This window comes from Rattus norvegicus, chromosome 4 (genome assembly GCF_036323735.1).
Source record: "Rattus norvegicus strain BN/NHsdMcwi chromosome 4, GRCr8, whole genome shotgun sequence".
Lineage (NCBI taxonomy): Eukaryota > Metazoa > Chordata > Mammalia > Rodentia > Muridae > Rattus > Rattus norvegicus.
In genome coordinates this window covers 85828280-85899672 of record NC_086022.1, presented here as the reverse complement: position 1 = coordinate 85899672, position 71393 = coordinate 85828280, and the positions used below count along the sequence as shown (strand labels likewise).

At 47.3% G+C, this 71393-nt stretch overlaps 1 protein-coding gene and 1 long non-coding RNA gene across 11 annotated transcripts; both read right to left on the bottom strand.

Moving 5' to 3' along the window:
• Positions 1–13663: 13663 nt before the first annotated feature.
• On the bottom strand, positions 13664–26275 carry LOC102551107 (uncharacterized). The gene is made up of 2 exons (XR_010066167.1): positions 19600–26275; positions 13664–19072 (listed from the first exon to the last, which is right to left on the bottom strand). It is a non-coding gene; the product is annotated as an uncharacterized LOC102551107 (long non-coding RNA).
• Positions 26276–36545: 10270 nt separating this feature from the next.
• On the bottom strand, positions 36546–69328 carry Ghrhr (growth hormone releasing hormone receptor). Of its 10 annotated transcripts, none has more exons than NM_001398554.1 (14): positions 68995–69187; positions 68352–68464; positions 46943–47045; positions 46725–46832; positions 46076–46173; positions 44982–45079; positions 44051–44183; positions 42572–42725; positions 42225–42285; positions 41737–41806; positions 41080–41171; positions 40410–40539; positions 39015–39056; positions 36546–37184 (listed from the first exon to the last, which is right to left on the bottom strand). In NM_001398554.1, exons 3-14 carry the CDS (start codon positions 46944–46946, stop codon positions 37059–37061), a joined length of 1116 nt encoding a protein of 371 aa, NP_001385483.1. In that variant the 5' UTR covers positions 46947–47045; positions 68352–68464; positions 68995–69187; the 3' UTR covers positions 36546–37058. The 10 variants fall into 10 exon arrangements, with proteins under 10 accessions (NP_001385483.1, NP_001385494.1, NP_036982.1 ...); NM_001398565.1 differs by lacking the exons at positions 68352–68464; positions 68995–69187 and adding an exon at positions 49627–49768 and having other exon boundaries at positions 36546–36948; positions 37080–37184; XM_063285594.1 differs by lacking the exons at positions 36546–37184; positions 39015–39056 and adding exons at positions 63096–63193; positions 64716–64909; positions 66259–66429 and having other exon boundaries at positions 40415–41171; positions 46725–46860; positions 68995–69328.
• Between the last annotated feature and the right edge of the window lie 2065 nt (positions 69329–71393).

The following is a 71393-nucleotide window of genomic DNA, read 5'->3' as shown; positions in this document are numbered from 1 at the left end:
GGGGTCTCTCAGCAGTCCTTACCTCATATAAAAGTTTGGAACCGGGTACATCTGATCAGTTTCAGGGACCAGGTAGATAAGAAACAAACAAATGAAAAACCACTGTGCAGTCTGGCAAGGAAATAGCATGAGTCAATTTAAAGTTGTAAACAAGGAGACTGTAAATGTACGTACCATAACAATGAATGAAGTTAGAACAGTTACAGAGAAACCAAACATTCATTTACCCTCCTTAATGGTAAGACCCTACCCTTTGAAGGCTCCCCTTATAGAAACGCATATTCAAGACTGGAGAGGTGGCTCAAAGGCTAAGAATTCATACCTCTTTGCAGAGAACCCTAGTTCGGGTCTCGATACCAAGTCAAACTGTATGGTAACTCCAGTTCCAAGGAATCTGATGTCTCTAAACACCATGGCATCTACCATCACCTGCACATACCCAAATGCATACACACACATGTGCACATAACTAAACATAATAATGATAATAAAATATTAGAAGAGTACAAATTCTTTTCAAAGACTGGAGAGTGAGCTGAAAATTCTACAGGGGTTTCCTGTTCACTAAAGGGAATGAGTGAGTCCCTTTGCTAAACAAACGACAAGGAAGGTTTTTTTTTTACAGGTGTTGGTTTGTTTGTTATCTTTCTGGTCCCTGAAACTGATCAGATGCACCAAACTTTTATAAGAGGCAAGGACTCAGAGAGCCCGGTAGAACAGCAGAGCAAGAGGTAGAGACCAGCTAAGCTACCTGGAAGAGACACAACCCCCACTGGCATAGAGACCAGTACAGCTATGGCGACGGGTGCCATGCTCTATCTTAACCTAGGAGCAGAACCTGGCATTATCATCCATCCCAGGCTGCTTTGCAGATTTGCACAATACAAGCGGAGGGGCATGGAGGCTGTGCCAAGCAACCAAGGCCAGCCCATCTGTGGCTCTGAGTCACGAAAACGTAGAGATGAAGCCTGAGCTTCAGTAGAGACTTATGGCTGCTGGAGATGCAAAGACCATGGGAAGTCTGTAGAAGGAAGCTGCTGCATAGAGTGGATCTGAACCAAGGAAAGAGAGTCAGTAAACGCTGCATGTAGCATCAATAGAGGAACGACTATTGGAGCCCAGGTTAAGATCCCCGGAGACTGAACATGGAGGGAGCTAAAAGATTAATGTGTTCCCTTCTGTGTTTAGCCTTGCTTTAGACAAATCTTTCCTTGCTCCATTTGGGTAAGGGGATATTTACTATGTGCTATTGTAGTTTAGATGTATCAACTTGCTTTTTGTGTAGAGGCTTACAGTAAAGAGATGATCTTGAGTCTTGAAAGACTCTTTGGGCTTTTGAACAAGTGTTAGTATTTATGACTGTGAGAACTTCTGATGCTCTAATAAATCCATTTTGCATTTGTAAGATCTCCATGAGTCCTAAGAAGGATGATGGCTGGAATGTTGTGATTTAAATGTTATGGTTTATGATGTTTGAATGTCAAGTTGAAAAGAAAAAGAGTCATGAGTTTCATTTGTGAGCCAGATAGGACATTAACGATCCAAGACCTTTGGCACATCTGTGAGGTGTTTCCAGGGTGGCTCAACTGAGGAGGGGAGGTTCATCTTAATGTGGATGGCACCATCTGTAGGGATTTGAATGAGAAAAGTCCCCACAGGCTCAGGTATTGGAGTATTTGGTGCCTAGTTGATGGCTCTATTTGGGGAAATAGTATAGAACCTTCAGAAAGTGCAGCCTTGCTGGAGGAATATGACATTGGCAATGGAACTTGAGAGTTCATAATATCGTCCTACTTCCAGTTAGCTCTCTGCTCTTGTTTGTGGTTGAAGGTGTCATTTCTCAGCTTCCTGCTCCATGCCTCTCTCATCATTATAGACTCTCCCTCTAAAACTGTAAGCCCAAATAAATTCTCTCCTCCATAGGTGCTATATCACAGCAACAGAAAATCAAATAATACACCATCTAAAATGCTGCAGTTCCAGACTGAATCCAAAGCAGGAGGGGTAAGAGAAAGATGGTGTTGTAAAAGTGCCTGTCTCATAAGCACTAATGCCTGCATTTGGATGCCCAGCATCCATAATGGGCTGAGCATGATGATATGTACCCACAGTCCCTGTGATAGGCAGAGATGTTGATCCTAGAAGCTTGCTGGCTGTCCAGTCTAGCCAAATCAAAGACATCCCAGTTATGTAGTAGATGTCCCAGTTATGTTAGAGATATACCAGCTATTTATCTAAAAAAATAAGGTAGAGAGTAATAGAGACAGTGCCATCAACCTCTAACCACCCCCGTCACACGCACATTCACAGGCATACACATTCCTGCACACACTGTACACATACACACGTACACCATACCCATATAGAAAAGGCGGAGGAGCCCACGGAACACTGTCATTGTCCTTACTCTGGTTTCTGGTTTCACCACAGACCAAACATTCCCTCTTCCTGCCTTCCCTGACATAACTGTATTTCTCTGAACCATGAGCCAAAAGGAACCTTGTCCCCTTCAGGTTGCTTTTGCTCAGGTACTTGCCCACAGTAATGGGAGAAGGAGTAATGGGGGCAGGACATATATGATGTCTCCACACTTCTCAGGGGCAGAAATGGTGGTCCTGCCATGGCTTTGGAGATCTGGGCTTTTCTATCCACAGACTTCATGCTGTGACAGGAGGGTTCCACAAGCTCCTACCAGGCCCATACTTTGCCCCACTTGCCTCTGAAGCACCGAATGACGATGACCAGACCCTCAGCCCCTTCACCACTCTGCCTCTGAGTACTCCCCTCATTGCCTCTCAATGACACCGATGCATGGGGTGTCATCCTATTAGTACCTCTTAGGCTGCCCCTGCACTGGGGACAGAACCCAATCTCACTAGATGTGCACTGAATAGTTAGTTTGTCCTGAGCCATAGGCTGCAGGTCTCAGGATGATGATGCATGAATAAGAGAAGCTAATACCCCAAGTTTATGGCCTTTTACACACTGCGTGTTAGAGAACCCAGGTCCCTCTCATCCAGTCCAAGGGAAAACTGACATCTCGGCTTGATGGCCTGGTTCTCTTCCTTATTCCCTGCACTCATTCAGTTGAGTACCAAGCTTTGTCTTCTCTTCAGTGGTTTTAAGCACCTTATATTTATAGGTGAACTTTGTCCTTCTGCCAGGCCCCACTTCGGTGTGCTCTCCAGTATGTTTAAAGACCATTCACTCACTGGAGGGGGTTCAGACACCTACGTCTTATAAGTCAGAGGTCTGAGCCCTGTTAAGCCATTACCTTTGCCTCTTCCCAGGCATCTGCTTGCTGAGGACAGCCGCTTTTGAGCCCCTTGCAGACTGGCATGCCTCGATTCCATCCAGAAACCATCCTTCCCTGCCTACTTGCCCTATGCTGTCGTTTCATCCCCTTCCAAACTGTGAGGTAAAAGCACCAAGCCATTTTAGTCCAATTTTCTCTTCCTGATGTGGAGAGGCAATGGTGGCATTAAGACCTGGTACCTGCTGTTCAGAATCAGCAAAGAACAGTAAGTGGGAGGTAATGAGTGCTGTTGGCAGGAACTGAGCCTGTCCCCTGTCCTCCTACAGTCCCCAAGCTCCTTTCCAGAGCCCACATTGAAAGGAACCTCCTGGGCAGTGAGTCCCCACTTCTCTATTTGTTTGGATCTTCCATGAGACCCAAGCAAGACCCTGTTTTCCTCCAGCCTGAGTTTCCTCATCTGTACAATGGACATTTACGTTTACACTGTTTTTAAAAGCCAAGGAGTGGGTCAGGCACTGGAAACTTGCTGCTTGCTCCTGCTTAGCATGAGCTTTTTACTCTCCTTGGCTGCTGTCTGAGCCAGGATCACTGACCCCTCTCTGTGAGCAAGGAACCATGTGCAGAAGTTCAGTGTGTGCTTCTTCCTCATCCACACAGAAGGTTCCAAGGGACAAAAGCACAGACTTCTACAGTCCTTATGATGCCTAGGCTTGGTGTTCTACCTGGATTGCCTCATTCGAACCTCACACCACTCCAAGGGAAAGTGTTGTTACTGTCCCACTTAGATATCACACAGAAGCTGAAAGCAATAGACTACTTGCCATGGAATCACCTAGAGATCATCTGGTAGGCATGTAAGCCTGGGTAGTTTTATCCCACATACTCCCTGTACCACGTTCTCTTAGATATCACAAGCCTCCTGATTCTAAGGATAGGATATTTAAGGACCAGGGAAGGAGTCAGTTTCTGGTCAGCTTGCTCAAGGAACTAGGTTAGAACCCCAGGGTGATCTACAGCCTACGGATCTAAACTCATCAGCTGCAGCTCAAGATACCCCAAGGACACATACATTCACAGCAAGCACACAGGTTCTGCTTTGTCAGGCTGAAGGGGATACAGACTGAGATGTGGAGCCTCTTCATCATGTTTCTGGGTGCTCCCTCATTCAACTCTTCTTTGTATCCTTCCTTTTCCCTCTCTCCTCTTCCTCCTCCTCTTCTTCCTCCTCTTCCTCTTCCTCTTCCTCCTCCTCTTCCTCCTTCTCTCCATCTGCCCTTACTACACCTGCTTCTGGTTTTCTCTGCTATCTTCTTCATTTGCTTCCCCAAGCTTCTGCCCCTCTCCCATTGGTTCATCTGGGTGGGAGGTGAAATGTGTGGGCAGACTGCTCACTACCGACTGGTGGCGGAGGTATATAATATGGTGCCAAACGTGCTCGAAGTGTCAGGCCAGTCTCTATTACCTGGAGCATCTTCAAAAGTGCCCCATCTTCCACAGAGACATAGTCTCCCCCGATCTCCCTTTCTTGAGTCTTCCCCAGACTTGCTCACTTCCTCCTGAAAGAACCCCTTCCTTCACCCAGCAGGCATCTTTACAAAGCCTGTTTGGGGCCACATCTTGTGCTAGAGATCCAGAGTAGTAAGGGTATGGCCAAACCCTAGTCAGCAAAGGACACACGAGCCTGGTGCACTTGCTCTTTCCTCTCAGTGTAGAAAAGGTAGGCAGGAACTTCAGCAGAGGCCTCTGAAGCCTGAAGTGTCGGAGATCTCCCTAGACATCCTGGAACCTGACTCAAGTCACTAGAGTGACGCCCACACCTTTGTTGCTGAGGTCTAAAGGGAGAGCAAGTCTTCTCAACTCTCTAGGCACTTGGACAGCTTCCTGCCCTGTCTGTTGCTTCCTTGTGCCCAGAAGAACTATGGGTCTGCATGGTTCCCCAACTGGGGACGTTTCTTTGAAGTCTCCCCTCCCCCATTCCAACACATCCTTCTGCTCCAGGGAAGCCCATGTTTCAATCGAAAAGGAATCTTACTAGCAAGGAGCTGCAGCCAGCATGAAGTCAAGACAGGCAAGAGAGATTTGGATTGCTGAGGGAGACCTTTCCAGGGACGGGACAGTCTTAGTCTTAGCCCTCCATAGACCCCCACATAGAAAAGAAGCTGAGAGTGGAATACATTCAGTACCCTCAACCCTCTCCCTTCTTCCCTTGCTGGAGTTGCCATGGCAACCAGAGTTCACTCTAGATGCCAAAAACACAGCAAAAACAACAATGAAGACATCACCCTCAGTTTAGAGGGAAAGGGCACAAGGCCAGGCTTGGGCCCAAGACAAAGAATATTCCTTCCTCCCACAGTCCTCCCCAAAGAAAAGCAACCCTGGGAATTTGACGATTCATACTAGGCCAAGGCAGAGAGTAGAGGTTTGCTAATGTTCAAGTGACTTAATTTTCTCCCTGGGGCTGTTCTCTTTTCCCTCATACTTATAGCCACCCTGCAGCTTTCTGGATATCCACTCAGTGTCTCCTTTCAGGGACCACAGGCAGAGATTGGTGAGAAGGGTGTCTCAGGGGCTCTGAGGAGCAGCCTTGGCTGTGAGATGTAGGCTCAGAGGGAGTCTTTCAGACCACCTGATGTAGATTGTGAACTCAGAAAATACATTTCCATCTCCATCTCTAGGGCCCTCAATAATAAGAGGCTATACTCATAGAAAAGCCATGATCTCATTCGCACTAAGGTAAAAGTGACTAATAAACTGTAGGGAGCCAAGGAAAAGGCCTTTAAAGGGAGACTTCAAGTCCCACAGAGCCAGGCATCCAACTGGTGATCACCTTGCACTCCTCTGAAAGGAAGACTTGAGTAGGTACTCACTTCCTGACCCACCAGGGACAGTGCCCTCAGTATGCACTGGTGCTGGATTCCTCAGCACTTCAGCCTCAGGACAGCTCCTTACCACATCATACTTTTGGCCCATGCCTCCAGGATGGCACGAGTGGTCTAGTAGCATGTGGAGTACTGAAGAGTTGATGTCAATGAGCAATGGAAGAAGAGAAATGCTGCGGGAGGCTGGGAGACCAGTGAAGCCTCTTCATATCCACAACTGAAACAGAACTCAATCCTAGCCCCACTCTCTACCTCTGTGCAAGACCTTTCCCTTGCTCTGCCTCCATTTTCTCCTCAACAATTCAGGAATTGGGCAAAGCAGATGGAAGGCATGGTGTGGTGGGGTGGGGTGGGGCTGCTGATGGGACAGGGCAACTCACCCTCGACTCTACCTTATGCCTTTAAGTCTAAGTTGGGCCATGAGGGAAAGGCTTAGAGATGGGGGAGAGATGAATGGGGGAGTTCAGAAGTGGTGAGCAGAAAAGGCAAATGCAGTCTGGGGCTCAGTTGAACCCTGAGACCTAGGCAAGACAGACAAAAAGGACTGCCTTAGCCCAAAGCAACGAGAATCCTGTTCCCCAGGAGAGCAGAGAGCCAGGGAAGCTGAAGCAAGTCACCTTGCTCTGGGTGGTCAACACTCTTCCTAAGGCCTATGCATGCTCACTGACAAGTGAGAGGTGGAGGGATTCTATGGGCTAAAGAGTCAGGATGGGAGCCTCCTCAAGAAGTTCAGGAGAGTAACAAAATGGGAAAGTGAACAGGGGAACCACACTTGCACCAGAGATAGATGAACATAATGATTGGTTTGCAGGGAAGAAGAGAACAGAGCCAAAGCCATCATGAGGGCATTTAGGACCAAAAACTAGACAGCAGCTTGCTTGCACACACAAAGATCCAGAGGAAAAACAGCTAAGAGACTGGGACCAAACTGGAACATAAGAGACCATGGGTAGAATTAATGCCCCCATGTTTGTGAACATATTTGTGTGCACATGTGCACGTGTGATTGGGGAGAGGCAGAGAAATAAGGCAGTGTTGAGCATAATGGGCTTGACCTCCCCAAAGCTATGATCAGACAGAACAGAGGACAGACTGAAAGAGATCAGAGAGAGGCAGAAAATCCAACAGGGAGGCCATGGTTGCCAGAGCCGAGTGAAAATCCCACTGTTAATACCTGATTCAGTCAACTCAGCAGATCTTTCCTAAGCACTTGCTTAGTGATCACAGGCCACACTTTTGGAAGGTTCATGTGAACCAGGCAGAGTTCTCAGCAATTTTTGCCTAACCCACACAATGACCCAATGAATGAGTGTTATTTTCACACATGACATGAAAACCAGGACAGGGATGGTAAGAGATTCCTATGCCACACCCAGACCTTCACTCCAGAGTCTTGGCCCTGTGCCTGTCTGTAATCCTGCCAAGGTCCACCCAAGATGAGCAATGTGTCAGGTAGTAGGGACAAAAGCATGAAGATCTAGCCAGCCAGACTGACAATTAGCCCCTGCAGTGGGAGCAGTGGAAAGAGGGGATTGGGGACATTAGATCGTCAGAGAATTTAGCAATGCCATGAAGTAGCAGCATAGGCAATATCAGAATGCCAAGAGAGAAGACTGTTCAAACTCCCTGGTTCCCCATGGAGACACTCTGTCTCTCTGGCTTCTTTCAGAAGACCAGATGGAGCAGGTGCAGGAGGCACACACAGTGCCCCAACCCTGGATCTTCTGCTCCACCGTCCCAGCAGCTGTAGAAGTCAGCTGTAGAAGATAAATTCTTGTGGCTCAATCCCCATCTGCATTCTCTTTAGGATCTCAGGGAGGACATGTCTGGGTGAGTTATAGGGATTTCTTTGAGAACTCCTGGGTGGTTCCCCTTTTCTGCCCTCTGCCCAGACCAATGGACTTCACTCATTTAGGACTATAGGTTCATTAAGTTTTCAAGTATTTAATGTTCTCATAAATGAACTATAACATCAATCTATGACTTATATAACTATATATTAAGTATATAATTTATATGTAATCATACTTTAATTACAGCACTCATTTATGAATTCAACAAATCAGAACCTACTTTACCCTAGCACTGGGCTCAGATGGGGAGACAGGATAAATGGGAGCACATACCTTCTGCCCGTCTGCACCAAGCCCTCCTTCACAAAGCTGACAATTCCATGGCAAGCAAGACTAAGCAAGAGGCCAAGGAGCCTCTGGTACCAAGTTGAAGACATCAGAGCAAGGTCTCTTTTCCAATCTTGGCCAGTCGGGGTCAGGGCAGGGTTAAGGAAGTCTTCCTAGAAGGCAGAACACAGCTGGAGAGCATCAAAAGGGAGAGACCAGATATGGAGGATGAGAGGAAGAGCAGAGGACATGGAAACAAGATAGGGGAGCAGCTGGGCGAAGAGATAAACATAACCCAGAGATCATAGTGCATCTGGAGAAAGGACCAGACTTCGGAGATGTCCGATGTCACCATAGAGTCTACAGTCTTGTCAAGATGGCCTTCGAATGACTTCTGTGGACTACTTTTGATTATATATTCCTTTCCCAAGCCTTGAATCTCTACTAAGAAGCCAGAAAAGGACAAAGACAGCTGGAAGACGGAACCCAAAAAGTAAGCTAAATGTCTAGGGAGAGAGGATGGCAAATTTAGAAAGCCAGAATCTGCTCAGATTCTCTAAGGCTTAAGGCACAGAGCTTCCAGAGGCTTCCAGAAGCAGAGTGGGGCTGAACATAGAGTCGGTAGTGCACATGTCCTGTAGAAAGTCATAGACCTGCCTCACATCAACCTCTAGAGCCCCTTCCTACCTAAGGATAACTCAGCCCAGACATGCTGTGTGTTGTGTCTCTGGGATGGTACAAAGGCACCAGAGGATACAGGTGATTACAAATCCCATGAGGCATGAGGAAAGTTCCCTCAGGAAAGGTTTGCCAGTTTAAGAGGAAAGGCCTCAAGGAACAGACACTCAGTCTTATTTTCTTTCTGTTGCCAGATAAAACACCATGTTCAAGATAACTTACCAAAGAAAGTATTTAGTTCATGCAGTTGGTCAAAGCCCCAGAGGACTAGTATTCATTGTCTGATGGTGGGGAGCATGACAGAAGGCATACATGGCACTAGAGCAGTAGCTGAGAGCTTCCAACTGTTCCAAAAGCACAAGGCAGGAGGTTGAGGGTAGGAGGGAGAGAGGGACGGACAGACAGACAGACAGACAGACAGACAGACAGACAGTGCCAACTAGGAATGGTGTGGACTTTCGAAACCTCAAGCTCACAGTAACACACCTCTTCCAACAAGATCACACCCCCTAATCCTTCCCAAATAGTTCCATCAACTGGAGAGCAAGCATTCAAATACAAGAGCCAATGGGAGCCATTTTTACTTGAACCACCACACCACCTGAATGCCTCCAGAGCAGCTGAAATGTGGCAAGCTGTGTCTCTGCAGACTCTTTCAGACGATCGGTACCTCTGTCTGAGATATAGACCTTTACAGAATCCTTCACACCTTGGAGATGACTCCAATGTGAAGGATGTGAAACAAGGAGAGAAGCAAGGAAGGATTCAGATAAAGGGACTCAAGTTAGAAAACACAGAAATAGGTAGTGTGGAAAAGCTGAAGGTGAAGCTAATGTCTTGAAAAACTTAATAAAGACTATTAGAGAAACATTCTTTTAAAACAGGAGGCTATTTTTAACTGAATTCCCAGAGAATAAGCAAAATTCTTAGAAAATAAGTAGAAAAATATTACATCTTAAAGTAAACCTTCAGTTAAAAATCAGAAAGGTTATGTGAAATATATTTTGGAAAATAGTACAAGATGACAAGTAAGAAGCAATATGAGATGGGGGCTTCAAAGCATAAAGTATAATATCTCATTAGCAGCAGTTTCAGAGTGGGAGAGCAGTGAGAAGACAGGGAGCAGTACCTTCAAAGAGAAGACAGAATTCTAGAATTCACGGATGTGAGTTTCTGCTTTGAAAGCACCCATGAATTATGGAACAAATCACTGAAGACATGGGAAGGCATGAAATTCAGAACATCAGGGACAGAAAAAAAATTTAAACAAGAGGAAGAACTGATTGATCGTGTACACAGGACAAGGCTTAAAATGGCATCAGATGTTTCCACAGCAACACTGGAAACCCGAGCATGATTAAGTGAAGCATTCTCAGGCTCCAGAGAAGCTCATTTGCAACCTAGAATTCCGGCTCTAATCAAGCCACTCACCATCTAGGTAAAACAAGGAATAAAAGAGGGAAAATATATGTAGTCAGACATTAAGAGCTCACAAAATCTCCTCCTCTGTGTTTCTTGGAAAGTTCCTGGCAAATGCTACTCCAAAGAAAGAAACAAACCGAGGAATAGGGAGTCTGTGATTCAGGACATAGAGGAGTCAGCTGAAAAGAGAGGAAGCAAAACTCTCAAGCAGATGATGAAAGGTTCTAAAGCCATCAGACATCTGAGGTGATCCTGCAACATCAGACTGAGGTCCAGACACACTGTGAAATAAACAAAAGAAAAGCAAACTAAGCAAGGGATCAAAACAATGCTGTGGATAAATAATAACACATGCACACGCACAGGCACACGCACATGCACATGCACATGCACATGCACATGCGTGCACGTACAATAGGAGAAACTGATTCTCTGTGGTTGAGTGTGCATAGCCCTCCCTAAGCTCAGGTGATGAAGATGTGCTTGAGTGCAGCAACAGTCAGAAGAGTGGCTCTACAGAAATGATTAGAACACAGGCACTCTGCCCTCATTGATAGATCCCAGGATAGATTCATAATTAAATGGTACGGTGAGGAAGTGCTGACAGTAAGAAGCCAGTGCCAACATAGTGGAAGGTGGTGAGGTTTCAGGGGCTTGACCCTGGGGGCTGTACATCACCATCGTCTTCGTCTTTTTCATTCTCTCTCCTTCATGGCCATTGTGAGGTGAGCAGCTCTGCTCTGCTATAAGCCGTCACATGATGAGTTGCCTCACCACACTCCAGAAGTAATGGAGCCAAGTGAACATGTACTGACCCCTCTGAAACCATGAGCCAAAGTAAGCCTTCCCTCACCTAAGCTGGTCTTGAACTCTCTATTGCGAGCTGACCTTTAACATTTGATCCTCCTGTCCCATTCTTTCAAGTGGCTGTGGTACAGGTTTGCACACGAGCCCTGCTCTGGCATGCCTCCTATTTTTAGTATAATTGTTTAATTAATTCTCTTTAAAAATGTATATATGAAGGGTTGGGGATTTAGCTCAGCGGTAGAGTGCTTGCCTAGCAGGCGCAAGGCCCTGGGTTCGATCCCCAGCTCCGGAAAAAACTAAAAAAAAAAAAAAGTACATATGAACATAAAGTATTCTAATTATATACCACACACACACACACACACACACACACACACACACACACACACACACACACTCCTCCCCTAACTCCTACTGGACTTATGCCATCTCATTCCTTCAGAGCTCCTCTGGTTTATAATTTTATGTCCTCTTAAAATAATAATAACCTTCTGAGTCTGGGTGGCAGTATGCACATAGATGTGGGGACACCCACTAGAATGTGGTCAACCTACCAGGGTTCAACCTACCTACCTGTTCACCGTTAAAGAAAACTGACACTTCCTCCCCTAGCATCCAGTCAGTATCAATACCCCCTTATGTAGGGGTGGGGCCCATGCCTCTTGGCCCATCCAGGTTGGAATGTTCATTGGTTTGATTTAGTACAAGTGTTATGCAGGTAACCACAGTTGTGGTTGGTTCATGAGTACAGTGGTTTAGTCATATTTAGAAGATACTGCTTTACCCTGGTTCTCCCCAGCCACTGGCTCTTACATAAAGGATAATACCAATTAAACCATCTATATATACCTGTGTGTGTATATATTTGAAAATCTAATAAAACAGTGGGTTTCCATATACTTTTTTCAAACATCTGTAGTCTTAATTATCCTTCCACTGCCTGACCTTCTCCTCCCCTCTTAAACCTCCGTCCACATTGTCATCCTTCCCCTTTAATATCACCTATGTCTCACTATCCCACTCTATTAAAAACTCCTACTGGGGTTGGGGATTTAGCTCAGTGGTAGAGCGCTTGCCTAGAAAGCGCAAGGCCCTGAGTTCAGTCCTCAGCTCCGAAAAAAAAGAAAGAAAAAAAAACTCCTACCACTACCAAGGGCCCCTTTCTAGTTTCCTGGATTCTGTAGGTACTCCAAGCGAAACACAGAAATCTAGACATTCAACACTAGAATCCACATATGACATAGAACATTTGGTATTTGTCTTTCTATGTCTGAGTTTCCCCATCCACCATTTTTTATAGTTTCACTCATTTGCCTTCAATCTTCAACTTTCTTTACCACTGAATAAAATCCCTTTATGTATAGGTGTCACATTTTTATTATCTGGTCAACATTTGATGGACATCTCCACTGTTCCATTTCCTAGGTATTGTGAACAAAGCAGAACATGGATGAGCGCATATCTCTGTGATGGTTAGAGTCCTTTGGAACATATGTCCAGGCATGGTTATTGTCTTAGTCAGGGTTTTATTGCTATGAAGTGACAGCATGACCAAAACATTATAAAGGAAAACATTTCATTGGGACTGGCTTACAACTTTAGAGGTTCAGTCCATTATCATCGTGATGCAAAGCATGGCACGGTGCTGAAGGAGTACAGATTTCTACATAATAATCTGCAGGCAGCAGAAGGAACCTGTGTTCCACACTGGGCAGAGCTTGAGCATAGGAGACATCAAAGCCCGCCCCCAGAGTGACACACTTCCTTCAATAAGACCACACCTCCTGATAATGCCACTCCCTGTGGACAAAGCATTCAAACTCATGAGTCTATGGGGGCCATATCTATTCAAGCCACCACATATATGGTAAATGTATTAATGACTGCTAGCTTTTTGAGGAATCTCCACATGGATTTCCAAACTAGCTGAGCCAGTTTATACTCCCAGCAATGGTGAACTCTCTCTCTCTCTTTCTCCCTCTTTCCATCCCATGTGTGTGTGAGTGTGTGTGTGTGTGTGTGTGTGTGTGCATTGCATCTAGACACAAGGAAACTTTGAAGAAGGTAAATACAACAGAGATGAACTATTGAAAATCAAAACAAACAGAAAAGAGTAATAAAAAAAAAGAAAAGAATAGCACCCAGAACAGTGAGCAGAGGAGATTGCAAACGCAAATCTATATAACCAGACTTGAGGATCTTCTGAGGCCTCACAGCTGTCCAGGCCCAGGAATCACAAAAGCAAGATGACTCTGGGCTTAACGGAGAGCTATGCCAGCACTTTGAAGCCAGCCATGATGGCCCCTTCACTCCCAGCATTTGGCAGGAGGATCAGAAGACAAGACCCTCATGGGCTACAATGTGATACCCTGTGTCAAAAGTTCAAATAAACAAAAGAAAATATAGGGATAAATGTTTTCTACCCCACAGTTCTGTGCTCTGAAACACCATTCAAGTATAAGACATCTTCAGGCTGACAAGATCTACAAGTGCTGCTGCCAGGGTGTTCTGTCCTCAGGTGCTCTGGAAGGCAGTGTGCCACTGAAACAAGGGCCCAAACCAAGGAGGGGGAAGAAAAGAGATCCAGAGCATGTAGAACTTAACGGAGGGGAGCAGGAAAGGGGCTGTGGCATGAAGAGGCTCGGTGCTCTAAGACATGCCTGGGTGTCAACCCCAGCAAACTGCAGCTCCAAACCAGAATAGAGGACATGAATGAGGCAGACACATGTGAAGGAAAGGAGACAGACACTAACGATTTGGAAGGAAGGGTCCTAGACAAAAGGCATCAGGCAACAAGAAAGGGGACATTTAATTTGAGGGAAAACGAGCATTGGATAAAGGAGAATGAACGCCAAGGTACAACTGGACTCAATAGTTGCTTTTATTCAATGGCAAGATAGCTAGTGGAGAAGAGGGAGGGAAAGGGGGCAGAAAGGACATGAGGAAGTTAAGTCATATTTGCCATAACAAGGTAAATGAATGGAAGAATGAATGAACAAAGCAAAAAATAAATGATGAAACCATGCATACACCTACTATGTACTGAGGAACTAAATAAGGGAGGAAAGATCCAAAAGAAGTAAGGGTGACCGCAGCCTAGAGGTGAGACTGGCCCTGGAGAAAACGGACCCATTTGCAATGCCCACTTCACTCTGGCCTTTTGGTACAACTTAACTTTGAATGTGTGCTGATGCTAGTTGAAAATTCAAGACTGTGCGGCTACACCACAGCTCAGCACACAGGTCTCAAATGTGTGCTTGAGGGAAAGACCTCTCAGACTAGATGATTGTGAAGATGACTGAGAAGACTGGACTGGACCTGGAAGTCACAAAGGTCACCAGCAGAGAGGACTCCTGATGTCTGGAGTGGGAAACACTGGCTCACCGTGTCCTCGACGACAGCATAGCTTCATTTACAGCATCGATGACAGCATTTACAGCATCAATCCATAGTTCCTTACATTTCTGTACAAAAGTGAGCCACAGTAAGAGTCCCATAGATAGATGCAGGGAAGCAGATGTTGGGGCCCCTTGGCAGAGTCTCGCCTGTTCACTTGCAGGTAACTTCCTTCCAGATTGCATCCCAGTCTTCTCTGCAGCTAAATGCCCTTCTCTCCTTTCATCCTTCAAAGCAGAGGGCATGGGTGCATCCCAGCCTCTCACAGCTGAGCTACTGTGGAGCTCTCAGAAGTCTGGATTCTAAGAGCCACAGGCAGCACTGGCCTCAAAAGAGTTAATCCTGAAGATCAGGCACATTAGGCAGAAGGCAGTTGCTTTCAGAGGCCACAGATCCAAGATTGACGTCTTTCTGCTTAAAAGTTTGATGCTTTGGTTTTCATGGATTTTTAAAACTAATTTTAAATCTTTTAATACACGATGTTAATAAAATATTATAATAGCCCTCCCTTGAGCTTTCTTTGATTTCAGTTACTTCTATTCAACCACAATCTAAAATATTAAGTGGAAAATTTCAGAACTAAACAACTTATTCTGGGGAATGTGATTACATTAATACTGGCAAGATCCATACACACTCACCAGCAGGAACCAGGAACCAGGGACCATCCGTTGGTCTATCATGTCCACTGTGTGTATACTCCCACTGGCCTACTAGCCACTGAACAGCCATATTGGCTATCAGATCCACTCTCGTAGCATCACATGGTTTGCCTTCCAGAACCCTCTCTCCTCACAGTCTAGCAGGCTCTCCAGGACCATCCCCTTCTTTTCATCTTGGCACCTGGACATCATGTCACCCACAGCATCACAGAATATGTGAGCCCAATACATTAAGACATACTGACAGAGAAAATGACTATGGTCTTGCAACTTTTATTGAAGTATGCTGTGGCTGGTTTTTATTCATAGTTGTTTGTCTCTCTCTTACTATGCTATGCCCAATACGTAAGTTTATTTTGAAGCATAGGATGATCCATGAACAAGGAGAGCTACTGTTCTGAGCTCCTGATGCTCCTTTAGTGTTTTGTGCTAGGCAAGGGAGGTCCCTCTATTCCCATCACTGGGAAGAACTCACATCTTTGCTTAGCACTCTGCCAAGGCTTCCTGAGAAGCTCCCCCTATGCAGTAGAAATCAGTAGGGAAAAAAAAACAAAACAAGAAACTCACGCATACAGAAGTCAAGGCATCCCTGACTTTTGGAAGCCCCCCAGGGGGAAGCCAGTGGTGGTCTAACTTTGTGCCTCCCCTGCTTCCTGTAGACAGTTTGAAGAGGGACAGAGTGAATCTGCACCCCCCCCTTCCTGGTTCTCTGTGGAGGAGGAAAAGATATCTGTGCATTCCTTCTTTCTGCAAACGCCATCCAAAGAGTCCCTTGATACGGGCCCTTCCGTTTTCCAAGACAATAAATTAAATGCTTGCTTGGTGGTTGCTGGAATCGCTAGTGCTCATTATGGTTTGCACTGGTTTGAGGGGAAGTGTGAGGTAATTAATTATCATGTGCCTCTTGCCAGATGCTGTGCTGGGCTTTGGAAACGCTATCTCTATAGCATCTCAGGCCACCTCAGGAGACAGATACCACTATAATCCTCATATTTTAGATCAGGAAACGGATGGCCAGAGAGGTTAGGCAACTTGTGAGAGGTCACCCAGCTGGTAGAGGGTGGAGATGGAGTTAGATTCCTATGGTTCTGACCATTGTTTTTGTAAACTGTCCGTCAGTGTTCTACTGCAGTAACAGAAATCTGATCCTAGATCAGAATCTGAAATTTTAAGATCCTTAGGATGTTATGCAGGAGGCTCAGTGACTATACCTTCTAGACTAGGTCCCTGGCCTCAGTTTTCCTTGTCTGAGTCGAAAGGATCTGAGAGCTATGATGAGTCTGGCCCTGATACACTTGTGAGTAGACCATCTGGGCCAGTATTTCCAGCCATCATGTGCCCAGCTGATCCTGGTTCTGAAAATGTAAAGTCGAGGAGGGTGATTCACCTGCAAGCTAAAATGCTTGGCACTAGAATCTGAGATATGCATCAGTGGGGACCAATCCAGGATAGAGTCTTTGAAAGCACCTTGGTGTCTTCAGGACCATAGTTGAGAGGGTTTTATGGCTACTTGACCCCTGAGAGTCTTCTCCTTTTGTCCTGAGAGTCCTGGGTCAGCAACAGGTGGAGAAGTGGAGAGGCAGATCCTTGCTGAGATGTGCTGTGCTGGAGTCTGGTTAGGAAAACCTGCCTGAGGATTCGAAGGTAACAGGGCCCTTAAGGAAAGGGCCCTCAAGGATCCCTAGGTTTTCAGGAAAAAGGAGCCTCATCAAATGCTAGATCCATATCTCACTGTGAAGCTGGAGAGAACAAAGGTAGCCTAGGACCCAGCCTGGGAGAAATGTTTTTACCAGCTCTTAAAGGGCAGAGGTGATAGGAGAACCCAGTGAACTGCAGTGCAGGGAAGTTTCTGGTGGGAAACTGGACAGTCTAAAAACCCAGGTTCACCCATGGTCTTGCGGGATGACCCTAGAAGCTCAGGGAGTTAGCAACTGACCCAAAGAAAGCTGTCACTCTCCTTGAGAAAACGGAGGAGATTGCTGTATTTTCCAGAGCCTAGGGGAATCAGGAAGGCACGAGTATCCAGGAAGCTGTAGTCACAACCAAGCAGGTCCCTGCCTGTTGACCAGTGGTTCATCCAAGGATGCTTCCTTCTTCCTCTACAGGGGGCTGTGATCCTAAACTAGATCAGTGATTGACACTGGAGCCCCACTCTTCTGGGTGAATGGGAAAGAACTCGGAGCATGCTAAGGGCACCTGGAGCCTCTTGCATTGTACTGTCCCTCCCTACCTATGGGAACACACAGTGGTCCCACCTTCCATACACTTTCTCCCCGACCTGGAAATCAAGACATCTGCACTGATATCTCCCCTTTCCTTGACTTGCTGGGAAACCTTGTGATTACCAAACAAGATTACAGTTCATCATCACTTGGGGCCTTAGAGAATAAAAGAGCTATGATATTGTGTGGCTCTTTGGTGACCTTGCACAGAGACCAGGGGTATCTACCCTTGAATGAGAATGAGGGACTTATTACCCAACTCTTGGGGAGGATAATATGGTCCCTTACATTCTGGACAATGGAACAACATCCCGTAATCACCTTTGCTTCAGAAATTCTAGATTCTTGTGCATCTAAGGGTTCTAGTCATCATGTGACATACTAAAGTCAGGGGAAAAGCAGCTGACCCTATAGACATGGGCAGACGCCTTTTACCTGTGACCTTCTGATAATGTCAGGCAGAGGCCTCTTCCTGCTCTCCCTTCCTGTCTCCTTCCTTTCAGAATATTGTGGTCCCCAATTACTCAGAGCTGCAGGAGGCCTGCCAGGGAAGAAATTAGAGCTACACATCAGCTATTCTATATTTACCACCTGATGGCCAAGGAGGATCTATCTTGTGCACAATTAAATGAAAAGAGTTTTAATATCAGCAAAGCAAAGGACTCTAGCAACAATGGAGAATTAGGTTAGAGGCAGCAATTGGATTAGTGCCGAGCTGCAAGTGAAATGAAGACTTGGACACGGGAGTGTTATCCTTCTCCTGTGACAGGCTCTTCCTTGGCGGGGGTAGGGAGGGTCTGGGATGGGAGGAGTTGGGCTGGATTCTTCTCATCCCTAGAGATGAGAGGCCAAAAGAAGCAACCTTTCCCAAAATCCTCTGTAGTTGAACAGATAAGGGGATATATTTGTGGTCATGGTTGCCTCTCTGGTACCTCGTACCATCACCTGTTACATCCCCAGCTAAGAAATAGACATTCACGGGGTCCTAACATTCATCCTTCCTCCCTAGACTGCCATCATCTTTCTCCAGGACCACTGCTATTACCTTCCTCTTTCTCCTCTCTTCTGGTCACCCTGTAACTACATGATGTGTCCCCTGGAAGCAGCCTCCCTCCCTGGAGAATGCATCAGGAGACAGAAACATATGTTCTCAGGTGACAGTTCCTGTGATTACAAAAAAGACATCACATTTGTGGTGAGCACGGACAGCTAATGGCCCTTTCTTTATCTTTCCAGTTTCCGGGGTTTTTTTCTTGGGCTTATTAAATGGAGTGTTCATCCAGAAAAAAAAAAAAACGGGGGCACACAGCTCATTGCTTCTGATTGCCTTTTCTATGGCCACTGTTCCAGGCCTGATTGCAAACCCAGGGCCTTGGCTAAAAACTAGAGCACATCCTTCTTACAGCTGTGGAAACATGGGTGTCAGGCCTCCCATCAGCCGTGGGAAGCAGCCTAGCTTGCTTCACCCCATGAAGACACACACATCCTCACCCTTTCTCTTTGAGACTCCAGACGGAAAACTCCACAGCCAACTGGGTCTTATCCATTCACCTACTAAATGACACCAAGTCCTCCTCTTACCCAAGTCTTCCAGAAATAGTCCAAGTTTGCTCAAGCTGATAGAAGCCATCTGGAGAACCAGAAAACATTAGTCATAACCCTTCAACCCCCACATCTGGAAGGCCCAAGGATCAACTGTCGATCCTGAATCACCATCCCAAGTACCATCCCAGGAAGTAAAATGGCCTCCAAAGAAATAGTATTAGATAAGACTGAACACAACTCTCTGATTCCCAAAATCAGTTGGTGAAGAGCAAAGGAAACAAAGCAGGTGCCACACTGGGATTGCACTTTTTATCACAAAAGCAACATGATGAATAAAGGGGATGTTTCAGCCATGAAGCCACTCATGCCTCAGAGGCCATGTATTCTTACTCTGAGATACCGCTCGGGTACCAAAATCCTGAGACAGTCGAGTTCCTAACACAAAATGGCGTAGTATCCATGTATAACCCATGCGCATTTAAAATACTAACATCTCTGGAATTCTTATATTACCCAATGTAAAATAAGTGCCAAGCAATTAATTATGGTGCTTACCAGAAAAACAAATCTGTGCATGACCAGAATGGATAACACTTTTTTCTGAATACTTACCACGCACATGGGGCCACTGTGCTCTAATGACTTTAGGGGTGTCACGGGAGTCACTATACTAAAATCTCCTCGTGGGCATCACAGGGACCACTGTAATTCACGTTGCTTCATGGTGTCCTAGAGGTACTTGCTTGGCTTCAAGGTGACACAGCAAGTCACATTGTGCACAGAAAGGCAGCCAACTATAGCCCATAGTTCTTTCCACTGTCTGTACTCTATAGAGGAACAAAAATAAGAAACTAAGTATGCTGTTGCCTGCATGTGAAGTATGTTCTTCTAGCTAGGATGTCTTGTCTGGCCTCAGTGGGAGAGGATGAGCCTAACCTCACAGATATTTGATGAGCCAGGGTGAGGAGATACCCAGGGGGACCCCCACCCACTCAGAGGAGAAGGGCAGGGAATGGGGGGGTACTGTGAGAGGGGATGACTGGGAAGGGGCAGAGAGCAGGTTGTAAAGTGAATAAGTAAAATAATAAAACATTTCTAAAAAAAAAACAACTGTGAGCATTGTGGATGTTGTATAAAAAATAAGTAAACACAAGATAAAACAGAGCCCTTACCACAGTACTGTTCAGGGAGGCGTGGGTGTTTAACAAATCTGCACGCTTCGAGCTCTGTCTCCCTGTACCTGAGGTAGCTAGCTGTGTGTCATCGTTCACACTTTATCCATCTGACGTTTTTTACTTATCTCTGTAGCCAGTAGTCTCAGTACAGCTTGTCTTCCTTGTCCTGATTGCTCCCTGTTCCCAAACAAGAGTCAGTCATTCTTCTCTGACTGTCTAGTGAATGTCCTAAAGTCCCTCTTGAGGGCAAGACTTTGGAAGGGTGGCCCAGAGGGCTGCTCCCTAACCTCCTCCCAGGGGACCTTCCCTCTTCACATTCCCCTCACGCCTGACTGTATCGCTCGTACTTCTTAGCATCTGTTATAGGCCTCGTCACTGAATCCCTGTGCCTCACATTTCTCATAAAATAAAGCAAGGGAAGAAACAGCGTTGCATCGTTGGGCTTTGCTGAGGCTTGAAGAAGATGACAACACTACACTGTTTAGAACACGGAGTCTGTAGTGTCTGGAGAAGGAAAAGGTGAGCTATCCTTATAATTATTCCATGGACAGTCAGTTTCTCCCTTCAGCACCTGCTACATCCAGGAGTCTCATGAATGATGCCTCCCAGTCAGGAGCTGTGTGTTTATGAATTCTTCCTCATAGGCTTTCTGATGGCTCAAGGAGTAAAACGGTCACCTCCCTCCTTGAAGTGCCATGAAGAAGACAGCGGCTGGGCCATGGCTGATCCATCTTCTTGTACTGGCACTGTCACATCTGCTTTTCTCCTGCATTATTGAAAGCAAAGGCAACTCACCCATTCCCTTCAAAGGCTGGCCTGGTTTTCATATAATGAATGTCACCTTCTCTTCTGGACGTGCCTCATAGACACAAGAGGCTCCATTGAACTCAAACACATGGAAATAATAAACCAGGACTCTGGCCCTAGCATTTGTCTTTTCCCAGCAGAGTCCTTGGATAATGGCTCTCCTCGTGGTCCACAGGCATGCATGCCTGGGACAGGGAAGAGGATCATAATCAAAGAGCCTGACTCCTAGATGACTTAGCTGGGGCCACTGTAACAAACACCCTGGTTAGAATACTTCCACAACAGAAATGTGTTTCCTCATAGTTCTAGCTGGCTGGGAGTCCAAAACCATTGCCTTGGTAGGCTGTGCTCTGAAACCTCACTCCTTGGCTTGTGGGTGTGTTTCCTTTTTCATATGACCTTTTTCTTTTTCTCTGCCTCAATCACCTCTTCTCATTAGGACACCAGCACATTGGCTTAGAGCCTCCCCGGGGATATCGTTTTACCTTAATTACGTCTTTAAAGTTCTGGTTAATGTTCAGGTATAGCTCAGCTAGAGCATGTGCCTAACTTGTGTGAGCTCTCAAGCTCCACCTCCATTCAGCACTGCCAAAAACACAAGCAAACTGTTCTATATCCAAACGAGCATGTTCTGAACAGTGGGGTTTGAAAGCTCAAGGTAGGGATTTGGGGAAGAACTCAGGAGCCTGTGGTACCTCCGGTCCTCAGGTTATAGCCACTTCATTTCCTGCCCTATACAATGAGCTCACTGCTCTGCTATCTCACCTCTACCCACCTCCTCTGGCACCTCCCCAGAGCTGAGCTCCTCTCCTGCCAGAAGTCTTCATCCAGCCCAGCTGTATCCTCCTCCCACATCTGAACCTCTCATCTCAGACCCTTGCCTCAGCCTGGGTTTCTGTGGAGAGCTAACTCCCAAACGGGCTCTGCAATTTGATAAGCAGGGTCAGGCCGAGAGGCAAGGGCAGGAGATGGAATCAAGGCCTTGTGGTGGTCTGGGGGCAATGGCTTGGCGGGGATGGGTAGACCAGACCAACAGGACCTGAAGGCAGGGACTTCAGACCAGGAAGATACCTGGGTCTATTTGTGCTTCTTGCTCCCTGCCCTGGCCTGGCTACCAGATGTTCTAATGTCCCCACAGACTCCTCTGCCTCTAGTCCTGCAAGAGTCAAAGGGAACCCCTGTAATTTCTGGGTGGAGAAAAGTATGGCTGGAACTTAACCCATTCTTGCCCCAACTTGTGCTTCCGATGTCTCCTTATTGCCTTGATCAATTGCTCTTTTGGCTGTGGGCCTCACAGCTGCAAGAGACTATGCTGTGGGCGAGAACGAGTCAAAAACAAGGCCAATGAAATCCTTGGGGTCCAGCATTATTTGTTTTCATCAGTGTGTTTTGGTCACTGGAGCAGTTTCTGGCACACGGCATAGCAGAGGCTCAACGGAAAAAAAATGAATACATGAGAGAGAAGGATGAGCAAGCATTGTCTCTGACCTTTTGTGTGCTGTGGAGATGTGCAGTCCCTTCTGTGACCCAGCTAGTAGGGGTCCCTCAAGGCACCAACTGAGAAAACAGGAAGGGGTCTATGGCTGTGGACTTGACCCTTGAATCTGGGTCAGGAGAACAAGGGCAGACAGGAAGCTCTCAATACTAATGAACTGACCCAGTAAGTGTACTGTTACCAAGTATGTGAGGTAGATGTCCAGACACCAGCCAGAGACAGCAAATAACCCTGGAGTTTGAGGCACATCTGCCGTGACTCTGGTTCCCTGGTTGCCCTGAACACTAATTGAGACCCTTCCCTTGGATGCTCTTAGTTCCTTGTCTCCAGTAGGACAACAAGGCATCAACAGCCCCTCTAGCTCTGGTGATCAGGTTTCTCTTGAGCCTTGGGAGATTCTGTCCCAAGAAGGTAAGCAGTGTTCTCCCCAAAGACATTCGAAAGGACTCTCCATCTCAAAGGGCAAGGGGGAGCATGGGAGTTCAGATCCCATAAAGGTTGCAAGAGAGAAGGGAGCTCAGATGGAGAGAGGGCCGCAGTGAGAACTGGCTTTGCCCTGACTCCCACGCCTCCAGCCAGCCCTGCAGGCCTCAGCAACCCTGAGTTCCATGGCCCCAGGGGTGCTGAACCGCCCTGTAGGCTTCACAGGGTCAAGGCCATGGCACTCTCTAGGGGAACCCAGGCTGCCTGCAGGAGCTCCAAAGAGCATGTTGAAGGACCTCAGGCTGGGAGGCAAGGGCTCTGCTCTCAGCCCCTGCCTGGATGCAGATCTCCTGTGTGGCCACAGCCCAACTGCTCTCGCTGCCTAATCACCGGCTCGATTTCTGAGTCCTGAAAAACTAAAACTGTTCCTGTGGTCCCACAGGAAGGGCACCCCAGCCAGGCACAGACCACTGCAGTCTATGCCCTTGACCCCTTAGGCTGTGAGGTGTGGGAGGGAAGGGCAGATACCCTCTGCCTGGCACGTCTGTGTGAGCAGTCGTCCTTACAAAGCCTGGACCAGGATGCTTCATGAAGGTTTACAGCAATCAGTGGGGAGCCAGGTCCTGTACCAAAGCAGGATTCCATACAGGGAAAGGCCACTGGCAAAAAAGAGCCTCAGAAACAGATGGGCAGATCTTGGGCTCAATTTAGAATTTATAAAAGAAGTTTTAGGAAGTTATGGGGAAAATCAGAGTTCCAACTCTTTATACCTACTTTTATCTGATTTTATTTCTAAGCATTTTCTTTTTTTCACATCACAAAATGTCGTTTCTTCCTTATAATAGTGATTTATTTGGCATTTATAATGTGTAAGACATGGTACAAATTAATTAAAAATCACCACAGCCAGTAGGTGAGATCCCACCTAGTCTTGCCTGCAGAGCACATATAGATGACCCATGTCTCTGGCTGGTACAGTCTTATTTCTCTAGCGCCCGCCTTGCTGCAGGTGCTACTGAATACACTAAACAAAGACTTCCGCCTTTATGGAACACATATTCTAATGCAGTGAAACAATGGAAAACTAATAGGGGGCACGCAGAAAACTGCAAAGAGAGGAAGTGGCGTCATTCTAGGTGGAGGAGCCATCTGCTCAGGAGAGCTCGCTGAGGTGAAGGAGTAACCCAGACAGACATCTGACAAAATGGCAAGTGTAAGGACGCTGGGTCAGGAACAGTAAATAGACCTGCATGCCGGAACTAAGTCAATGAAGGAAAAGCAAGAGATGGTCCTGAAAGGCAAGGCACACAGGCCTTCTGGGTGCTCAATGTTTTGCTTTGAATGAAGGGAGGAGCCCCAGGAAAGCTTGATAAATGATAGAGATTGCATGGCATAAGCAATAGGAAGAGTAGGCCGTGGGCTGGGGAGTTGACTAGCTGTTGTATTAGTGACTCCACCCCTCACTTGGACCCTACCGAGGAAGAAGAGGCCAAGAATTAGCCTTGAACATGAACCAGGGATGTGGGCCAATGGGAGGAGGAGGCAGGCCTAAGGAGCAGTTAATGCTGGGGTCTGAGCCACTCTGAGGAAGTATGAGTTCCTATGATATGTCAGCCCCCAGAAAGGTAGTGTCCACCCACCTGTGGATTGAGAGCAAAGGAAGAGACTAGCAACGTCCTAGGGATGTGAGTCTGGACCCATGGGTTGCTCAACAGACCCCAATGGAGCCAGGCTGGCCTCCCTCAGCCTGGCTCACTTCCTACAAGCCTCCAGATCACAAGAGGAAACTACTGCTTTTCTCCAGACCAACAGAATCCGTCAGTGCTTCCGGGAAGGTATCCCAAGGGAACTTGACAGGAGCCATATATAGTTCAGGGGGAAAGAGGGAGATGGCCAGTGAGGTGAGGTGCTAAGGGATAGGCCCACACCTGTTTGTACTCAGATATCAAGAGCTCGGAGCTATAGAACAGAAAGAGCTGGTGACCCAGAGCTGGCCCCGGAAGCTAAAATGGAGCTTTTAAAGCAGAGTAAGTTCTCCAAATCTCATCGTCTCATCTATGAAATAGGCTGAATATTTCCAAACGCTATGAAGCTTAAAAAGTGGAACAAGGGGCCCTAGAGATAGCTGGGTGGTTAACAGCACTTGCTACTCTTGCAAGAGAGCTAGGTTAGGTTTAGTTCCCAGCACCCACATGGCAGCTCACCACGATTGGGAGTATACATGTATTGCCTTGTGATTGTCTTTTCCAAGTCTTCAAAGGGGCATCATGGGACCAAGCAAGCAGACCCAGGTAGCACTGTCCAGCATAAGAGCTCAACTTAGGCTGTTGCTCCGGGACCTCTGAAAAGGGAGATCTATTTCGGCTGAGCATCTTCAGGGGCTATACAGGATGAGCTTCTACATTGGACATATTCAGACATATTCAGAGAGTAGATTGTACACTTTGCTGCCAGCCTACAGGTAGAAGGGTCACTCAGCTGTGCCCAAACCATGGAGCTAGCTGCTTCTTTCCTCACCTGTGATGTGGAGCTGGTGGTAACTGCTCGGCAGGCTCTTTCAATGGTGTGCATGCACACATTTGAGTCCTAGAACAGCGCCTGGCACTTGGATCGTTTTTCACTGCTCAGTCAGATGCAGCCACTCTTTGGCTGCAGGCCAGAAGGTTGTGTGCCAGCAAATGCCATATGGGGCCTTGGGCTAGCATTTTTTCTCTCTGTAGCCTCCACACTAATGATCTAGGTTCTCCTGGGGTCAGGTGGGAAGGAGCAAAGTGTCTAACCATCCACCCTGCCCTGGAGCCCCTTGCAGACCCCATCCATAATCCAAGAACAATATACTCACTGGCTTGAGAGAAGATTCACTCACAGGATCACAGAGAGGTCTTTGCAGAGACCCAAGATGCTAGTCGTGTCTGGAAAGCCTTGTCCCAGATTCCCTATGGAAACATGGAGACCCCTGAGCCCAAAAAACCAAAGGGTCCAGGCCTAAGAGCAGGGATGAGAAGACTGGTGCTTGTTTCACTGAGCTTCCTGGAGAGCTGTGTGAGCTCCCATAGAGTTACACTCCAGATCTCGGGGAGTGAAAAAACCGGGAGGATTGCTTTGGGTTTCTTCCTGGTGTGCTTTCACCCAGTCACCAAGTATCAAAGGCCAGAGAAACCCTTGAGGACTCACACTCATCAGCCACACAGGGTCCAGAGATCTTGCTTCTCCCTGTCCAGGTACCATCCTGCTGCTGTCATGCAGCCCTGTCCTTTGAGAGCTTCAATGACAAGTTCTCAGGCTCAGTCTCTCCTCTCAGGGGCAAAGAGGACCATGTCCTACCTTCTAAGAAGTAGAGAGGAGAGCCAAGCTGTGAGGAAGAGAAATAAAAGGCAGCCTGCAAGTAACCAACATGGCCCCTGGCACTGGCACTGTGGATCAAATAAGAGCTGAGCTTTCTCCCTTCCATACCTCTCAGCCAAGCTTTGTCCGCCCCAGAAGTCCCGATTTCCAGCAGAGACTCCCCCCCACCCACCCCCCACCTTCTTCCTGGAGCCTGCTCTGTAAGCAGGTCTTGTGGTAGCAGCCTCAGCCTTAATTTTAGTTCTGGGCTGGGTAATTTCCCGTGATTACAGGCCCTGTCAGTATAGCAAGCACTCCAGCTGCTAGCAAGCCAGCAGGCCTCATCGGGGCAGGGCCAGGCACATGCTCACACACGTGCCTCGCCCTCAGGGACACATGCTCCCTCTCATGTGTGTGCACTCACAAACATTTGCACACTCTCACATGCACACTCCTACACGCACACACTCATGCATGCACACTCACATATACATACACACTCGAGTGAACATCCCCCTTATTCAGGACCAGGACCCCAGGGGTCCTCAGCCAAGCTGTGTGTACACAGCCTGCACCATGTTCATCCTATCAGAGAGACCTCTCTTTGCCATGTACATATGTGACATGCCGTCCCCCATCCCCATAGCAAATGACAGCAAGGACAGGGATAGCACAGATAAGGGACACTGTGGGACAAGAGCTTCTTATGGACTCCCACTTCCTGCCAGAATATTTTCTCTCTCCCTTGGCCTTTCCAGGCTAGCACTAGAAAGCAATGTCCTATCCTTTTCCCCATACGCACCCTGCATGCTCATGCCCGTGTGTCGTTGGACATTGTCGGTGCTTCCATGTCTCGACTGTGTCCCAGAAAGAACATGTGCTGGAAGAGCCCAGGGTGGCGGTGTTAGAGTTGGGGAGGCTTTAAGAAGTGGAACCACATGGCATGAAATTAAGTCAGAACTACACTTGGAAGGAACTAATGCTGACATTGGGGAATGAGTTGATTCTTATGAGAATGGGTTGTTACAAAGCTATTCCTGATATACAGACTCCCTCCCCTTTCTGCCTTGTCCTGTGATATCTCCACACACACAGCCTTCCACGTATGTTTCCGGTGTGATGTATCCACCTGTGTTGAGGAACCTGAGGTCCTCACCGAATCTGAGATGTTGTCCCCATGCTCTTGGACTCCTAGAACTGAGAGCTAATTACATGCCTGGCTTTTACGAATTACTCCACTTCAAGTATTTTGTCATAGCAACACAAAACAGTTTAAGACAGACATCTGCTAGAGATCATGACTATGACCCTCTCCATCTGTGGATATAGCCGTAAGTGAAGAGGGAAGACAGGCCATATAAATGGAGCACTTCAATAATATATCAGATCCTCACTGTATAGGTGAACTCCTGGCTGTCTAGACCCAAAGTCAACGCTTACTACACATTCACAGCCATTCTGAAACGTTTGAGTAGCTTGACACATAGCGTCCAGGCAAATGAGAGGACACTACTTTTTTGTTCCAGGTCTCCTACTTTTAAAAAAGATATGTCACATCAGGGAGGCGACAAGGTCTAGTTTGTCCCTATTACATGGGCCGTAAAGGACAAGAGAGTCTCAGTTTAGGGTCTGCATGGAGCCTGGTGCAACATGAAAAACTGACAAGAAAGTGGGTTAGGACATCCTGGTTAGAATTATTTGGACGATCCTGATTGATTGGCTGGAAGAGCGGTGACCTTTTGTGGGACATCTTATAGGACAATCACAGATGAAAACTTGAACTTCAGGGAACTACTTGGTGGTGTGCCCTATGGGAGGTCTCTCTACTGAGCTTTCCTGGGTCCCTCACAGCATCTTTGCTCTCCACCAGCTGCCTTCCACGTGTAGTTTCCTGGGCTGCAGCACCACAGAGCCTAGCTTTGAGCCACGTCATATGCAGTTGATCATTGGGAGACACACAGAATTTTACCTCTGCCTCTTTGCCAGCCCCCTTCCCCAGATTTCTCCTCTCAAAAGCCATCCCCACAGCTGCACTGACAGCTCAGCCACCCATCTCAAATGTGTTTGTTCATCCTCCTGTGTCCTCCAGACAGGGCTAGGTCTGAAGATCTTATTCCTGACTCTGTGGAATCCCTGGGCACATCCTGCTTGAGGGTGGCCAAACACAGATGGTTATGGAGTCCAGGCTCCCCATTCCTATGGGCTTGAGTAAGGGGACTCCAAGGGGGCATGGGCAACAGGCTGAGCTATGGCTTGGCCCATCTTTTCTGTGCTGAGCCCTTTATATGGGAAAGCTGGCTTCAGAGGCTACCACATTGCAAGGCTGCTGGCTGAGCGGCTGAAGGCCTTCAGTGAGGAGCTGGAGGACGTGAGAAGCCCTCGTACTCCACCCAGACTACTCCTGTCTGCTTACCTCACATCATGATATCCAAGGCCACTGGATGTCTGGGAGGGCCTCTGTGAAGGCCATCTGTCCAGCAAGAGCCCAGAGCTACGCATACCAGAGCCACGCCCAGCAGAGCTGTGGACCACGCCGGTGCCATGGCGATGCCATCTCGGCCAGCCTTTCCCAGCCTGGTAACCATGGGAATGTACTCAGGGCTGCGGCTGCTTATGCAATACCTCTGAGGGAGGGAGACTCACGGACCCACCTACTTGCTGCAGGGAAGCCAGAGCCCCCAAAGAGTCTGTGAATACCTATGTCGCCCACCTACTACTCCCCACAGAGGGGCAGGGAGAATGTCACACATTCTCATCATGTAACCTGGGTTAGAATGACCCTGAGGGGAAGAGAGGGCAGGAAAGAGAAAGTGGGGGCAGAGGAAAATTCTAACTAGAAAGATGCTGGCTGGCTGCATGCAGAAAGGCTCCAGCCACCTCTGGCAGCTCCAGGACCCAGATATTTGTATCATAGAGCAGCACAGTTGCTATTCTGGTTTCATTGCCCTGAATCCAGGAGCTGGAGCCTCCTAGAGGGAAGAATGAAGAGCGGAGATGAGCGTAAGCTTGAGAGCCAGCCAGAAAGAGCACTGGTCACAGGAAGAGGTTCACACACATGAGTGAGCCAACCAGAGCAGACTGAAAAACTAAATCCAACCCTGCTGTTCCTCATTACGTTCCAAAATCACAGTCTACTGTTATGGGCTCTAGGGCTGTAGCCCCTGAAGCTACAGGGTAAAGCCATCACAGGTAGCATACAGGAGTCCAAGACACAGGCTTCTAGAGCAATTGCAGCTCCCCCAGGTCCTCTCCATCCTGGCCCTCTCTCTCTTTGCTGTCCCTCCCATGGTGAGTGCCACCTCTTGAGGTTCCTGGCCTTCTGTAGGTGTCCCAGAGTTCAGGAGACTCTGGTCCAGATTCTCCTAGTCCCTCAAGGCTCAATCTTCAGCTTGGCTGGCAGCAATGCTCAAGAAAATGGTCATCACTCCCTGGCCTAGTACTCTCTCTCCTTCCCTCCACAAGCCCCTTCAACTCCCCACAGTCTCTTCTTTCACTTTACCAGGACCCCCAGGAACTAGCTGCATGCACCAAACCTCCTCTCCTCCCAGGGTGCCTCCTCAGCTAGCTACTCCACCCTCACACTAAACCTCCTGGCTCCAGGTCTCTCCGCTCAGCTCCATGCCCACCGCATAAGCCTCTTGCAAATGTAGCCATGTCTCCTATGCCCCATTTCCGAGAAAGCCTAACCCTACCTTCTCTAGTTGAGGTTCCCAAATTATTAACACTGACTAGTAGTCACCCACATGCCCTGCCATCCTATTTTGTACCCTCCAGATGCTGTAATTTCCCATCTCTAGATGTTCCTACCACCTAAACTCCAGCCAACCATGAACATAGCTATCATGGTGAATTTGGAGCCAGTAGCCCACTTCCCTCTATCCACTCTCATGCCAGACCCCATGAGCCTCTGCCTTAAGCAAATACCCTCTTCCCAGTTGTGCTCCCACCTGGGTTCTTAGTCCTCCTCAGTCCCCTGCAACCTTCCTTTCATTGCACCACACCCTCTGCCACCAGTGGTTCTATCTCCATCTGATTGGACACGTGTGCCCTATTCTCTCAGAGCCAAGTACAGCCACACCTGCTTGGATCCACTCGGACCCAGAATTTCCTCCCGCTACCTGGGGTGTCCCCTCCTGTCCCAGGCACATTTCAGTCAGGAGCTGCTGCATCCACTGCCCCCACTTTCCCACGGCCCATTCACTTCTCAGTACCCTTCCGTCTGGCTCCCGCGTCTGCCAATCCTCTGCCAAATCTGCTCTCGCTGTGCGCAGTGCTGCCAAATCCTGGATGCGCCTCCAGCCTCCTCTTGAAAGGCTGCTCAGCAGTGCTCAGACCCTTCGCCAGAAACTCCTCGCCACATTCTTTGTTTGGCCCCATGATTCCACGTTCATCTGCTTCCCCTCCCACCTCTCTGGCTGTTCCTTCCCAGCCTCCTCAGAGACTCCGACTTCAGTCAGACCCTAGAGAAGCCAAGCTAATGTTGCTCTTCATGAGTTCGCTTGGCCCGTGCTCTTGTTGTTGAAACCCGGTCATATTCCAATAACCACGGTCCCCCAACTCCAAACTAGATTTCTTTCAATCCCATTCCTCCCTGCAGCCCCAAAATATCTCATGTCCACCTCACTGGACATTTCATGGCTATCTGCTCAGACTGACAGCCACTCTCCTCTGAAACTCTCTCCCCTCCATCTCCACACACACTCCAGGAAACCTCTGAGAAACTTTTCTTCACACGTTAACTGCAACTGTTAACACCTTTTTGTGGAGGTTTCAATATGCTTGACCAGGAAGTAGCACTATTGAGAGGTGTGGTCTTGTTGAAGTAGGTGTGGCCTTGTTGGAGGAAGTACGTTATTGAAGGGGTGGGCTTTGAGACCCTTCCTCCTGGAAGATGGTAAGTAGTCGTCTCCTGTTTGCCTTTAGAACAAGATATAGAACGCTCAGCTCCTCCAGTGCCATGCCTTCCTAGACGCTGCCACGCTCCTGCCAGTATGATAATGGACTGAACATCAGAGCCAATTAGCCAGCCCCAATTAAATGTCCTTTATAAGAGTTGCCTTGGTTATGTTGTCTCTTCACGGCAATCAAACCCAAACTAAGACACCTTTTGAGTCTGCCTTTGTGCTTTAAACTACTGTTCATTCTTTTAACTCGCTAGCCTCCAGTTTGGATCCCAGGGTTTTCAGTAGAGCCCTTTGCCTGAATTATAGTTGGCCTACACCAGCTGGGTGGGTAGGGGGACCTATTTTAAATGTATAAGTTTTGTTCCAATGTTCACGGCACTTGTTACATGAGAGAATCCTGACACAGTGCTAACTACAACTTGCTGTCCCAGCCCTGTTGGTTTAAGGTGGCAGGAGCAGGACCCAAACTTCCCGCACCAGTGGAAGCTATGTGACATGGTACTAAAAGAAAGCAGGTGGGTCTGGGTTTGAAAATCATGACAGTGAAAGACTTCGCCATCTCAGGACAGCCATGCAGTGCTTCTGGTATTCTGTACTACCTCTATCTCTGTGACTAGAAACAGGGAACAAAACATGTGCCTTGGTGTCGTGGCGTGTGCACTGATCCTGGTTACTCAGCATCTCCCCTGGGTCCGAGCCCTCCAGAGATGACCAAAAACCACACAAAGACCTTGACAGAATCATGTTCCTGCAGAGTGAAAAATGAAGCCGGCATCCTTAAACTCTCTGCACCTAATGAAGGAACAGGGGTCCCTCACATGAATAATGCAAGAATGAAGCTCAAGGGAGTCCCAGGGGAATGTAAAACCAGTTCTGAGCCTTACCATCCCCCACATGCTTCCTCACAGCCTGGCTCCCAGAAATGAAATCATCCACAGTGTAGATGCTTGAGTAGCAGAGCCAGGAGGGACCTCTATGCAGATACATAAATCCGTGTACAGTCAGGGCAGGTCCAGCCCTCTCCCATACCCTCTCTGCTCTGGCCATCCACATCCAACATGACTGCTCTCACATCTGACCTCAGGCCTTATCATGAGGCTCTTTCCACATTCCTAGGAGCGAGCCCAAGCATCAGGAAAGTCCTTTCGTTCCTTCCTTCTTTCCTCCCTTCCTTCCTTCTTTCTTTCCTTCCTTTCCTTCTTTTCTTTCTGCCTCCATGCAAAATTCCTCTCAGAGAAGTGCTGAGAGAAGCATGTGGGTTGGAAAATGGATGAAGACTTTTCCCAAAAGAGGACAGGCCCAGGAAACTCCCTATAGCCTGACCCTTGCACTAAGACCCACATGGGACATTAATTCTTCTATCTGCTCAGAGTGCACAGGCGTTCTCTCTCTCTCTCTCTCTCTCTCTCTCTCTCTCTCTCTCTCTCTCTCTCTCTCCTCCCCATCCCTTCCTCCCTCCATCTATCTATCTCTATCTATCTCTCCCCCCCTTCCTTCTCTCCCTTCCTCTCTCCCTGTCTCCTTATATACTTCTTACCCAGCAAGGCTGGGTTTCAGATAGCCCTCCCCTTCTTCCAGTGCTCTCCTTTCCCCAACCCAGCAGCTTCCCCCAGCCTTTTAGACTTGCTGAGCCCCAAGCTGCATCCTGGGAGTCCTCTGTCCCAGTCTAGTTCAGGACCTCCTCCAGGGACTGCCTTCCCAATCTTGGCCACAGTTCATATGCCACCTGGTGGCCAGGGTGAGCATTGCTTTTTCTCCTCTGACAGTGCCCTTCCCAGACATAGGTTCTACCCCTGAACCTAGCCCATCTAGTGCCCTTCATGAAAACCCTTAAACATCACCTTCTAGCCAGCCTCTTCTGCCACAGAGGGAAAGCCAAGACTCAGAGTGTGCAAGTCAAGAGCTTTGCCTTGAACTTGTATGTGCAGACATATCCTACCTGTCATAGTGTACATTGAAGAGGTAAATAGGGATTTGAAGCTCATAATAAAATCTGAAGGGACCAAGAAGTAACCACAGTAAAATCCCTAGGAGAATCTACATAATTCCTAGAACCAGTGTTTCTACCACAATATGCCTCATTCAGTAAGTGCTACCTAGCCACTAACTAGCATTTACTGCCACCAACTATTACCTAGCAACTAACTTCCTATTAACTCCTAACACTCCACACTAGCTTTAGACTCTGGACACTAGACTCTAACTGCTAACACTAACTGACCATTCACCACTAATTAACCACTAATGTTAATACTAACCAAGATGACACTAACCGTTAACCAACACCGCTGCAATAACTCGACCAGCAGTGACAATACCAGTGTTAGTGGAAGGTGTTTCCATGGGAACAGTGCAGAAAATCCATCATGTTGTCACTGTCGTGCAAAAATGCACTAGGCCAGCTTTGCCAGGGAATAGTCTGCCTTGGTGCAAGAATCCTGAGTCTAGGAGAACTGACTCTGGACGTCTCTGTTCATTCTGAATGCACCCCGCACCCCTTAACGTTCATAAAGAACTTCATGCAAGAGAGTTTGTCGCCACCGCTGTTTACTTGAAAAGGAAAAGAAGGGGATAGGAAGAAGGCGAAGACAAAGATGGATGAGAAGGAAAAGGAGGGGGAGGAGGACATAATGGACATCCTAGAGAATTTGCAAGCTTCATGGCAAAAGCAAATGTCTGCAAATGTCCTACAGGAGCATCTACTAGTCACTATTTGTAAGTGCTCGGGGAAGAAACACACGTGCCATGGCGCCACATGTGTCAGAAGAGCAGAGAACATGTGGATTGGTTCTCCCCTTCTACTTTTCCATAGCTGTCAGGGATAGAACATGGCTCACAAGACTTCTGAAGTACGGGCCTTGGCCTGCTGAGCCACCTCACCCACCCACTTCCTTATTTTTGGGTAATTGTTTTATTGGGATATAATGCACAGGCAGAAAAATCATCCTTTCTTTTTTTTTTTTTTTTCCGGAGCTGGGGACCGAACCCAGGACCTTGCGGTTGCTAGGCAAGCGCTCTACCACTGAGCTAAATCCCCAACCAAAATCATCCTTTTATAGTGTACTATTATGTGGTTTCCTATATATTCACGATCTTTGGAATCTAGTTTTAGAATCTCTGTCATTTTAGAACTGAAGGCTGTTAGCAGTCACCTCCATGCCTCCCCCTCGGGCACAACAGCCTTCCATCTACTTTAACAATGCTGGCATCCTGTGCAAATGAAGTATCAGAACTCCCTTCATTCATGGAGCATGTCCTGGGGCCTGTGTCTGTGGGAGCTTTTTGTGACAGAATTAACATCCCATGTCATACATATACCACAATTTATCAGTCAGAGGACAAGGGATTAGGAACATTCATATACAGGGGTTTTTCTGGGTATGTTTCCGGTTCTTCTGACCCATGCTTAGGAGTACTTTCCCTGGGTAACTCAAGGTTAGCATTTGTGAGGAACAGGAAAACATTTTATCAAACAAGCAGGTAACATGTGAGTTCCAGTCTCTCCACATCCTTACCAACCTTTGGTTTTGTCTTGTTTTTATTCCATTGCCCCCGTTGTCCTGGGTGTGACCATATCTCGGTGTGGATTTACCTGCATTTTCCTCATGACTACTGACACTGACCGTCCTTCTATGTGCTTACTGTCTTTGAATGATACTTTTTTAAGCATAAAGATAAGAGGCAAACTGACAAATGCACTGTGGCACCAAGATGTTTCTAAAATGCAAAGAAAGAAACTTTCACGACAGGAGAACTCTTAAGACTATGTCTTTGTGTATGAATATAGCTGGGTTTTAAATCATTTGTAATCCCTTCTGGGCCCCAAACCATGGTAATGGTTGTTAATTAGTTATGTGATCTGAGACTAAAGGCAGGAATGTATTGTGAGACTAAAGTCAGGACCACACTGATTTTGTCATTTGCCTACTGCCTGCCAAGGCAAAAGCCCTGTAACAGGAAATCATGGGGTTCATACCACCTCACCCTTTTCACTCCTGAATGTGAGAGAAAAATGTCATCCTCCTCCATCAGACACATCTGCACACCATCAGGCTAGCTTTCCCATTCCCAATATACAGGAAAGGACACCTGGATAGGAAAGATGGCCAGGCAGGATGAGCAGATCCTTTCTACAGCCCAGGATCACAGGGCATATCAGAGCCACAAGCAAAATCTGGAACAAGGGAAATAGCACCTGGGCATCAGTCCACACAGGCAGGATCTACATAGAAGGGGAGGGCTGAGCTCATAGGGCAGCAGGAGAAAGAGATGAGGGCTGTGCAGTGGGGCAGGGCTTCCTGCTAGGGTGCAGTGAGCTCTGCAAAGCATGGCTGCTGTGGTAGACCAAGTCGACGAGGCTTTATAACTGACCCAACACTACATATACTTCCTGCTGAAACCCTCCACCACATCAGTCAGCAAACAGTTCCCTAAGGACAGCATCACTCTCTTTCTCCTTCCTCCTGCCAAGGAGGATGGGAGATGATGGAGAGTGAGGATGTGTGGCATCCAGGGACCCTACATTGAGTGAGGGCAGCTAGCTGTAGGCTGGGACAGAGAAGGGCATATATTAATATTTGAATGGGAAATACTCCCTCCCCATAAGCTCATGTTTGAACACCTGGTCCCTAGATAGCACTATCCAAGGAGACTGTAGTAACATCAGAGGAAGTCCTTGGCGGATGAGGTCAGTTTCTAGAGAATGGGCATTATAGGTTCTGGCCTGATTCTGGAACTAGCCAGACCTCCCATCCTCCCGGATGCTGATGCAGAGAAACCAACTGTCCTGAAACCCTGCTGCCCCAGATGTGAGCTGCTTCCCCAACCATGCCTTTCCCACCGTGATGAGCTGTACCCTCTCAAACTGTGAGCTAAAATAAATTCTCTTTCCCACATTTTCCCCGTGCTGAAAAAAAAAAGTAACTAGCCCAGGACACAAATAGAAGAACAAAGGAGAGAGATGTGGAGCTAAGGATTCCACACCCCATCAGAAAAACAGACAAAGCACTTCCAGAACAAGATCAGAAGGCGAGCAGACACAAGAGGAACTGTTCCCACTTGTTTGACATCAGGGAAAAAGGGACCAACCGGCTGCCACTTTACACCCGTTTAGCTTGTAAACATTAACTGGAAGGAGAATGCCAGACCGCTAGTGGGGCTACAAGGACTGCCGAATGCAAGGGCTGCTGGGCTGCTAATTCGCAAGCCTGCAATCTGGCACAACTGAATCATCTCAAAGCGTGAGGTGTGAGTGATGCCCCGGGCTCTCTTCCTGGTGTGAGTCCCAGAGAGAGGCTTGTCTTACAGTCCTTGGAAAGACAGACAGGTGGCCCAGGGTAGTCAAAACAAGAGACCAGATGTACCCTCAGCAGTGCAGTGGAGCCCTTAAAAGCACAGTGCTTGAGGGAAAACATTAGTGGAAGAATGAGACACATAACAGATAGCATTTATTTACATCCAAATACAGACATGTGGTACACTCCACACTTGCAAGACAGAGAAGCAAAGATTCACATCTTTGCCTGCGGGAGGAGGGGAAGGGGAGTGGGGGTTGAGACAAAAGAGTGCTTTTAAAAAATAAATAAAACATGAGAATTCATATAGAGACAAATGGCAATGAGGCAGCTGCAGCCAAGGGATGAGGAATGCACCGGAAGTGCAAATAATGGCTGCTGACAAGAGCTCCCCTTCAGAGCCACATTGACTCAACTGCAGATCACTCATGTACAAGTTTATTGGTTTCCCTGGGCCTTGGGCAATAGCCCTAGATAGGAAGAAAGAACAGATGGGGGCATACAGGAACTGAGAAAGTCGGAGGTTGGTATACAGGGACCTAGAGAAAGCAGATGCAGAGAATGAGAACGGAAGGGAGGACCTTGTTGCCCTTGGTGGCATGGCAGTTTGAGTGCAGGGTTTTGGGGCTCGGCCTTTGTGATGGCTGGCCTAGCACTCAGAGGTGAGCACCTTCACTCTCGATCGGGGAGGTGTGGTCCACTCAGTGCAGGTCCGCCGAGCTGGCAGAAGTTCAGGGTCATGGCCATACCATTTGCGTGAAATCTCCGTCCTCACCTCCACAGACAAGAGAGAGGACGTTAGGAAAATCCCACTGCCACTCCTCAGCTCAACCTCAGGAGACTAAAGGTGCACCAGGAGATGGTGTGGGAGAAACAGGGCAGGCGAGGAAAGCCTGGTCGCCAGCCCTGCCAGGAACAGACACTACTATTCTGTCTGTCCTTCTGTCCTTCCGTCCTTCTGTCCTTCTGTCCTTCCGTCCTTCCATCCTTCCATTCTTGGACTGTTTCCAGCCTTTGCCTTCGAAGCTTTTTCTTTTAGCACTGCCTGTGTCTGAGGCCAGGCAAATGCATGGCTGCCCTTTGCCTCCTGGCCAACGACCAGGTGACCCTCTCTGAGTGACTTTGACCCACCCTTGCCTTGGTCTAGAAGGCCAGTGGATACAACTGAAGGGAGAAAGCTGAGAAGGTAGAGTGGAGCAGTCTATATCTTTGTTTGGCTGGGGGACGGAGGGAGTCGAAAGACATTCTGCCTGAGAGCTAACCTAGCACTACATGAAAGATAAGGGGAACTGACTGCCATTTAGAACAAAGGCCTTTCCATAATTGCCCCAAAAGTAGAAAGTGTACTTGAGACGAAATTCCCTGTCACCAACAATATGTGACCACTTCATGTCCAACTTTGTTTCCTAAAAAAGATTCCCCCACAACTTACTTCCTGTGTGAACTCCTTTCTCAAAGTCAACTCATCTCAGTGGGGCTCCTTCTCACCCCACCCCTTTCAAAGCTCCCAGGACTCTTAGGACTGCTATACTCAGAGTCTATGACCTTGTGTTCATATTGTGATAAGATTGAGCAAGACTCAGACAATGGGTTTGGTACACTGTGAGTCATTTGGGGACAGAGGTGTCAGGTAAGGCCAGGATGGATGAACAGATGGAAAGAAAGAAAGAAAGAAAGAAAGAAAGAAAGAAAGAAAGAAAGAAAGAAAGAAAGAGAGAGAGAGAGAGAAAGGAAGAAAGAGAGGAAGAAAGAGAGGAAGAAAGAGAAGAAAGAGAGGAGGAAGATAGATAAATGGATGGGGGTAGAAGAAGGAAAGAAAGAAGGAAGAAAGGAAGATAGATAGATAGATAGATAGATAGATAGATAGATAGATAGATAGATAGATAGATAGATGGATGGATGGATGGATGGATGGATGGTAGAAGAAGGAAGGAAGGAAGGAAGGAAGGAAGGAAGGAAGGAAGGAAGGAAGGAAGGAATTCCTTAACAGTAGGAAATAAGACAGTAATTGTCCAGGTCTCTGTAAACCATAGAGCACATGGCAGATACAGAGCCATCAAGAGGAGCTGTGACCTTGCTTGTGCATGCTGACAGAGTCCTGGGGATCTGGGCTCAGCCAAGTTCTCCTCATCTCTGCACAGCAGGACTTTGATAAGAAAAAAAGCCACAGGTTCTCCTGGGTGACTATCTCTTCTCTGTCAGCTTTCTCCTATGATCCCACATGTGCCATGGCCTCTGTTCTTCTGTCGGCTCGCTTCACTCCTACCTCCACTTCTGGCACTCAGAGTCCCTTTCTTCCAGGATTCTCTGTTTCCTGTTCTGCTCTGGCTCTGTGCTCAACCCTTCCTTGACCCTTGAAAGATCTCCATCTCATGAGTTGGTTGTAGAAACTAGCCCAGCTCATAGAAGGAATGCAGGCAAGGCGTTCAAAAGTATTCAGGTTAAAAGTAACTGAGAGGCTCAGAACCTACTCACACAAAGGATCACTAAAGTAGAGGATCATGGGAGTCGACCATGCTGGGACTTACAGACAAGGGCAAAAGAAAAGAAGCTGAGGAGAAGGTCTACTTGTTGAGTAAAGGTGAGCCTTTGGGAGCACACTTACCTCTTGATTGAGGAAGCAGTAGAGGACAGCAACAACAAAACCCTGTGGGATCAAAGAGGAAGGAGGACTCCATCAGAACACTTTGGCCTGACTTTGGAGTGTTGGCAGTCTTTCTCTTGTCTTCACCTTTGCTCACCAGTCACTGCACCAGACATACTAAGCCATGTAGTCATCATGGCATGCCCGCCAAGGCTGTATAGGTATCCCCCACCTCACTGTGTATCTTTATTTTTTTATCTGCATTAGTGAGCACATTACCTGATATATAATAAGTTCTTGATAAGAATTGAAAAGATAAGATGAGTAAATGAATGGATGGATGGTTGAATGGATGGATGGGTGGGATGGGTAGGTAAAAGGAAGGAAGGAAGGACAGATGGATAGATAATAGATATATGGATGGAAGGATGGATGAATGAAAGAAGGATGATTATATGTGCAAGTGAACTGAAGGAAGGAGACATGAAAGGAAGAATGGATATATTGGTGGGTGGATGGATCAGAGATAGATAGATAGATAGATAGATAGATAGATAGATAGATAGATAGATAGAAGAAAGGATAGATGATAGATGAAGAGAAAGAATGACAGATAGAAGAATGGGTAGATAGGTTAACATATGGATGGAAGGATAGATGAACAGATAAGTGAAAAGGATGGATGGATGGGTATGTGGCTAAAGGAATGAGGAATAAAAGGAATGGATATATGATGGATGGATGGACAGATGGACAAATGAATGGAAAGAAGAATGATGGATAGGCAAGTGTATTGAAGAAAGAAGAAATAGAAGAAAGGACAGATGAATGAATGGACAGGTGGGTGAATGGATGGATGGGTGGATGGATGAATAGATAAATGGATGGACAGATGGGTGGACAGATGATGGGTGGATGGATAGGTAAAGATGAATGGAATGATGCATGAATGAGTGGAGAAGATGGAAGGAAGGAGGACGGAAGATGGATAGAGGGATGGAAGGATGGATAGGTGGGTGGATGGATTGATTGATTAATAGCAAATAATACATGAATTAATGAGAAGGAGGGAGAAAATAATTGATGGTTGGATAATAAATGGTAGTGGATGAGTAGATGGATGAATAGGGAGGGAGGGGTGGTTGGAAGAAAGAAAGTGTAACTGAATTGTTTAATGGATAATGAACGGTGGATGGATAAATAAGTAGATGCATGGGTACATAGGCGGATGAATGAATATCTGAGGAATGTGCAGATGACTGTATCAGTAGTTGGATGAGTAAAGGGTAAAGATAAAGGGTAAAGATGGATGACTAATTAAACAGAAGCATAAATAGGCCTCACCCTAACATGAAATCAGTGAAGGCCTGCTGCTATAGTCGTTGGAAGGAAGGGGTGTCTGTAGGGGACTCTCACCTGGAAGGACCCCAGTCCCAGCTCCAGGGGTAGACGGATGCCAAGGCCAGCACTGTCAGGCAGGAAGTTGAAGATGATGTAATGAATTCCAAACAGCGGGATAAGGAGAAGTGTTGATTTGGAAAGCCGCCTTGGGGAAGACAAATTCTAGACTCTGAGGCTGTCCATCACCATCCCTCCTGGAGACTCTGTCCTCCACACAAATCTCTGGGCTTCTTTACTAAGGGCCATCACTCTACTGTGGCCATGCAGTTATTCCGGCTACCCCAGAGTCTCTGTACATCTTTTAAAGTCTGACTCTTCCAGGAACCCTTCTCTAACTGCTCTCTCCTCCCATTTAAGACATAACCTCCTCCTCCAGCCCTCATAGAAATAAATACAGCCTGTGTCAGCCACTCGCCATGGTAACTGGCAGTTTCGTGTGCCACTTTCCTGTACTGTAATCTCATGGGACGAAGGGCCCAGATCTGTTCTCTCTCTAGGAACTTGAGGAAGAGGACAGGACCAGGGTAATAAATAGTTGCTGGACAAGACAAAAACAAATGTCATTCCCTCCAAGTACCTTCCAAGTGGGTTCCCCAGATATATACTACACACACATGCCACACACATGAACTCACACACGCACATGGCACCTCCACACGTGCATGCACACACACATGAATGGTACCAGTACTGAGCCCGTGTGTGTAAGCCGCCTTGTGCAGGCCCCAGCTTCCTCAGCAGGATGCAAATTATATTGAGAAACAGCCCAAAGTTCACCTGGAAACGAGGCACAGGAAAGTGGGTGCAAAGGTCAGAGGCAGCACTAGGTGGCCGGCCTAGGATCAGCCCCATCCCTTTTGATGACTACGAATCCCAAACCTGTGAGGTACAGGCAGGGCAGAGAAAGACTGAGCCTCCCCCTCCTCCCCTCCTTTCCAGTACTGGCAAAAAGGATGAGAGACAGGTCTGGCCACCTGCCTCCAGACACCTCTCATGGTCTCTTGGGTACAAAGCAGCTGTCCTTCACTGTGCAGTTTCTCTGTTGGGAGAGACCACACACCCACAAGAGCCATGCCACATGGGGAGTAGGAGCAGCTGAGTGCTCATCTGTGGGTGCCATCCACTACCACTTACCACCCCAGCAAGAGACACTCTGCAGGCCAGACACACGGAAACCAGAAAGCAGGTCTAGGTGCTGATGTAACCAACTAGTGCCAGAGAAGCTAGGCACCGGTTTCCTGATTCCCTTGGGGGTAATCATGCTGCCACCCCCTGCAGGGCCACATAAAGAAACCTGGAGGCTGGGTTAAGAAACCAACTGACTCTGGTCTCAGAAACTGACCCCAACAGAGAGGACTATGGGCCCTTTGATGATCCACCAGTAGGGGGAGCTGTCGTCTAGGTCCCAGCACCTGGGAAGAAGAGAGCGTGGGCTTGAAGGTGCCCCTTTTCTTCTCTGACAATGCACCTCCTCAACACACATGCTATGCCTCCTGGGGCCTCTCTCTGTCTAGTGCTCAAGTCTTCAGCCCCACTCTATCTCCTTGTGGCCTGTTCTCCCATCCTAGCCTCTCCAAAGGAGAGACCCAGTGAAGACTGGCCCTTTTCATCCTTGTCCAGACATTTCTTGCCCTTGGAAAACCTGATCAGAGCTGCTCTCTTGAGATTCATAGCTCTGACAGCCTTTCCTGCCTAAGCTCCTGCCCCTCCTTCCTCCTTCCTCCTGCCCACCTGCCATGCTCTAACCTAGAGGTCCCCTCTCCCTCCCCCTTAGATAGTCTACTACAGGCCTTGCTGACAGCATGGGGGTGAGGAAGTTGCTCTACTCACGCAGTGTCCTCAAAAGCCAGTTTGCAGCCCACCCACGTACCAGTGCATAGCACAGGGAGTCCTGTGAGTGAGATAACACAGAGATGAGTGAGGGTCCTGCACCCTTTGAGTGTAGACTCCACCTCCCACCAATTGTTAGCCACATGCAGACTATGATAGTGGGCCCAGGTAATGGCTTGAAGGGATCTGGTCTACTTCCTGATGCTCAGCAAAGGACTATGGCCTGCCCTCTTCCCCCCTCTCTGAGCCTCAGAGTCATTCACAATGAGAAAGGCCTCTTTATGAGCTCCCAGGTCCTTCCCAACCTCCACCTCCCCTATGATGGTCAATGAGCCCTTGATGCTCACCCCAGCCAGCGAGAACCAGCCACCAGAAAGCTGGTTTGGACCTAGGAGATGTGGAGGCCAACAGACAGCTCAGGTAGACGGCTTCTGCCAGCAGCCAGCTGAAGTTGGTCATGGTGGCAAAATGTGAGACGGCCACAGAGACCTTGCACAGAATCTAAGAGCAGGGACCTGATGCTTAAGAGCTTGGAACCCCACTTCAACCCCCATTGGATCTCTTTCACCCCTCTGAGACCCCAAACCCTCAGGTCCCCTCCACCTTGGACCGGACCATTCCACCCCTTGGTGTGCCACGGGAGGAGTTTGACAATATAATTGTGATGGTCAGAACACAGACACACAGGCTAGGTTCAGGTTAGGTGTGTCTTCTGTCAATCATGCAAAGCATCTCAGCCTAGGTGTTCTGTCTGTGAAAGGAAAAACTCCAGGACCTCTTAAGGTCGTGTTTGGTGTGTCACACACACACACACACACACACACACACTGTTCTATTTGCTCTGTCATGTGCCCTTCCTAAGCTGAAGTTCTCCTTTAAAGTGATACTAACCATGGACTGCTTATCCCTGCATAGCTTTGATCAGTGGATATAGGATGTGTCCATCATGCGTGCAGCCATTAGTCTTGTTCCTCCCTCACCTGCCTATGTGGGCAACAGTACAACTTCTGAGCCCAGTTGCCCGGGCTCTATCTATTCCCCAACTGTGTGGCTGGGTGACCTGGCCAGCTGCCCCTTGTTAACAAAATGGGATTACAGTGAGGCCTTCAAGGCCTTTTAAGATCAAAAGAGATAATACATGTAAAGTACTTGGTGTGCTGCCCGGCCTAAGTGAGTGCAGTCAGTGATTAATTCATTAATTAAATCAGGCCACTCGTTGGTCTGGGCACTCACTTGTCTATTCATTTCTAGAACACTTGAAAGACCTTGAACTCTGACCCCTTCTAGTTCACTCTGCTCCTCTCCTCTCCTTTCCCCACCCCTCCACTTTTGGGACTTCCCACTTCCATGAGGTAGCTCTGCCCCAGACTCTCCTCTCATTGAAAGCTTCCTCCCCATCTCACTGTCCTTGTGTCCATGCACCCCCTCCATGAGGCCCTTCTCTTAGTTCCCAGCTTTCCCTACCCAGCAGTCCCCAAGTCTGGGTGCCTCCTGCTGCCTAGGTGCCTCTGGAAGAAAGGGGGTGGCAAGCTCCACCCAGGTCCTTGTATACTCATTAAAGGCAATGACATGGCTGGCTGGCCCAGGAGCTGCTGTAACCAACTTGAAATGGGAACATTGATGAAAGAGGTATGATGGTATGGGATGCCCCTGGCAAAGGGAGTCGCTCATGTTGGCATTGATCTATGAATGGGTGGGGAAAGCTTGAGGCTTCCTTCCCTTGTTGCTGGTCATAAATACAGGCTGTGTAGCAACAGGTCAGGCACATGCAGGTCTGTCCCCTGCCCTCTTCCCCTGTCCCAGCTCCCTCCAGCCATAGCCCTTACAGTGGACATGCTGCAGTGGTCCGTGCTATCACCCTGGAAGACAGCAGCATCCTTCAGGAACACAGCACTGGCCTTGAGGATGAAAGTAGCAAACAGCTGCGTGTGGATGTAGTTCCTGGGGCAGTGGAGCCTCCTGGAAGGGACAAGAGAGATGAATGGAGAGGCCTAACTGCAAAAAGACCTTCCCAGGGCCTAGAACAGGCCTGGCATGGCTGGGAAGCTAGGCAGAAGGTGAGTCAATGCAGAGTAGCCAAAGCCACATCAAATAAAATGAAAGCCAATGAACTGGGTAGAGAGTGAGAACAATGTGTCAGTTTGACCCTGAAGGTCAGCTGGCCAGCCTTTTCATGGCCTACGCTCAGGTAAGGAGCAGGGGTTCTATAGCCCCGCCTTCATACAGCTCTGTAACTGTGGGTGCAGAGACAACCACAGTCCAGTAAGACCCTAGGGAGCCCCCTGGTGATCAGAGATCTACCCTTTGAAGCATAGTCCTGTGAGGAAACTCAACTTTTGAAGGCTGGAAAGCCACCACACCCAGCAGTACGAGCTGAGAGTGGGCTCCATGGTGAAGGCTATAATGGTCTGTAATGGTTCGAAAACCACAACCATCCAAAGAGGACCATGCAGGGGTCAAGGAGGATTCTTAGAACCTGATGAGAGCTGGACTTCCAGTGTTGGCAGGGATGAACGCAATACCAAGAAAAAGAAGGCACTGGAAGCTAACAGAATGAGCAACTGTGTGGAAAGCCAAGGGAACAAAGACCTGGTGTGTGAGAAGAGGGCCCACCCGTGGGGGTTGGAAGGGAGGGGCAAGAAGTCAGCGAAGGTCACCTTGCCTGGATCTGAGCCCCTCTTGTCTATGCAGGCAAAGAACCAGACATGGTCCCCAGACAGTAGGGAGCCAGTGATGGTTTCTGAGCAAATGACGAACCTGAGAGCAACCAGGATGGCAATAGCCACGCAGAGGGCTACAATGGAGATGCTGTGGCCTGTGGTGTAGATGATCTTCACCGTGGAGAAGTAAGACTTCTGGGGACAACAGAAGCAGAAGGGAGGTTTGGCAACCAAGCATGGGTCTGCAACTCCACCAGCTTCCTAGTCACCGACACCACAGAAAGCCTTGTACAGGCACTGCCTCTGCAGGTGGAGGCATTAGGGAGTCACAGTTGCACTGGGGGTGGGAAGAACCAGCAGCAGCTGCTGCCTCTGGAGAGTAACAAAAGCACCAGAGGAATTTGGGCCTGTTTCTTGACCCCAGCTAGCTTGAGAACACTGTCATCCCATATAAAGGTAACATCCTGGACACCAGGGACAGCCACAGGCAGGCAGGGAAGGCTCTTTGGTATCCAAGTATTTGAATCAGTTGGAGCTAGGGGTGTAGTATGACCAGGTACTACTACAGCTCTGGCTCTGACGTTCAGCTCACGCAATCCCTGTGCTTCCCTGAGTTGTCTCTCCATCTGAATGATAAGGACACCAGGGCTTCAACTCTTAGGGCTGAGGGCGGGGAGAAATGGGATTGTGAGTGTGGATGGGCCTTGAGAAGATCCTGATCTGCACACAGTGTAGGGTATGCTGCCCAGAGCCAGGGGTCTCTGTAATTACTACACCCTGGCCCAGGCCACAACCCAGTATACTGTACCACGGGCTGAGGACCCGAGAAAGGAAGCACTTCCTGTCTAGCACAACAGTAATCTTCGTTCCCTCTGAAATACCTAAAACCCCCACCCAGCAGCAGAAACTGAGTAGAGAAAAGGCTGGCCAAGAGGAGGGTGACTATGGCTTCCAGTTTGCCCTCTACTTCCCTTCTCCCTCAAAGCAAAGTAACCCAAGTGTCACCCTTAAGTAAATGAATCAGCTTCAGGAGGCACGTTCCTGCCATCTGCTGGACAGCTCCTATAATTACTATGCCCACATGCTGGTTACAGTGACAATGACAGCCATCCATCATCCACTGAGATAGTAAGCTACCACTTTTACCAGTATACATGGTCACCTTCCTCTAAGACATTGGGAGCTGCTTACCTCCTCTGTTAGCAGTTCCAAGGGCACAGGACAGGCCACGGGATATGGTGGGAAGGGATCAGACCAACCCGTGATGGTGCAGTCCCTTTTCACAGCCCCTAGAGGCAAGCAAGAATCTCTGCTTACAGAATTCCACCCTTTCCCAGAAGATGGTGGGAGGGCCCTGACTGTCAAGTGTCCCTGCAAGATCTATACAAGGAGTTCTTAACCACAGGGAGAGAAGAGTCCTCTTTTCCTGTGGCTGGGGTTCCAGACAAGTGTAGTCTTTCCTGTTCTCCAAGAAAGCTCTGTTGAACAATATTCATTTGAGGGGCACAAGAATGGAATGATGGACCTCTACACTCTAAGGGCAAGAAGTATGATGCCCCCTTCTCCATAAGGGTCAGGAAGGCCAGAGGGTGAAGTGGAGAAGGAGGTGTTTCTCACCCTCTACAATATGGTACCCCCTCCCTCTCTCCAATGCTGTCATTAATCCTACACTGGGAGGCTGACACTATCAGTCATTAGCCAAGAGGACTAAATTTTTCAGGGTAACAGTCGAAGATAGAAAAGTGAGACTGAAGTCCAGGACAGCCCATCACCCAATCAGTGATGAGCAAACCACAAGGGACCACCTGCTCCCCAGCTCTGCCACAGCTAGGCCACTCACCTGGGTCTGAGCCAAAATGAGAGAAGAATTCAGGGCAGGGGAGGGAGACCCACTGGCCAGAGCCAGTTGGGGGCCAGCACAGCAGCCCATCCCAGGTCCCAGGGCATCCTAAGTGGAGAAGGAGGAGACATGGCACCTGTGAGGGAAACTGAGATGCTATCCTGCAGGGCAATGCAAGAGGAGGTGTCAGGATTAGGGACATCCCCACCCCTTCCTACCCATGGACGAGTTGTTGGTCCCCTCTGCCGCCTGAAGGCATGCAAGCTCATCGTCTCTCAGCTGAGTGATGAAGTCACATTCTAGGTGGAGGTGACCCAGTGCCTATGGGAAATAGTGACATAATGAGACAAGCCCACTAGAGGCCTCGTGCTCTCTAGCTGGAGTGACCTGAAGACAGAGACCAAGCCTGGTACATTTCCATGCCCTACTTCTGAGAAAGACCCATCTGCCCCACAGATATCAAGGCATGTTTGATGAGCAGTGGGGCTTAAAGAAAAAGGAGCCAGGAATAGAGGGCAAATGCTCAAAAGGGAGGGAGGAGCAGGAGGGGAAGAAAAGAGAAAGGAGAGCAGAAGAAAGAAGGGAAGAAGAGAAGGAGGAAAGGAAAGAAAGGAGGGCAGAGAAAATAGGAAAGAAGAGAGAGAGACAGATTCACTTTTCCATCTTGTGGCAGTGAATTCTGAGACATATTAAAGAAAGTCATGTAGATGTCGATAGCTGTGACAGTGCACTCCTTCACAAGGCCTTTCCTCCTTCCCCACCACCCCCTACTCCATACACTTCTGGGCCCTAGAAGTGTTTCTGCATGAACAGCCCTGGTAGGCAGAACAATGGTCCCCAAAGATGTTCATGTCCCAATCCCTAAAGCCAGTAAATATGTAAGACACAAGGGACTTAGCAGATACAGTCAAGGATTTCCAGTCAGGAAGATGCCTTTGGTTATCTGAGTGGGACCAGAATCATAACAAGAGAGCACAAGGACCAAATCAGAGGGGACAAGATGGAGAGGGTTAAAAGAAGCTATGGTGCTTACTGAAGATGAAGAAATGCCTCAGGCCAGGCCAGGAGACTCCAGAAGACCACCTGGCTTTAGCCAACTGAAAAGCATGGACGTCTGACATGTCTCAGACAAGTCACATGAGCAAATGTAAGTGGGAGAGAATACGGGCAGATGGGAGAGTAAGAAAACAAGAGCTCTTGACTGAGGCAAAGGGACAGGGAACAGGGAGGATGGAATGGGGAGGGACTGGACTAACTGACTAGTGGAGTGGGTGAGTGTTCAGACAGACATACAGACAATGAGATCGGGGAAGGTGGACATTCGAGGATGCACAGAAGCATGGTGGATGATGAGGGTCCTGCGTCAGGGAAACTGAGTTGATCATTAGATAGGAAGGAAGGAAGCTGCCTTCATGCGTGCTTGGTGATCATAAAGATTGCAGACTGGATCCCTCCCAGAGTCCGGGAGGGCCACAAGAAATGGTCTCTAAGTTTTTCTGGACATTTCTGTGTTTCTGATCGGTGATTCAGGGGCCGTGTAGAGCCCAAGTGCTGCAGGTGAGACAGAGATCTGAGTATGCCTAAAATTCCTAACATCTCTCAAGATTTACATAAATTCCCTTGCAAGATCCATGCACTTATACATCACACACACACACACACACACACACACACACACACACACACACACACACACACACTTAGGACCATTCCCTGACCTGACCAGCTTCTCACCTCAAGGTTTGGGAGACACTGGACAACTCTAGTCCTGAATCTGGTGTCTACACCAGCTGCTGAGTGACTCCTCTTGTCTGGGATTCCCTCCCTGAAATTGAGCTTTCAAGGTACTGTGTACACAGAGGAGGATGTGAGTCCATTGTGTCATATAGGGAGTTCACAGAATTTACCTGCATGACACTCACATGCCAGCTGCATGACATTCATATGCCACCCTTGACAGATCAGACCGCTTATCCCTACCCCCTTCCTGAGGCATGGTAGCCCTAGGTCCACTGCCCTATAATTCTCTGCAGTAGCTCAGACTAACATCGAACTCACGATAATCCTCTAGCATCCACAAATGCTGAGACTATGGGTATGAGCCTCTACACCAAGCCCAAGTTTCTCTTTTTTACACAGAGGCAAGTGAAATCTCAAGTGTCACAGAGTTCACTTCATGGTATGCAGATGCCAGACTCGAGTGAAAGGCAGTGAGGTACTGGGATGGGGGGGTCACCTCTGGCAAGGCAGTAGAAGAGGGTAGCCTCGGTTCCCATATGCGCCTCCTAGTGCCTTGTGACTCCTCCCCTCTTGACCCTTGATGCTACTGTCAGCAACCCAGAAAGTCTGCTGGGAAAGTTGCAGTGTGTTCAGGGAAGCCTTCTTACTTGGCTTCCCCATCCCCCTGTGCACAGGCCAGGGAGCGGAGGTTGGTTTCTGAAGCTTCTCCTACCCTGGCTATATGAAAGGAAGAGTCCCCAAATGTCACAGCTGGAAGGGCTGGTATTCACACCTCTTCAGGCCCCACATGGTCCATGGCCACACTTCCTTCAAGAAAACAGCCATGCTGGAGACGACCCAGGAGTCAGGAGATGGGATGATACTGGCTGTTTTTTGAGAAGTAATGGGTGGCAGCCTGGAGTATATGGCTTAGAGAAAGGGCAGGCTCAGGTCTGACAGGGAGGCCCTAACCGGCCTTAGCCATTTCAGGACAGGTGTCTCTGGGACTCCCAGAGCATACAGATAGGACCTAGGTGAGGGGAAAATGAGGCAGCTCAGTGCCAGGCAGGATCTAAGATTATTCAGGGGAAGGAAGGAGGGAGCCACTAGACTCAGGAGGTCCCTCACTACAGACTGTCACCATCCAAGAGAACAGAGAAGGAAGTCTGAGCTGGCTACTTACAACTCCCCACAGGTTCAGCAAGCAGAGGACCCAGGTAGCCCACAACAGGCTGTCCATGGCAGTGGTGCCTGTAGTCCGCCCCAAAGAGCCGTGGCCCTTCCCTCCCAGGCTGTCTCTGGCGATGCCACCAAGCTGCATCTCTGCTACCTCACCTTCCCAGTAACTGCTTGTGTAGGCAGGGCCAACAGGAGGGACACCCAGCTGAATATTGAACAGGATGGTGGGACATTGTGTTACTGCCAGCCCCAAATGGGACTCTGTGTCCTCAGCAGGGGTTGGCTGAGCTCTGTTACAGCACCTTGCTTGCCTTTATGTCTGAGTGTGCCTAACCTGACAGCAAGAACCCTGAGAACACAGATAGGGCACAGAGAGGTGACAGCCACGGGAAACTGTTCCACTTAGTATGTTTTCCCATTGTTTTCAGAGCCTAGTTCCCCAATGGCCTTACTCAGAGAGGCCTCCTATACCTGCACGGGAATGAAGGGATCTCAGAAAATAAGGTGTCCAGGGCTGCCCCAGGTCTTTAAGGAGTCCCCGGTTTGTTGATGCTCTAAGTCTCTATCACAGGGCTGGAGGGTGAACTGAGGGGACTAAAAGGAAGATGGACAAGTGACAGGGGAGCCTATAAGATTTGAATTAGCCTTATGAAAAATGACCATGCAGGGCTGGGAGTGTCGCTCAGTGGTAAAGCACTTGGTCAACATGTGTGTGGCTCCAGGTTCAAATCCCTGGCACCACAAAACAAAGAAGCAGTCACTAAACCCAGTTTACGATGCCCAAGAGTGTGCCACAGTGTTTGCCTGACGGGGACGCTTAGAGGGTGAGGTGACATCTGTATCATCAAGGCCCCCAACTCACATGCGTTAGGCAAAGTTTCTGAAAATCCCCCATCCAGAGGGGAAGCTGAGGCTAACTGGAGGACTCTCAGAGGGATCTCTGGGGCTGGGCCAGTGGAGAGGGGATGATGCTCCATTATCTAGGTGCAGAGACTCACTGTGATCATTTCTACTTGAGAATACAAGCTCTCCATTGGCCGGGCTAGTGACAAGACTAGATCTCACTCAGCGTTTGGAACTTGAAAGTGAATGTCACTTTTGACAACCCTGAATGACCTGGGAACTGAGAGGTCTTGACCACGGAATGACCGTATCCACTTACAGAGCTGTTGTGCTGGGGGGTGCCAGGTGTGTTTCTTTCTAGTGAATTTGTGTCATGAATGTGGAAAGCTTCCCACTACCACATCTGCATCTGGGAATCATTTGACATCAGCGGGGCTTTATTTTTCCACCCTTAATCGTTGTCAACAAAATGCTGAAAATATTTTCTGCACATGTTGCCCGGCGTGGGTGGCACACAGCACACAGGGCTCCTCTCTGGCAGGCAGAGGAGACTCAGGCAGGAAGAAATCAATGGATACAGAGAGGACATAGCTAAAAGGGGACAGAGGCTGCCACACCCAAAGAACTACGTGATTAGTCATGCTTCATCTCCCACCAGCATTAGTGGTATTAATAATCAATACCAAGAATTCATAGCAGTTCCTATTATTTAAATGAGTGGCACTTAACAATGAAACTCTGCTCCCCTTAGAGACATTTAACTATGTCTGGCAAGGTGTTTTACTACAGAAGGCAGGGGCTAAGGATGGGAAGGGGGCAGCCAAGTGCTGCTGGTATGCAGTAGGGAGCTCCCACAACCGTGCTGAGATCCACCCAGTCTGAAAGGTCAGCAAGACAAAACTGAACTAACCAACCTGTTCCTGCTTCCCAGTGTATTTCCTTAGAACACCCTGCATCACCCATACCTCCAATGCTTGCTTGCTGAGCTTCTATTCCGGCACCTGTAAAGTGGTTAGCGTTCCTATTCTATGATGAAACACTATCACGACAACAACTTAAGGAGGAAAGAGTTTGCTTGGCATACACTTCAAGGAAACAGTCCATCACCGAGAGAAGTCAGGGCAGAAATTCAAACAGGGCAGAAACCTGGAAGCAGAAGTTGATGCAGAGGCCATGGAGAATGCTACTTACTGGATTGCTCCCCACAGCTTCCTTAAAGGACCCAGGGTCACCACCCACAATAGGCCGAGGCCACCCATCACTAATGAAGGAAATTCCCTACAGACTTTCCAGATCTTACAGAGACATTTTCACAATTGAGGCGCCCTCCTCTCAGATGACTTTAGCTTGTGTCAAGTTGACATAAAGTATCCAGCACATGGGGTTAACACTCTAACCTTCCATATAGACCTAGATAAACAAGGAAAGGCATGTGGAGCCTTCTAGAGCCACCCTCTCAGTGAATTAAAAATAGACCATCACACAATGGAGTACTGCTCAGCTATTAAAAACCATGACTTCATGAAATTCTTAGGCAACTGGATAGAACTAGAAAATAACATCCTGAGTGAGGTAACCCAGACACAAAAGGACACACATGGTATGTACTCACTGATAAGTGGATATTAGCCAAAAAGTTCACAATGCTCATGATACAACCCACAGACCATGTGGAGCATAGAAGGAAGAAAGACCAGGGTGTGGATGCTTCAGTCCTGCATTGAATGAGAACAGGATGATCACAGGAGGTGACCAGAGGAGAGATCTGTGATGGAGAGAAGGGGGAGGAAGTAAGGGGGTATCAGGTACTGGAGGGGACAGGAGAGAGGTACAGAGGGTCAGCAAATTGAATAAAAATATGTAGCAGTGGGGGATGAGGAACTGGGGATGGCCACTGGAGGTCCCAGACACCAGGGAAATGAGAGGCTCTCAGGACCCAACAGGGATGACTTTAGCCAAAATTAAAGAGAAGGGAGATAGCATGTGTAGAGACCACCTCCAGTAAATAGGCATGGCCCATGGACAAGGGATGGGGATACCCACCCATCTCAACGTTTTTAACCCAGAAATGTTCCTGTCCAAAGGAAGAACAGGGACAAAGTATGGAGCAGACACTGAAGGAAAGGCCATCCAGGGACTGCCCCACATGGGATCCATCCTATCCACAGACACCAAACACGACACCATTGCCAAGAGGCACTTGCTGAAAGGACCCTGGTGTGGCAGACCCTTGGGAGGTTCAGCCAGTAAGTGACCAATGCAGATGTGGATGCTTAGAGCCAACCATCAGACTGAGCTCAGGGACCCCAGTGGGGGAGCTGGCAGAAGGACTGGAGTTGTGGATAGAGATTGCAACACCATAGGAAGAACAACATTGACTGCTGGACCACCCAGTGCTCCCAAAGACTAGATCACCATCCAAGGAGTGTACAGGGGGGGGGGGGTGGGGTTCATGGCTTCAGATACATATGTAGCAGAGAATAGTCTTGTCTGACATCAATGGGAGGGGACGCCCTTGGTCCTGTGGAGGTTTGATGCCCCAGAGTAGAGTGATACTGGAGCAGTGGGGTGGGAGAAGGTGGGTGAGGGAGTATCCTCATAGAGACAAAGGGGAAGGAAGAGAGGGCAGATGTGGGATGGGGGTTTTTTGGAGTGGTAACCAGGAAGCGAGATATCATTTGAGATGTAAACAAATAGAACAATTAATTTTAAAAAAAGGAGGGGGCATCAATAAAGCTGGCACAACTGGTCCTTTGTATCAAAAAGACCAGATCTTTAGCTCAGAATCATAAATTTTTTTAAATATTTAGACCCCTAACAATAAGATGGCAGAATGATAAGAACTTCTCAAAAACAAAAATTCATTATGTGATTTTAGAATAAGAAGACATTCTTAGATGATAAAATAAGAGTATAAAGGGTAATAAAAAGTATCCAGAAGATTGACCATGTGAGCATTAAAATAAATTTGCGTTCAAGAAAGGACCCGGTAGATGAAAATGAAGCCCAAGTTCCACACGGAAATACACTTGCCAGCAAACACTGACGAGCAAATGCACAGCTTCCAAAAAATTCACACACCAGCAGTAAAGAGAAATGCAATAGAAAAGAGAGCTAAGGATTTACACATACAAGTAACTGGAAAGGGAAATGCATATACAGCACATGCTTAGCATTAACAGTACTCAATACTAAGCTACCCCCTTTATATTGTTCAAGTCTCATTTTCAAGCTTTATTTTATTTTTAATTTGTATATGTATTGGAGGAACAAGGAAGGATTCCAGTGGCCATGCAGATATTGACTCCCCAGTGTGGGTGCTGGGAACCAAACCCATGTTTTCCACAAGAAGCGTACACGTATGCTCTTCATCACCAAGCCATCTATCCAACCCCCAGCTCAAAACGTTTGTGTTCCATAATACACATTGTGATGATGTGAGGAAACAGGTATCTTTATGTAGTGTAAATGGATGAAAATGTTATTGAGCAGCTTTTAGAAATAACTTGGTACAACCTGCTGAGTCTATAAAGAACATGTCTTAATGAATGAGAAGTTCTATTTCTTTCTAATTTTGTTCTAATAAGAGGTAAACATCCAATCTCATATAATGAATGCAAGTATGAGCTGTGGGGCTGCTGATATGACTCAGCCGGTCCAGACACTGTCACCAAGTCTGATGAGTTTGACCCCAAAAGCCCATATGATACAGAGGAAAATCCAACTTCCAAAGATTGTCCTCTGACCTCCTTACATGTACCACAGCATACGCATGCACACGCATACAAAATAAAAATCAACCAATCAATAAATGAGTAAGAAAACACTTCAACATGAACTTGAGTTTGGTTGGTGGAGGATCAGTTGTAAAGTGCTTGTTTAGCAAACATGAAGATCTTGGTTCTGACCTCTATGTCAAAAATAATGTATACAAAAGTGTAAGTTAAATGTACTTGTTTCAAGGTGGAAATACATCAAAAATGTGTTTTGGGAAACTGTTTCTAGTCAACACAGAATACCAAAGACTAGTTTGCCCTTCAAGAAATCCAGAAATAGAAACAAAGCATTGCTTTTTCAGATGTTGGAAATAAACAAGGTAAAATGTAGCTGCATGTATCCAGCACTTGACAGGCACAGGCAGGATTAGAATTTGGGGAGTATCTGGGATGTGTAGAAAGTTCGGGCAAGCCTGAATTACATAGACCCCAGATCAGTGTCAAACAGAAAAACAACAGACAACAATAACAAAACCTTCATAACTTAAAATCATAAACACTCTGAGTTCGCACACAGACATAGTTTTCAGGACACAATTCTAAAAGGAAGAACAAAACTCCAGGCTGTGGTCCTGGTGAGAGGGAACTGGAAGCTGGAGAATGAGGAACAGAGTCTCATAGAGAGTTCATATATCTTCAGGAAAAGTTACACAATATAGCCAGTGACCAAGCCATGACCAAAGATGAGCTGGGATTAATTACATGGCCCCTACAAAAAGGCTGAGACATGGAACTAATGCTGACCCATGGGAAGATAGAGTGTCTAAGAAAGCAATTTCAATATGGGCTCCTTTCCTCAAGGTGTATGTCTTTACTATAATAGTAAGTGCATGTTTCTGAGATGATTATGTGATAAGACATGCTAACAAGACCAAGCTATCCAAGAGTGGAGGATCCTTAAGGGAATTCCATGGTGGCCATGATCCTCTAAGTGGGGAAGCAAGCCTTCTTGATGAATGGCGTCTACCACACAAATAAGATATAGCCTCCTAAATGGCTAATAGGCTAGAGAACTGTGTGTATGTTCTGAGAATTCCATATAGAAGACACAATTGCAAGCAGACTGTGAAGTTTCATGGCCTTTCTTGTGAGCAAAAAGACCTTCAGCTGAGGCTTAGCTGTCAATCAAAAGAAGTTGCCTACACAGAAGGGTTACAATAAGAAAAAGATGCTAGCTATCTAGAATGGTGGTGGTTTAAATTAGAATGGGCCCCATAGGTTCATATACTTGACTGCTTAGTCATTAGAGAGTGGAACTATTTGAGAAGGATTAGGAGGTGTGGCTTTGTTGGAGGAAGTGTGTCACTTTGAGGTTTCAAAAGCCCATGCTAGGCTCAGTCTCAATCTCTCTGTCTGTAGATCAGGATGGAGCTCTCAACTATTTTTCTAGAACCTGCCTTCCCTGTCTGCTACCAATGTTCTCAACTCTGATGATACTGTACCAAGCCTCGGAACTATAAGCAAGTCCTATTGGTATCAGGAATTGCTTTCACCTCCAGCTTCCAACAGTAATGTCACCTACAGGCAACAGGGACCTGAGAATCTGGTGCCATGGCAATGGCCATACATTCCCAGCATACATTTGGTTCAGTTCCCACCTTCACTTGGGAGCAGTTACATCACAGTGTAAATAAAATGCAGACCCTTTCTGGCCCCTTCCTCTTCCTTTTTTCTCCTCTCTTTCCCCACTCTTATCTCAGTCGTCCTCAATAAACCTCTTCTACATGGGGCCATATTGGCCTGGTGTGGTCTGTCCAAATGCGAGCTGTGATCTATCACAAGTCCCCAGTTAAATGTTTGGTGCCTCTTCAAGCAATAGAAAAGTGACTTAAGACACTAGCACATTAGCCTCTGCTTTGGCAGGAAGAACAGAAAACATGGAGGATGAGATGGAGCTGTTGACTTACTGTTTCTTACTGCTTAAAGGATGGACGAGAGCTGAAGTATAAGTTAGAGTTGTGTTGAATAGCACTTTCTGGGATCCCAGAGCAAAGAACTAGATAGTAAAAAGAAGAAATGATAGAAGATAGCCCGCAGGCTCAGTCTTTAATGTAAATGAAGAGAAAACCCATGATTCAGCATGCAGATACCAGTACCGGCCCAGTACAGGAAACTGATAATCATGAAACATTCAGCATCTGAACCTCTTGCTTGAAAAGGACTCAAACAAGGAATCAAAGACCCTCTCACAGACTAACTGGAGAAGCTATGGCATATGGGGGTACATGAGGTAAGTCTGAATGATGTGGTAACAGAAAAATTCAGTAATATATATAATATTTCCATTCTTCCTTGAGACAAAGCCTGCATAATCTGACGAAATATGAGGGGAAACGTTCTCCAATAGACTGGCACACACAAGCCACAGCTCAGGAATCTAACAAGATTCAGGAAGATCCTGAAATTTACTAGACCCCCAAAGCCCTACCCAAAAAATCTTTCTATCTAAGGGTCTTGATCAGGTTTGTTTTCTCTACTGGTTAAAGAATTAAAGGGCAGGAAGACTCTTAAGCATGTCAGATTACGGCTGGAAAAATTGCAAACACAGCAAATTAGGAACAGACAGAATGGGCTGTTTTTAAAAAGGCTGTTTTATAAGGCAGAAAGGCCCTCCACAAAGTAGAGGGGCACTCTGGAGTCAAAGTCCAGTGTCTCCTTGAAGATTGAGAGTTTTTAAAGTACAAAAGGCTTTCCTCCCCTAATTTAGGCATTTGAAGACAGACAGTATAGCTGATTGACCCAAATCTATTGCAAAAAAAAATGTGTCCTGATCCAGCTTTGAACTTGTTGAGCTACTCCACCAGCAGGGGACCTCCAGGTAGGAGGAAAAGTCCACAAGGCCTTTGTTCTAAACTGCCAGGCTTTTGTCTTAAGTCAGGAAGGCGAGGAAGAAGTCAGCCATCTTTGAAATTTTCTAATTTTATTCCCAGTCCTGGCCCCTCTCCCTCTCTGCCTACCTACCAGGGAATCTGTTTAACACCGTGTCCTTCTCAAGGATATGTAGGGGCTAATAATTGATGATGACGGAACATTCCAGGAGATGAGCTGCCAACAAAGCTGTATAGAGGCCTCCAGACATGCAATTGTCCCATGTCATCCCCCATGCTGTAGTGGACTTCTCTCTCACACGTCTCCTGTGTGCCCCCCACTCCTTCTCAAAGTCATGGCCTTTTATTCTTTAATTATTATTACCTATATACATATAAATTTATAATAGAGTTTGTTCAATTTTAGTGTCATTCATGTGTATATGTTTAGGGCTGCTTGGGATTGGATCATCTTTCAGGGTTCTTATCCCTATAGAAGATGAATTCTTCTCTCAGCAACCATTGATTTGTAGCTATTAATCTTGGGGTGGGGCATGGCAGAGGAGAAATGATGTGAATGCAGTACTCATGTGTGCAATTCTCTCAATAAATTAATGCATAAAAATAAAAACTTTTAAGCACTAATGCTAGTGTGATAAATGACAAAAGGTTAATGCTTCCCCCCTAAGAACAGAGCATCTTTCCCTACCCCTGTTCAGTATCAAAAGGAAGATCAGGAACTATAGCTGTTGATGGAAAAATAAAGCAATTCTTGTGGTTTGTTTTGTTCTGAATTTCTTTTAGTAGGCATCATAATTTGTAGAAAATCCAAGGCACTTACCAGAAAGCTCCTAGAAATAGCTGGTGGATTAGGTGTAATCACAGGGGTCTGGGATCAGGAATACAAATGGTAGCAAATACTGGGCATGGGTGTGGAGAAAGAGGAACCCTTATAGACCATTATTAGAAATCAATATGGAAGTTTCTCTAAAAACTATATATCAAACTACAATGTGATCCAGCCATATCGCTATTGGCATATCATACACCCAGTGCATTATATCTTACTACAGAAATACAACACACCCATGTTCACTCTGTCATAGAACACTAGACACCAGAACATACGTGGCATGAAAGGGGAGGCGGGAATGTACTTGAGGTTAAAGATCCAAGTAGGGATGGGGAGGCTGGGGACAGGAGAGAATTGAGGTATAGCCAAAACTGAGGATATATGAAGAAATTACATGGAAACTCAGTAGTTTATTTTTCCCACCTTAACACTTTGTTTTTATTTTTGAATTGACAATCATCATGCCTAATCCCCAAAATCTATCTCTCCAACCTGAGATGTGTGGAGGCTTGGATTTGGTTGTGTTGTCAAGGCAACCAGGGCTTGCCTGTTTTTAGACTTGAGACCAGTTTAATGATAAACATATTTGCCTTACTAACAACAAAAAAGGAAGACTGTCCTGACCCTTTAGCCTTTCCAAAAGGGGTGGCTATGAAACAATGTGTGGCCCTAGCAGGGAATACAAGCACAAGAGATAACTGAATGAGAAGTAAAATAAAAAAGGAGCCTTGGGAAGTCTCTCTACATGCCAACCCAAATGGTCTAACTTTATACAAAGGGAAGGCATTGTTATCTACGTACCTAAATGTCAAACCAATCCCCACCATTTCCTGTTTTCCAAAAAGTACAAGATGCAAGATGCTGTACTAATTCCAGCAATTATATGAAAACACAGGTAAGAAGATTTTGGATTCAGTCATCAGAGTACCAATTTAAATGATTTTTGTTTTGATAAAGGTCACATGACACTCATCATATTGTTCAAATGCCTAATTGGCAGGACTCCTGATGAGACCAAGCAGGTCACATAAACCCAATAAGGCACTGTAGAGATACAGCCAATGTGACTAAATCCGATATGGAGCACACAAAGGACCTCATGTATAATATAAACCAGCTTAATAAAAAAAAGGAGACATAGGTGCCTGACTCTGGGAAAGGGTTTGGTTCCAGTGACCTGTTCAGAGCCTTTTCTGAGACTCCACCACCACCACCACTTCCACTTGTGCAAGTCTAATGGTGTGGCCATGAAGTTTGTAGCCATCTGCCAAACTAATGCCACAGTGCCAGGCTGCACCCCAACACCTGCTGACACGTGACAGATGAGTTCATGCTCATGAGGGTCGTATTTGTCATGGATGGGTGATCTAGACCATGCTTGGTAAACATACTTTTCAACTTTGCTTCTAAAAGGGTCAACCCTTGGAAAGCTTTTTTCGGAGTAAGCTTGTGGTCCTGAGGTTCAGCTCCTTCTGAAAAGCACTCGGCAGTCTTCTCCAAAATGTCTGCCACCTCCATGAGGTCCTTACTGAAGCTCTGGATTCCAAATATCTTCACACCTTCCACATACCCCTGGGTTCTTCTCCTTATGCTTTTCACAATCAGCGACGGCTCTCTGATATCTCATCTGCTCTTTGACACAGCCCCTAAGGCCAGGAGGCACTGCAGCTGCTGCACTGCCCACAGCTAACACGTCGCCATGGTCCAGATTAGAGCACCGACACTGCCAGAAATCCAGTTGTTTATAAACTAATTTAAAACATATATGATATATATTGTAATTTATTTTAAACTTTATTATTGAAAATGCTGCAAATTTTTTTAAATGACAATATATTTTTAAAAGACTTTGAATAGAAGTACCATCATGGATGGACAATGCTAATCTCAGAATATAAAGGTTATTAACAGAAAATCTGTATTGGGTATGGGATGCCTCCTTGTGAGTTGTTGGTCAGGAGGTCCCAGAGGCAGTCAAAACAACACTAGGTAACTGCCATTACTCTTGGTTTCCCACCACAAAGAGATGATAACACCTATTGCTGAAGATGCCACTCGCTTTGAAGGCAGGACAAAGAGAATGTGACCTGGAACTGATCAGGACCCCTTCTCCCTGCTGACAAGCTTATAGAGTGACAGATGGTGCTGTGCAGTCTCCAGGGAAGAAAAGGCATCAATGATCTTGCCCAGCACCAGAGCCTTTGTGATACAGCACTGACCTGCTAACCAAACGTGCCCACTGGTACAATAGTGGCATGGCATTCTGGGTGTAACCAACTACTGTCTGATTGGCTGTGAGGCCTACTCCACAGTATGGATTTTGTGTCTAGTACTATAAGCCTTGTCAAATGCCCATGACTGGGGATCCCTATCATTGTTGTTTTGATCACATTATCAAATTGTTTTCTAAAAATTAATATTTATGGCCATACATTTGTGCTGCTTAACTTTTGTCAGAGGAGCTCCTTTTGCAGTAGATAGAAGTTAATTCATTGATTTATAGATGCTTGAAATTCTGAGTATAAATAATACTAAGTGCCCAGCTGTGGATGGGTCATCTGTATCAACTTCCCACCTTCGACAGCTCAGGGAACATCATGGAAGAGGGAAGGAAGAATATAAGAGCTGGTAGATGGGAAGGGGAGCTGTGAAGTACTGAGTTCTGGTCTTGATATGGATTCTGTATGCATTAACTCACAGTAGCTGTGGTTGGTTGCATGGTAGCAAACCAATGAAAATTTCAGTGAGAATGATGGCAGGGTCCCCAAGGCCCTGCCCCCATCAGTGGATCTATTGGCAGTTGATGGCTACTGAGGAAGAGACAGTCACTCTCTGTAGTGTTTACAACCCAGGAAGAGGTTGAAAATGACCCAGTGGGTAACCCTATACCCATTGTGAGTACAGATACACCAATTGGACTCAGGTGTTTTTTAAATAACATAACAAAATAAAGTTGGATTAAAAGAGGACATCAAGGGGTTAGAGAGATGGCTCAGCAGTTAAGAGCATTGACTGCTTTTTCAGAGGTCCTGAGTTCAATTACCAGCAACCACATGGTGGCTCACAACCATCTGTAATGGTATCCCATGCCCTGTTCTGGTATGTCTGAAGAAAGATATATATATATATATATATATATATATATATATATATATATATATATATGATACATCTTTTTTAAAAATAGCTTTTAAGGGCTCTGCACCCACTCCCACAACACCCAGTGGAAGCCCGACTCCCAGGTACTCTAACATGCCCAGAATCAGAGGTGAGGAGGCCACAACAGCTGTCCCAACACCAGAAGTAACTGGGTCCCTCAGGATCCAGCGACAGAGAAACTCCCACTCAGCCAGTGGCAGGAGTTCCTCACGGTCTGAACCTGGACCCTGAGTAGACCTGGGGTACTGGCTCTGAATCCACTCTTACAACACACAGAGGGAGCCCGACTTCCAGGGGCTCTGAAACACCCAGGATCACAGAGGAAGCTCAACTCCCAAGATGGGACACAACCAGGACCACTGGACCTCTGACACACTCAAGATCACAGTTGAGGCCACAATATTATTGCTAACATTCAGCATAACTGGGATCCCCACAGGAATAAGGGGAACCCTAACACTGTCATCTAGAGTCACAGGTTTCTTCCAGCGTATACCTGTACCCGGAGCAAACCCAGTGCTCTTGCTCCCCAGGCATGCCTGCAACACCCTGAAAAAGTTTGATTCCCAGGATGGCTGTTACAACAGGATCTCAGGAGCTTTGTCACACCAGGATTTCAGAATCCCAGAAGCAGCTAGACCCCCAGGATCTCTGACACACCCAGGATCTCAGGATCACAGGATGCCAAAATCACAGGATCACAAGACAGCTGGACTCTGAGGAGTTCTGACACAACCAGGATCACAAGAGGAAAAGTTCCAGTCAGAGACAGCAAGGGCAGGTAGCACTAGAGATAACCAGATGGCCAGAAGCAACCTCAAAAACATAAGCAACAGAAACCAAGGCCACTTGGCATCATCAGAGTCTAGTTCTCCTACTACAGCAAGTCCTGGATAACCCATCACACCTGGAACGCAAGATTTAGAAGGGGGACGGCACAAAAGAATTCCTGTGTGGTAGTGTGGTGTTAGAGGTATTATTCTGTGCACCTTACAGGCCCCGTCTTATTGTTTAAATTATAAAAATCCAACTGGAATGTTAAGGGCTTCCAGATGAGAGCAGTCTGTGACAAATTAACTTGGTGGGATCACAGATGTATGACTGTAGTGGATGGAAAGAGAGAATATGGTCTAAGTATTTTCATCTGATGCTATGAAGCTAAAGACAAAAAATAGAACTGTACATATACTCATCTCTGTCAGTTCGCTTTTCACCAGGATGTGAGCCAACAATGGGCATTGCATGGTGGAACAAACATTATAGTTAAGAAGCCAGGAAGGTAAAGAGGAGCCAACAGTTTGTGCTGAACCAGAATCACAGTATTAGTGTAAAATCCAGCTTCCTTTTTAGTAGACGATATGATGGATTATTGATTGACAGATCAATAGATTATCAATATACAAATTTGTCAATCTATAAACATATGTGTGTACATATGCATGTTCACAAATGTCCTACTTCCGGCCTTTGATGTCACAGAAGTGGCAATATTTCCACAACAACTAGCACCAGACTAGAACTGAAATACATTTAAATACCACCTACAGTATAGGTCCTAGGTCCTAAAGACATGGGGCCTACATCATAAATGATTAGGGATAGGCCCGGAGGAACCTCTCCTGGTGCCAGAAACAGACAAAGTAGTCATGAGGGGGAAGAGATATAACTGGGGAGAAAACCTAGGCATCACAGGACCAGCACCAAGCCTGGCAGAGCTCCCAGAACAGGGCGTGAGCAGGTAAACCCTCAAATAAAGAGTGGGTTATTGAATTACCATCTAAAGAGAAGAGCGAATACCCTCTCAGTGCTGTAAGTAGGTGACAGAGAAGGATTCAGTCAGCAAAGGTAGCTCCCTTTAGAACCATACAGGAGCAGTCACTGCCAGCAAACCATCACCAACCGCAAAAGTGTAGGAAGAACGGGACATTTGTCTGGTCTCCAAGTGTCTTTCCCAGATGTGCATCAGATATGAAGTGGGAGAATGGCAACTTAGGAGTAGAGAAAGCCATCAGTCTGGAACATTCCAAGTACTGACCTCCAGGGAGAAGCTAGGTGCAACTTAGTGTTATGTAATGAGAATGTGCGTCATGTTCTCCAAGCCCAGTCTCGTGTCGGATGCTGACAGTGCTGGACCTACACAGATTATAGCAGAACAGGGAGATATAATTGAATCTTGGTCTTGAGAAAATGTGTGGTTATTTGCAACGTGGTGTTAATTCTGATTCTTACACTTTTTTTTTGATCACTGCACTGTGGCTGTATGAGGTTTACCATTAGCAGAACTCAGCGTGATGTCTGCAATGGGTTTTAAGCCTAACATCCTTCCCACCTACCTAAGAAGACAAAAATGAAATCTGCTGGGAGGAAACATTTCTAAAGCATACATTTCATAAAAAAAACCACCTGCCACTTAATGATAAGGAAGCAAACAGGTTCTTAACAGTTCGAGAAACTATGAATAGCAAGTAAGAACACTTTAAGATATTAAGCATCACTGGACATTAAGGGAATATGAAATTCACTATGACATGCCACTCCATACCAAACTAAAAAAGCTAACTGTGCATAGAGGCATAAGTGCGTGCAAGTGCACACATCGGCAAAGGCGAGAGCATCTACAGTTCTGGAATGCAAAAGAGAGCATATCTAGGAAACATGCTAGCAGTTAAGAATAAAGACAAACACTTATATGAGTCAATCATCTTCCTTCCAGGAGAAGAGAAACAAAAACTGAATCATACTTGTATTCGAATACACAGAGACCTTTGACCATTACAGTTCAAACCTGGAAGACTCCAGATACCTACTGCTGGTGGGAGTCCATGTGGTATACGCATGCTAAGAAATACTACTTGAGAATTTAAAAAGAAGTGGGGGAGGGGACATAGCTTTTCCACAGCACAGAGATAAACTTCAAGGGTGCTCTGCTCAATGGAAGGAGTCAGACTCGGTATAATTCCTCCCGGGTAAAAACAAAACTGAAGCAGCAGAGAAGCAGACAGGTAGCCAGTGCACAGAGGGAGAGATATAAACGGAGAGTGAAGAGCTGGGAGGGGAAGATTTGGGGATGCTAGGGATGGTCCAGCGATCACGATTATGGTAATGCACAGTGGGTAAAATCCACTCAATAAATATCATTAAATACATAGGTTTTAAGGGAAAAACAAAGTACAGAAATAGGGGGTTTTTTTTAAGAAAAAAAAAACCAGTTTATATGTAAAAGTGTCTGTGTGAGTGTCTATATGTTCCCAGGGACAGAGCACGAAGTGCTGTAATGTGGGTAAATCGCCAAAACAAGCATTATCTTTTACTCCAATATTCTCGTTTTCAAGAATTTATCTGGACATTACATACACAATTACATTTAAACTGTGGCAGTAGCAAATGGTAGGGCTTTTCTACCACACTGGGTGAGTAGCGAAGATAACAGGGTGAAGTCTTTCTACCCATCCCATAAACAGGTGGACTTCTTGATAGTGGGCATTTTCCTTCTTCCTGGCTCGCAGAGCAGCCTGGTCTTTGCAAAGCTACGCTGAGACTTTCTAGTCCCGCCTGCATCCACCACCCCTAGTGGTGAGCCTGAGTAACTACATCAACTTCTAGCTACAGACCAATCCAGCTTCCCAACCAATCCTCAAGGGTCCCACACACTTACCCAGGCTGGGATGGCGGTTTAGATATGAACAGCCTCAGGGAGTCAGCTGCTTCCGGATATTTGGCTCAGTGGCTTTTTGGTGCAGCTCACAGGGTGTACTCCGAGTAAGACCAGAATAACCATAATCCCTAGCTATTCTCTCATGCTGTCCTCCTTCCAGAGAAAGGAAACAGTCTAGAACACTGGTTCTCAGTCTGTGGGTCACAAGGACTGGGTATCAGATATTTACATTATAATTCACAAGTAGAAAAATTAGTTATGAAGTAGCAACAAAAATAACGTTGTGGTTGGGGGTCGCCAAAACATGAGGAACTGTATTAAAGGGTTGCAGCATTTGGAAGGTCGAAAACCGCTGGTCTAGAAAAAGCAGGGGCCCTGGCACCTCAGGCCCTAAGGCAGATTCCACATCCTCAGCCCTTTCTTAGTCATAGCTCTGTAGACACTGGCCACTCTCTCCTGATTCCTGTGGTGACCCAGCCTTCACTGGTCACTCTCAGAACCATTTCTGTCCAGAGTTTAGGGTGTCCTCTGTCTTAGAATTAAGGGTCAAAGTTGGGGTGAAGGTAAAGGCTAGACTGGAACTTCTATGGTATGTGTTTCTAGGGTTCATATCCTGGGCATTCAGTGGCCAGAGTTACCTCAGAGAAGTGAGGAGGGCACAAAGGACAAGAATTCTAGTTTCCCCAGAGGAGGTGAAAGGACCATGCTACATTTTTATCTGTCCTTGGCTCTGCCCACTCAATGCCACCCTGCCCAGACCCCAGTTCATTTCCTGGCTGTTCCTTTCCTTTTCTACCAGAAGCAGTCTGGCCCCTCTGGTATCTAGTCAGGGCAACTGCTGAGGGGTGGAGGTGAGGGACGAGGTAGGTGTGAGAGGCAAGGGTAAGGAGAAGCGCTGGCCTCCCGCCAGGCCAGGCAATGTGGGAACAAGTGTCACTTTGTTTTCCTCTAGCGGAAGAGTGCTTTGATGCGTACATGGGTAACTCATTCTTTTATAAACTTCCAACTTCTCCCCAGACTTTGCCCTCCTCCGTGGAGCAGGGACTCCTGTGGCTTGGACAGGCCCAGCTGTTCCTTACATGTGCCCTGTGTAAATAATTGCCTTGAGTTTGCAGGAGAAAGTGAGGCACCTGGTGCTCTGTAAGTGGTGGTAAAGCAGGCATTGCAAAGTAGCTTTAAAAAACACAGGGAGTAGGGTCCTCAGAGCACTATGGGAGCCTCCTGAGGGAAGAACCCCCAAGCCCCAGCAGAGAAGGAACAAGAAGGGGTACAGGCTAAATTCCAGCTTGGCCCTGACTCCCCGGCATGTCAGGAAAAGCACAGGTCCCTCAGGCTGACGCAGGATTGGAATCCATTCCCTGGTTTTCTTTCTGGGTGGAGACACTGAGAACCAGAGAAGCTGGCAGACCTGTCCAGGGTCACACAGCCCTGAGTCACACAGGACTCAGGCTCAAGCCAGTGCCCCTGGGTACAGGCTTAGAGCCATGAGTAGATAGTGGAAGAGGAATCTACAGAACGGGGCACCTCCAGGCCAAGCCCTTACCAATTTCTTCTTTGACTCTGATTTTCCTCTTCTTTCTCCACTCTACATTATAGCCCCAGCCCCACTTGGGGGAAATCGTTGCCTGGGGAAACAGTGACTCTGACCCCACTTGGAATTCATCCAGTCTTGAATGTGCAGTTGGAAGAGAACTGCAGCTGTAGATCTGGGGAACTAAGGAAGATGAGTTTTAGCACTGTAGTGTCGGAGTGTAAGCCCACAATGACCTCTTAAGGTGGGACCCATTGTGTGGACGGAGAAACTGAGGCACAGTGATCATGGAAGATCAAATGGCTGGTAGCAGATCCCAGATTCTAAGCCAGCCTGTCTGAATCTGTCTCATGTTGCCTAGGATGGCAACAAACTCACCATGGTTGACTTTGAATTCCTAATTCTCCTACCTCCCCTCAAAAGGGCTAGGATTTTTATTAATGAAATTTTTTTAATGAAATAAATAATTGAAGTGCCTTGGGAAAGCTGAAAGAGGCAAAAATTGAGATGGTCACAGTGTCTCCAGCAAGAGGGGTGAAACTTGAGAGAGAGAGAGCCAACACATGGGCACACGCGCGCGCACGCGCGCGTGCACGCACGCACCCACACACACACACACACACACACACACCACATTCATTAGCTCCCTCCTTTTCCTGAGTACCTGGTGCTGAAGAGCCCCTCCTTCCATTTACAAACCTAGAGTGTGTCCTGGTGTGGTTCAGAGAGCCTGGAAGACTTTGAGAAGGAAAGCAGCCCTAATCCCTCTGGGAGGATATGGGGTTGGGCCAGGACTTTGCCCCTTGGGCTTCCTTCAGAGATTCTGGGCCTGGGGCTGGTGTGTGGGGGTTGGGGGGAAAGATGACAGTCAGTTCTGACCTGAAATGGAGCCTGCTCCTTGGGGAGGGGGTGTGAATCCGAGGTGGGGTAGAGACCTAAGGCCCTCTGCTTCTCTCTGCAGCTCCCCTTCCCACCTCCTACCTGATTTGTCTTTGTCCTGCCCACCCTTATTTATAAACCACATGTCCCTGTGTCCCTGCCTGCCCTGCCTGTTTGTCCACAGCTTCAGCTGCTTCCCCTGATAACCCAGTTCGGGGGACCTGGGAGGGGCTCGGGGCATTTGGAGTTCAGGGATGCTGTGGTGTGTCCCTTCTGTTGGGAAGCTGTGCGTGCCTTCCTGTGGATGCTGAAGAACCCTAGACCTTGCTCAAAAGTGGACAGCTGGTCTCCTGTAAAATTTCAATCTCTATCAGTGTCCAGGAGGTATTTGCTGCTTAGCCAACAGCCTTGACGTCAGTGAAGGAAAAGGAAGCTCAGAACAGGAAGTGAGCTGCCTTGACATGCACAACCATCTGCCTTTCTGCCCAACCAGCATGCAGATGTGGAAAGAACTTCATCTCAGAGCTCCCCAGCTTGGCTCCATAGCTCAGTCTGCCTTTTCTAAGATCCCTGGGCTCATTGCCTAACTTCTCTGATTTGTTCTTCATGAAATGCAAACGTTACCCCTTTAGTTTAATACCTGGCAGCCAGAATAGTGCCTGACACTTAGGGATTTCTCAGATGTCCTAAGTACAAAATTCCTCACTCTCAGCTCATTCGTCAGTATCAAACGTGGCAGCGTGTTGATAAAGTTCTTGTGCAATGCCCAATGCTGCTGGACCGTTGGAGGCCCCTCCGCTCACCACTCTGAGCTTCAGTCAGGGATCCCCAGCATCCAGGCCCAGACTCCACTCTGAGCCCCCAAACCCTGTGTGCAGTTCCCATGGCCCTTGCTCCATTTTTCAATGACTGTCCCCATATCCCCGGGGACTCAAACAGCCGAAGGTGGACGGGCAGGGCTGGGAGGATGCAGTCTAGGTACAACAGAAGATATGTTGATTGGCTCAACCACTACATGTCTGTGCAGAGGATGAGAAGGCCTGAAGGCCTTTGAGAAAGAGAGGTAAGGAGTAAAAGGCTCAAATCACCACTGCAGACATTAGCCTGAAGAGAAAGCCAAGGTTAACTCAGGGCAGTGGAAAGGTTCTAGGCCACTGAGGCTTAGTTGAGTTGGACCAGAACCCCTCCCATTGACCTTAGTTTCTCCTATCACCCTCAGCTCTTACCTCGCACCCACATACAGATGTGTCTATCCTAGGACATGGGTGTCAGTAGGTACCTCCTGTTCTGTCGCATGGATAAAGGCTCATCTGCTCCAAGAAGTCCCAGGACCTGCCCCCTAGGAGATCAGAAACAGATTATTAGCCTCCAGGCAGGGAGAGGAGGTGGGAAGGTCGAGAGGACAGGACTTTGCAAATAGAACACAACCCTCCAGCAGCTTCTATAAGTGTTGGGCTCTGGGGTTGAGGAGGGAAGATGCTGTTCCCCTCTGGTTACACTTCAGGGGATGTGGAATGATAGGCGGGCACTTGAAGGCAGCTGTCTGGACTGGGCCTTATTTCTTTGGCCAAAATACTAAGGGGTTCTGCTGCTGACTCGTTTCCAGCCTTCTTCTCAGTGCTGTATTTCAGGGGACCTGAGATGGAAAGGGGACTGCCAGGGTACCCCAGCTAGGCAGAGGCAACACAGAGATGGAGGTTACTGGGTACCATAGCTCCCTAGGTGAAATGTTGGCCTGCATTCCCCAGAGATGGCCAGACAGCCGGGTCAGCACTAGATGGAAAAGCCCCCCATGGGTGAAATCCCGAAGACTTCATAGTTGCTTTCAAACCTAACATTAGAGGATTTTTTTTCTTCCGAAGATCTCACCAAGGGTGGCCTGGGTTGGTTTCCCACTCATACAGAAGGATGGCAAGAAGTGGACACTGGAGCTCTCAGGATCTTCTGGAAGCAAAGCCACAGCCTCCCTGAGGATTTCTGGTCCCGTGTCTCTGAGCCCTACATTCCTGGAGGCAGATGCGCTGCCCCTCGATGCTCAGGAGGCCACTGGCAGCTGTGCAATTCTTGGAGTCCGTCTCGCGTGGTCAGTGCCCTGGGCCATCGGCCACAGTCCAAGCACATCAATGATTCTGGAAACTTCACGAACAGTTGAGCAGTCATTTCATCTCAGGGCCTAGGAATCTGCAAGGAGAAGGCTCTTTGGGTTTGCAGAATGATAGAAGATAGAAAAATAGAGATTCTGCAGAGAGAGGCAGGAGGGCAAAAGGAACAGGTCAAGGAGGCCCTGGAAAGCCCTGCTCGAAATGGGACACATACAGGTGAACGTGCTGGATACAGGAGAAACACATCCTGGATGCTGACTCCAAGGCAGTGTGCAAGTCAGGCCCCTGCTCATGCTATGTTGCCTGCTGGACCTGCCTCCCAAACCTGGTTTGAGTGGGACATACCTTCTTCAGTATAGATTGTCAGATGAGGAAACACATTGAACAAAGACACAGATCACTGGTATTCTTAGCAAATTTAGCATTTAGTATTCTATTTCTCAGTGAAAGAAATCCCGAGAGGGGAGTAAAATGTTAGTGAGGGACAGAGATAGGTTCAGACAACACATCTACAAAGAAGGTGGATAGGGACATTGATGTCACATGACCTGACGAAGGCACCCAGGGGCTTGCCTTGCTTGCTATGCACATTAACACTGAGTGACTCTATTCGGAAGTGAGGGCTACCCTGTGGCTGCCCTCATGTTGTTTAAAACGCAAGTAAAAGAAAGGTATCCGTGGAGTTCAAATAAATGAGCACAAGGGTGTGAGGTTGACAGGGCCTATCTGTGCAGATGTAGCCCTCCAGTGGATTCCATAGTCAGCTCAGGTTCAATGTGGGCATTCCACATGAGGGCCCAGCAGCCCTCTGCAGGGAACTGATCACATGCTCACACACACACACACACACACACACACACACACACACACACACACACACCCCAAAATGACACATGAGATGTATTAACAACTCAAAAGCATGAATGCCACCCATCAATTTTAAAATTAATCTAAACAAATTTTACTGCTTTCTTTGGTTTCAGTTTTCCATGTGAGTTGAATTATAAACGGTATACACTAAATTTAAAAAAATAAAGAAGTCCATATTATTAAGGTTATCAGGACACACTAGCCTCTTCCAGATTATCAGAGACTGCACCCAGTATGGGCTCCAATTCTGGAGGACTTTGTCCCCCATTATTAATTCGTTGGGTTCCTATCTCCACCCTCTGGATTAGACTCATATGCAGAGTGTTTCTCCCCTTGCCTATGATATCATAATTGCAGACATTATGAGTCTCTCATTTATTTACCAGCTTATTTTAAAATCTGTACTTGCTAGTCCCCTGAAAACCCAAGCCAAGCTAGTTAAATGTGTACAACAGCATGGAGGTAGGCAAAGCAAACGACAACCATTCATAGAGTCACTGGGGGCAGAAGATACTCTTGTGGTCTCTGCTTGTGTGGTCATCTTGGTCCTGGACTAAGCTGCAAACTCCTAGAGGCCTGAGCCTCAAGGATTAAACTGGGCTTCCAGGGAAAGGTCTCTGGACAGACAGAAGGACAAATTAAAACAGAGTAAACAGACAAAAGTTATCCCAATTCACCTGCACAAGTACATGTGCATATACACTTTGACCCTTAACCTTTATGAATGGACAACTCTATGAATTAAATTTGTTCTCCTACAAGAAAGATCTACAGAATTATTTTTAAAATGGAGACTAGAAATGGAAGATCAGAAGTTCAACATCATCCTTAGGGACATAGGAACGTCAACCTGGAGACTCTATCTCAAACTAACAAAACAAGTGCAGCCACGTGGCCTACAGCTGCAGATAGGTGGTAGCCTCTCCCTGTGCCCAGCCAGGAAGCTACAAGGAGAGCAATGGAGCAAACTCTGCATGCAGTGTTTCTTAAAGTTGCCGGCACCCTTTATCACAGGCCCCATTGAGCATTGGTCTCAAAGTGCACATGGGCACTGATGGTCCCATGTGGCTTGTGAAGATGGCCCTTACAGCAAAGACTTTGCCTGCCTTCTCTTTTGGCACTAAGAATGGTACACACCAGCACCTTTGGTCCTTGGCTTCCCAAGAATGGCCTCACCCAGCCCCCTTGCTAGGAAGCAAATTCCAATCATCGTCTTCATTGTATTCTAAACCTAAAGAAAACAAGGCCTCATGCCCAGCAGCTCGTCCATAAAACATTAATCACTGTCCCCTCCTT

Excerpts from the sequence above, each read along its gene's own strand:
- Ghrhr (XM_063285592.1), bottom strand. The coding sequence starts at position 49,764 with ATGCAGCTTGGTGGCATCGCCAGAGACAGCCTGGGAGGGAAGGGCCAC. Across the intron at positions 45,080-46,075 it reads TGGAACTGCTAACAGAGGAG|AAGTCTTACTTCTCCACGGT; the intron begins GTAAGCAGCTCC and ends TGTTGTCCCCAG. Across the intron at positions 42,286-42,571 it reads GCTGGTTCTCGCTGGCTGGG|GACTCCCTGTGCTATGCACT; the intron begins GTGAGCATCAAG and ends TCTCACTCACAG.